The following is a 53155-nucleotide window of genomic DNA, read 5'->3' as shown; positions in this document are numbered from 1 at the left end:
CTTATTATTATACTTCTAACTTGTGTTTGTGGCGGGGCTACATGTTACACGTTACATGTTACACGTATACATAGCACAAAACTTTCTCTGTGTTAGATAGACAAAAACAAGCAAAAAAAAATACAAAGCAATATTTTAAATACTTTTCTGAAAACGCAGCTCTCTAAAAAAAAATAAAAATTAAAACCGCGCTGCATTATGTAGACAGATGATGATGTAGCAACAAAAAAATATAAAAAAATATAAAAAAAACGAAAATACTAAACATTTGTTTTGATTTATCACCCCCACACCTTCTGCCCTATTCATTTTAAGAAACCTGCAGTCTACAATTGTAGTTATGTATTTTTTTCGCATTAAAAAATATTTCAACAGGGTATTGTAATTATCAGACATTTTTTTATTAGCAAATAAAAACATGAAGAAAAAAAATCATGGTACACTTCCTTTAAAAATCTGCGAAGAAATAAAGGATTCATATTTCAAATGGCAACAATTTTTTATCAGGTAGAGTCCAAAGTTACTTTAAATGGGCCAAATTTTCTTTTAATTTTTCACATGTATTAACCGATTTGATACGCTGAAATGTTTTTGTTTTTTAATAAAAAATATATCAAACCCATCTGGTTGTAGAATTTTCATTTCAGAGGATAATAAAAAGTATTCTTGTTTAGTACATATTTTATGAATTGAGGTATTGATTGGTCCACAACTGATAAAATATTGATTTTAACTTTTTTCGGTTTTTAACGGTTTTCATCAAGTTGACATCATGACACACAAATAACACTAGCACCTAAAAAAGAAACATCAATCAACATAATTTATTGAAGTTAAAAATTAATGCATATATTCAATTCAAAATTTAATTCAAACCCTTATCCATACCCCAATGGTGCATAGGGCACTGCATTATATAAACGCAGTGTTATCTTGATCGTTAACACACGAAGGAAAGGTGATCAGCCCTCCGCTTCAGGTAGTCCAGGGTAATATTGAATAAATATTAGAGTGAAAAAATCACTTATACCTATTTGACCCCCCCCTGGGAATCGAACCCGGGACTTCCAGAACGGTAGCCGAGCGTGCTGACCATTACACTACAGCGGCGGCGGACAAAAATTAATATATTAATGCATCTATTAATTAATTGTAACATAAATACAAAGTGATCAGTCTTACGCTTCAGGTTCCAATCCAACAATGGTTGATCAATATTGTAGGTGTGTGAATTTGAGATGAAACATCTATCATTTATTTACAAAAGAAGATGGAAGCCTTGAGCATTTCAGGGCTTATGACCTGGGATTTGCAATCTCAATTTGGGACACCTATAATATTGATATCGCTCACTCCTTTTAAAAAACGTCATAAATCAAAAATCGACAATTTTCAGTTGTGCATGTTTTCGGAATGCCCAGAAAATGTACTATATCCCAGCAAAAGCGGCATATTTTTAACTTAATATTTACCCGCTACAGGGCAGAAAGTGTTGTTTTTGCATTTTGATGAAAAGGCATTGTTTAATTACTTTTTTAAATATACTAAATATTTTTCAAATGAAAAAAAAAAACCTCCAAGTTTCACCTAAAAAGATCTGTTGCACTGTAAATAGTTCAATAAGTGGATTGATATTTATTTTAAATACATTGTATGTATTATATATATAGGTTGTTTTTGCATTTTGAAGAAAAGGTATTGTTTTTTTTTTTTATGTACTAAATATTTTTCAAATGGAGAAAAAACCTTCAGGTTTTATCTAAAAAGATCAGTTGCGTAGTAAAAAGTTCAATAATTGGTTGATATTTATTTTTAATACATTGTATTATATTTTTAAACTTAAAAAATGTTCTCCCGATAAATCAAGTTTTTTAATTAATGACGTTCTTGAAAGGAGTGAGCGATATATATCATCCATAAAGTCAATAATCTGATAAATCCCAATCGTGAATCGTGAATCGGGACCTCATGCAAAGCACATCCAGGAATATAGGTATTTATTTATTTTACGCTTCCTCTAACCCTTTCCGCATATGGCACACATTGCATAGGGCGCTGCATCATATTGAAGAAGTGATCAGTTCTGCATCTCAGGTACCAGTCCAGGATGACATCAAATATATATTAGAGAAAGATGAAAGATGTTCTACATATTATATAATATATTGTCCCCTCTATGTACATATATACTATCTTAATGCACAAATTGTAAATTTTGAATTTTTATGAATTTCATGTGTGTTTTATTACATCCTTAGTTTCAAGTAAGAAAAAAATCCAAGTAATTACATTTTCTCTTGGCTCCTCATGGGAATTGAATCTAGGACCCCTGGTACGGTTGCCAACGCACTAACCACATAACTTAAATGATTAATTTTAAACTGTCCGGGAGCGAGATTCTGGAGACAAAACTGTATCTGGGAAGTGAGTTTTTAAAAAAAAATAAAAAAATAATAACATATGCAATGCTACGGGCATCAGATTTTATTGAATAAAAATAAATTACACCAGTAAACATGATTTATATCAAAATTATTTTTTTATTTCATGGGTTTTCATTATGATGATGTAACACAAACTTTGTTGCAAGTAAAATGTCTTGGGTAAAACGGGAAAAAAATGATCTTATGTGTGGTTTTAGTGTATAAATTCAACCACAGATGGCAGTACAAGTGCCACTTTAGAAATAAATGTCACTGTTTTTAGTTTAAGACCGGGCGTTCATGTGCTCCCATACTCCTTCGTGGAAGGTTTTGTTTTGGTTTGGAAGGTTTTGTGGCCATACTCCCAGACATGTTAAAGATGTCATACTTTATGATACATTGCCTCCTATTATACATACTGTCATATGAGTAGTCCACTTTTTTTTATTGGCAAAGCACCCAAAACCGAGTGATACATGCCACAAACTACTGGTACTTTCTGTAAATTAACTTGAATGATCACCAATACTCACTCAAATGTCTTTGCTACACTTTTTCAAGTGCGAGTAGTCCACATGCAAACCACGTTATGTTAAAAAAACAATTATTTGAGAAAACGGATAAAAACGTTTATCCTTATTTTTAAGATATAAAGGCAGATTCTTTTGCATATTAAATAAGTCTAGGATCATATCAAATTCATTATGTTAAGAAATGAAATCACTGTTTATAAATAATCATTTTATTTGTATTTTAAAATTAAACATAGACAGTTTTGCAGTTGTATTGTGTGAATAAACAATATATTTTTCTTGAACCTCCATGATAATTTTGTCACAAAATACCTAATTTTTAATAGCCTTCAGTACATAAACAATGTAACGCGTGCATGCACTTTGACTGTCATACGTACTGGCCCAAGAGGGCGGATTTTGCATGAGTCACTATGCAACTGAGCAAGTTTACAGTAACTTGAAACTGAACTGTCGATCGGCAGAGCGAGTTTTGCAAGAGTATTGTTTTTCTATTCTATTTTACTCCTAATTCAATAAATTTTGGTGGATTATGTTAAACATAGACTTAGTAATAGTTAATATTTTAAATCATCTACCGATTGCCGCCATTACCTAAAAAACTTAATTTTTTAACATAAAGTGGTTTGCAAGTTGACTACTCATATATTATTTGAGTAACAACATTTTGAGTGTGTCCAAATACTTGTTTCATCTCACCAATAGATGTCTCTAGTGAAATTCTAGTAATTCAAGCACAATGTTTCGAAACTGGATCATATATATATAAAACTTCCAAGAATTTGAGTAGTGTGGTTGTCAATCATGGGTAGAATTGGTGACTGTTACACGTGTGATCACTTGAACCAGCCTATGATGGTCGTAAGCCCCGCAAATGCCCAGACTTCCATATTCTTCTTCATCGATTTTGAGATGTCAAAAAATAATATTGTTTGGGTGTTATATGTGCATTTGGACTAGGATAATGTGAAGAGTTGGATGTTACAGGTAGCAGTCGTTCCTTCGACGTAGAGCAGGAAGATCTCAGCTCCAGCAGCTTCAGCTCCGCGAGCCGAGCGTCCCTGGACCCTCCCTCGTCGCCCACACCAAGCTGCAGCGGAGACAACATCCTGCACTTCCCGGGAGACTCCAGCGGCTCCGTCTAGAAGCATCTCGCGACAACCTGCAGTCTGCTTCCGCTTCATGCCAGGACCGGGTAGGAATAGGCCGTAGCGACTGTAATGCTATTGCAGTTTGCAAACTGTTGCTTGAAAAGCCTTTTCAAATAGTGGGAATAATGCTTTTGATATATCAAAATTTAAAACATATTTTTTATGATACTGTTTCGATATAAACAATTTAAACAAAACTTTTCACAATATTTTAAAGTGTCCAATTTTTGTACACACTAAAAAATCCTTAAATTCTTATATCATTTTTTTAGAGTTTTTTATATCATCATTTTTTTATTGATATCTACATAGATCTATCTTAGATGAAGAAAAATATGGAAGTTTAAAAGTTTTATTGTATAAAGTTTACAGAAGTTCAGGTTTAAGTGATCGCTTTATACACTATATAAAGTGATAATTTAAAACATGTATGACAGTTCGTAAGCCCTATAAAATGCCCAGACTTACATATTCTTCTACGTTGAGATAAATATCTTTTTCTACCTCAGTAAAAAAACCATAGTTCTCATTTCAATAACGATTGATAATAAAATGGGGCACAACTCAGAAAAACGGCATAAACTGCGTTAAATATTTTTTTTTGATAAATTAAAAATTCCACACCCTAAATAGTTTGAAAAAATAGATCTTCATTATTTCTTTATTGATTATTTACCTTTTCTAAAAAAAATATGTTTAACTCTGGATTTAATTAGGGTTTTGGGGTGTAATGCTTGTGAAGTGATAGTCATAATATAATTAAAATAACCTTTGATTTTTTTGAAAAGGTCCCTAGCTCCTTTATAATATTGAAGTTTGTATATCAAATAATTGAGCAATGTTTATGTAATATTTTATAGAAGGTTTTCAATATATTTCTGCCTAAATATGTAATTTGGAATGTACCGCATGTTCGCGGTGGAATAATTTGACAATGCAACAATAAGTAAGACTTGTATAATATAAAAATGGAGACAAGTCAGTTTAAGTGCTGAAAATTGCATTAAAATTATTTTTTAATAATCATAGAGCGATACTTCAGGCTTCAGGTTTAATTTAAAAATTACTGCGGTATCTTGTAACACTGACTGTTTTTGCTCATTATTGCATACAGTCCACTAAAATTCGAATATAAGATTATTTTTACTACACGAAGCTCTCAATTAAAAAATATTCTGTGATGTCGGTCAATACAGAGTTATTATTACATACGGGGGGGCAGTGATGTGCTGCTATCTGTTGCTAAAATAATTTGGGTTCCGAGAGGTGGTTGATAACATACACGGAATCTTATTTGTGAGATGGAATTTTTCTAAATAATTACTTGATTTGATATGGATAGTGGAAAAAAGTTTTGGCCATTTAGTGTACTATTTTGTTTACATCCATAATGTACAGGGTGGCACAAAATTAATGACCCCTTCGGAAGATGTTATAATTTTACAAATAGCGTCATACGTTAATCATATTTGACATTTGCGAACTAGACAGCTGCAGTTTACAAATAGATTGATAAAACGGAGACAAATATGTATCAATACTTGCAGCAGCCACTTGACAGATATCATCTTTTTCACTTCACAAAAAAAAATTGTTAAGGACCAAATAAAGATTTCCATCACTCAATTTTTTTTTTATTTAGTAAAAATTATTTAAAAATAAAATTATTTTTGCGCCACCTTGAATCTGTTTGTATACTACAGCTGTCTAGTTCACAAATGTCAAATCGCTCACTCCTTTCAAGAACGTCATAAATCAAAAAACTTGATTTTTCAGGAGAGCGTTTTTAAAGTTTAAAAATATAATACAATGTATTAAAAATAAATATCAAGCCACTTATTGAACTTTTTACTGTGCAACAGATCTTCTTAGGTAAAACTTGAAGGTTTTTTCTCCATTTGAAAAATATTTAGTATGTTTAAAAAAATAATTAATCTTTTAAATCGGAATCTTTTAAAACCTTTTCTTCAAAATGCAAAAACAACACTTTCTGCCCTGTAGCGGGTAAATATTAAGTTAAAAATATGCCACTTTTGCTGGGATATAGTACATTTTCTGGGCATTCCGAAAACATGCACAACTGAAAATTGACTATTTTTGATTTATGACGTTCTTGAAAGGAGTGAGCGAACTGTGATTGACATACGACGCTATTTGCAAAAATTATAACATTTTCTGATTGGGTGATTAATTTTGTGCAACTTGTTTATAGGTAAGTGCAGGTATTCCTGCACTATTGTACACTATTGTGTAGAAAATGTTTGTTATGATTATGAATCATGATTTAAGTCAACACACGTGTATTATAATGTAATACAAGTGTATTGTACTATTTTATTTGGCGATTCAATAAAATATTATGCTAAATAGGAATAATTACCGAATATGCACCAAGGTATGAGCCCGTTGCTTAAATTTTAGCAGCATGTCACTGCGTATGAATATATCTACGAAGTATGTTTCCAAATCATGTATGTATCTGTAATATCAGTCTGAATATAATATTAAGTCACATTTACACCAAAATAAGCCATATAAACAATGCCATTCTTCCTTCAAATTATTTCGTAAGGTTTGGATTATGTAAAAATGGTATTTTTTATAAGTCAAATAGAATTTATTAAACGTAAGAAACATTTCTTGAAAATAGCAGTTTAATTATTATCGTCACAATATTATATCTCATATTTTTGAAATAGTTTAATTTAAGTACAGTTTACACAATATGTTAATTATTCTAGATACCAAATAGAAATATAATTTCGGAAAAAAAAAGTATTTGTGTCATTCGGATAAAAACAATGTGAAAAATATTATAAAATAATAAGTAGTTTAAGATATTTTAGCTGCTTTTAAAAAGGAGTAAGTCTTTAACCATATTCATATAAAAAAAAATATTTAAAATTATCTACATACTTAGTATGAAAATAAATTCTGATAATAAGTTTGATCTATAACCGTAAGTTTTTTTAAAAAATATGTAAATGTCTTTTAAGACAAATAGTATTTAAGTTTTATACTGAAAGCAATACATAATACGGAATTATTATTTTTGGTATCTTTTATCATACAGTCATATGCATTATTTATTCAAAAAAGCCAAAATAAATTGTCACAAAAACCAAAGTTTGTCTGAATTACTGAAGTTATATGTTATACACATATGAATGTACGTGATACGCGCAGTTTTTCCGCACCATTCCGCGCTAACCCGTATGACCTACGAGAAAAGATCTCTGTTCTAAAAATATTTAATGCGTACCGGATACACTGACAAATTTTTGTCAGGTTTCATACCTGACAATATTTTGTGACAACGTTGAGATTTTTTTTGCTTGTTTTTATAAAAAAAAATATTGTTATAAAAAACTTCCTGAAAATAACTCGAGAGTAGGGTGGATAAAGCCAGAAATTTTATGATATTAACTCTTTGACTGATGAGTTTTAATGAAGATTTTATTTGTAAAAAGGGCAGGTTTTTCATTTCAAATATATGATATTAAGATATTTTTTAATCATAAGAAATGATACAACATTGGTCGACAGAGTCCACTACAGTCCACACACATAGTCACACTGTAGAATACATTCAACTACCTCATAAAATAATAGGGGAAAATCAGTTTGAGCTATTCCTTCGCCGGGGTGCCTGTACCAGGTACGGGCAAATCCGCAAAAGCCCATTTTTTTCCCGTATTTGGTACGGGCAAATCAACCAAAGGATTAAGTTATTGGAAGCACTGTAATTAAGTTTTCCTTATTGTAGCGCTCCATGCTAAAGGTTGACAATCATGATGGCAATTTTTGTTTCGTTTGCAGCCGTTCTAAACAGCGAACTAGTACTGCAGTAGAGTCTTATTTTTAAGTCAAAATAAACATACGTCTTCTTCCTATGCTGCATTTACTTTACTCTTTTCTTTGTAGTAAAATACCTATTGTTTAATGTTTTTCTCCCCTTATAAAATAGGCAAAGCACTCTAGCTTTCTTTTCCTTATAATGCCGATAACTTCTCTCTTTTCCCATGTAGCTTCCAACATTTTGTTTCCATCTTTCAGAGAAACACAGGGGACAACTATGTAAACACTTTTGCGTAATCTCTATTGGCAGAAAAATTTACTTTTTTATCTTTCATTTAGTGGTACAATTTTTTATTAAAATTACAAATTATAATTAAAACAAACAAAAAAATAAATTATACACTTTAAACTTCAAATTTAATAAAAAATCTATTTGCAATATTTTACTGACAATTTCAGATATTCAAATAATTGTAATTCTATGTTTCTAAAGAATATAGCAACCCTATACTAATTAAAACATTGTTGATTTTATATTCCCATTTATCTGTAAATATTATTTTGATAATAGGAAGCAAAAATAATAATTCCACAAAAATTCACTTTTGATAATATCTATATTTATATATTTAAAAAAATGTTCAAATACCAGGCACAATACAATATACAAAGAAATCAATAAGGCGAGCGTCACATTCTGTAGAGCAGTGCCTCCTAAATACTAAATACAATGCCGTGTTGCAAAATAGATTTGGCAACAGTGCCATCATAAATATTTTGTTTAGTGAATAAAAAATTAAATAAAATTGTCTTAGAATACATTCAAATCCAAAGTGAGATTATGTATTATTTTATAATTGATTGCGTTACTCATTTTTGAGAATTAAAAAAAATATATAAAAATTAAAAGTAACTTTACAATTTTTGACTAAATAATATTGATTTTACCTATTCGATAAATATTTTTAGCGACCTATGTTTAATACACATATCATTGATTTGTGACAATTTTGAAAATTGATAAGCTTACGGGTCATTGCTGAAATTTTACCACGGCTTGTATTTAATACAGAAGGCACTGAAATAGTACTTTTAAAAAAATGTTACCATATTAATAAAATAGCTTAAGCAGTTTTTTTTTCATATTTTACGATTCCTAAAAAGAAAAATTGATTGAAATATTTAAAGGGCACACGGCTTTACATTCCCAAACACATTTTTTTTCTCTTTTGATAAAGTTTATTTATAATTATTATTATTAGCAAGAATAAGCATTTTGAAGACCACCAGATGTGACGTGACAGTCTTCTAATATTTTGTAATTTGTACATTCAAGTTGTGATCGGAAATTGGAAATGTTAATATCAGTTCTAGAAAAAAATACCTGGATTTTTAATTCTAAAACAATTAAAGTACGTATAAATGCATATAAGATATTTTGATAAAAATATTCCCATTTCAAATTTGCCAGCTGTCAGTCTTTCTAGTTTTAAATGCTACATTATTTGGGTTACCATCTATGATCTTTCCTTTCTTATAATTCTCGGATACATATTATTTAAAAAAAAATATTGAGTATGAATATGAAATTTTATATTCGGGCGTTTTTAAATATACAAAAAAATACACATTTTACATATAATAAATATTTCATATTTCAAATTTAGAATTAAGAATGTATGATCTCGGTAAACAATTTTTTTCAAGATAAAATTGTTTTTTATTAATTCAATGTTGTTTTACAACTATTAATAATTCCATATTTTAAAAAATATATGAAATATCAATCATTTGTAATTGCAGTAAAAAGAGTATGTTTATGTATTTAGAGTCATCATACTTTTTTATTTACTAGAAAACAAAACAGACAAAACGTAAAACATAATAAAAAAGTAAAATAATACAAGATCTTATTACAGGTTATTTACAGCATCAAATAAATTGATTTGTAGTATATTAAACGGAGTAATATATATCTACCTTGATTATCTTGAAAAGAACATTTTCTATTTATTTCTTATATGATGCAGAATTACTTATTTTTAATTGCTTTATTATTTATTTTCTTGTAAAAACACTTTACATAGGAAAATTATTAAATTGAAATAATGAAATCTTTGCACAGGTTTAAATATTTTTTGCTACTGCTTACTAACCGAGTAATAAAATAATAACACTTACAATTATTTTAAACTTTAAAGATTTTAAAATGGAGACCTCTGAAATTCACTATTTTACTTTGTTTTAAATCTGAAAAAAAATGTCTCGTCTAGCATTAAAAATATATTTAGTAATAATATATGTACTCTTATAAATATTATCTATTTAATCAAGAAAAGAGATACCTTTAAATTAAAAAAGCTATAAGATTTAATTTTAGGCAAGGTACATACATACATACAATGTTTATTGCAGGTTTAAGCTTCTCTTCCCGGTGTTGTGTACCTAGTAACATTGCTTCTAATAACCATAATATCTCTAAATATAATAAATACAAGGCTAAGATTTTAGGTATTCCTCCATAACATATGTACGCATTGATTTAAAAAATAATATTAATAATAATCACAATTTATCGGGTACATCGGAGGTATTATAAATATAAACAGCGCGTGAAAAGTGTGTGGGAACCGCGACACTGTATTCGCATCTCACTCTTGCATACATGCACTGTGCAAGCGTGAGGAGCTCAAAGCTCAATGTTCTCTAGCTAGCGGTTAGTTGCTCTCGAGCTCCCGACAAGATCTATGCTTGTTTTGTGAGAGTTGTCAGATTGTTTTTTAATGTTTTCGGCAAATAAATCTAAATTATTATAATTTTTGACTTCATTTATAATTAATTAAGGGGATTAGCTATGAATGTCCGTATTTTTCCAATTTAAAATGGCTAATTTTTTATTGTGTAGTGACTACCCAACACCGGGACGCGCGTTTTATTTTAACACCGGAAGGAAAAGGTTAGTAAAAAACATTATAAATACAAAATGAAAAACATTTAGAGCGAATATTGAAAAATAAAATTTATATATTTTTTTTGTTGTTTCTTTCTCAAAATGTGTATCTTATTTATTAACAATATCAAAAATACTTTTGCCTTGCACCATATTTTTTTTTTCTATTATAATTTGTATCAAAATAAGGTATATTGAAAAATTATAATAAAAAGTTTGAATTATCAAAAAATATTAAAGATCTGAAAACACTAACTTTTTTCTAAATTTTAAAATTGTCAATCACCAATCTGCCGTTGGTTGTAATGTTAAATGACAATTTCGATGAAAGCTGATACAATTACATTAAAATATTTACTGTATTGTGTAAGAACCACAGTTTAGAGGAAATAGTCAAAAGTTTTTCACTTCTGTTTTGCTACATTTTTACAAATACCCTGATTATATTGACACTGTATCCAATATCCAACCGTGATGAATTTATATAGACTTGAAGAAACTGTTATACATCACTCGGACATTCCTTTTGCAATCAGAAATTTACCTAATGTACCTAACCACCCTTACCTAATGTATTTAGGACTACACAGAACTTACTTTACGGTTGTGATATTCAATAAAAAGTGTACCACATTTACAATAAAGTAATTAAATCTCTTCTCTTTATATATATAATATATTCCATACTGATCTTTATTTCTATAAATATTTTTTTTTAAATATCTTTTTCTATATTTAACTTAAAGATGAGGTGATGTAATATTAATCTGAGAACATTTCTGGAATATGGGCACCACAGTCAAGTCTGTTTTACGATTATTGATGTTTTTACAATCAGTTACTGATTTATCTGATGATAGTGACATATTCAATGATGTTCAATTAATAGTCAAATCAATAAATAAAAAGACTGTATGATAGTTAGAAGTCCTTCACAAAAACACAAAAATGCTCCATTCGGCTGCAGAATCTTTCATGGTGATCGAAGGGCATTCTTCAAACAAATTATATGGAAAAAGGCATAGCCTTAATACCTAATAATATAGATAATTATTAATTTATATATGTATATTTAAAAGGAAAATTCCACATAGCCTGTGTGTCTTCTTCCTGGCTACATCCCAGCTTGTTGTCCTTGTAGACTGCTGGGGTCAGCTCTCCTCGTCCTCGGGTTATATGTCCTTCTGTCCTGGATAACGTCACCTAGGCATAGCCTGTGTGTGCGTGCATAATATAATAGAATATACACTATGGTAAAAAGTTAATTGTAACAATGGGTGGAACAACAAGAAAAAGAAAAAAATAAAACAGCCCAATCTGATCATTTCTTTTTACCGTATTGCTATTCCCACTTGACTCAATTTCGAAGGTAAGATGTTGACCATATGGTGCTGATAAATGTGCAGTGCTGTATGGAACATCATATAAAGAAATCAAAACAACTAAAAGTTGAGGTATGTTCTAGACATCGGATGTGCGACAATCATCAGAATAATGTAGTTGTTATAAAATTGATATCTTGTCGCATCCTAACTAAACAGTTATTTTGAGAATACATATTCGAAGAGATGTTTTTTAAATACTTTGATGCCCTTCTTCCGGTGAGGTCCTCAGTGAACACAATGCATTTAATACATTTTGTTTTATCATCCCATATTTCCCAATAAACCCTTCTTTCATATTTTGAGTGTGTCAAAATCTTTGCTTACAAATGCTGGATTGTACCCCACTTAGAAGCTATGTTATTATTAAGATTTTTTTTACTCAATCTAGAGATCACAACATAGATAAACAAGTCTATTGAGATGGAAATATGGATATAAAGACTTCAATGTCGACATCTCATTGACTTTATTTGTGTTGAGATGTCAATAAAAAAATCTCGATAAACCCTACTTATAAACATACTAAAGTTGTGTATATTTTAACTATTTTTATATAAGATAATACTGGCATACCCATAAAATAAAAATATTATATTCTTAGCATGTCTTTTATGTAATCGTAATTATTAAGTATCTATTTTAATATATACATATTTTACTGATTGATAAATTTTGGAAAAAAATACTGATCTACATTTGATAAAATAAATTTCTACGATATATCAATTTTTTTTAAATGTATTATGCAACCCAATCAAATACTCGACTTTTAAAGTTTTCTTTTTTAACACTATTTCATAAATTCACTTTTTTTAAATTTTCTTCTGCTGTAAAAAGATCGGGAGCAAATTTATTAAATATTTTAAGTGTAAGATCTTTTTTGCAATTTTAATCATTATTGTATATCAATACTGCCAAATTAACTTTTAATGTTTTATGACGCAATAAGGTGTTTTAATTAAATTTATTCCTTTTATATCATAAGTTGTGTTTATAGACTTGAAGTTGGAAAGAAATATTAGCTATTTTTAATCGAATTAGAAATGTGAGTCTGATAATATTGCTTCTGTTAGACCTCCCATTCGAAACGGACCTATGTTACAATAATTATTTATGCCAAATTAAGATAGAACTCAATTCTTCTTCATTCAATACGGTCTTGATCAGGTCACACAATGTTGAAACGATACCTTTTCTGATCTCACGCTTACCATCGGACAGCCATTAGCTGAAGCGATGTGTTGTCAAAGATTCCGTGACTGCTCAATCCTGCGCTCTCTCTAAATTAACATAAAGTTTCAGCACTGGATGGGCCGAAGTCTGATAATGAACTGAAAATACTTAAAATAAAGTTTTTTTTCAAATTTCATTGAGAATATTTAAAAATTTGTAAAGTACATTAAACAAGCACCATATAATTTAAGCCATTTTAATAGATGTCATTTTTGCCGCACAGTAATGATTTTCAAAGAAATTGTCGATTTAATGCTATTAATTTTTAACTTGACGTGAGGAGTTAGTTAATATTATGTTTTAATGTGTTTTCCGAGGCCAAGAGAAATCAAATTAATTTAAGCAAAGTATCTCACTAATCTATTGGCTTTTAAGAGCAAATTAAATGTACTTATTTTACTGATTGAAAGCGGGAAACTTGGTCTCGGATACATACAATTCTTATGTTTATTGTTGACAAATAGCCAATTTATGTATATCTTTAATAGTCTCAATTTGGTTAAGAATTTCTCATTATGGTTTAAAATGAACGAGTCTGGTTTTGTTCCTTAGGTAAATTTATTTCATAATTATTACGCCAGAGTGGTTCATTCTACAGTTGAATATCTATCCCACTAGTCACCGTCAGCGCTGAGAGGATGGGAATATGCAGGTTTGTCAACTAAGTGGAGCATATTGTTCCCCCTTCCTGGCAAGCGAGTGACGAGTGAACCCGTGTTGGTCCAGCACTGGTCAGTCACCCCGAGAAAATGGGCCTTAGATAATTTTGCAGCATTTTCCGAACTCGCAGACAATCTGTCTCTCCATTTTATGTTCTCGTTGCATAGAACAACTCGGAATTCCTTCTTGTGGTATTAATTAAAAGTAATTCATTCCAAAATGTCGGGCGAAAGAATTCACAATTCCGAGTTTAATATATTGTTTTCAATTCAGTTGGGGAAATGCATAGGATAAGTCTTTTTTGAGTGGACTATTTTAACCCCTTATACTTAGCCACCATAAAATAATGTGATTTTGGATATTTGTGATAGTTTCAAACATAATTCATATCTAGTTTTAAAGCGAATAAATAATGATAATCGTCATATATTTTACTACCTAAATCTTGTTTCTTCATAGAAGGCAATGATAATTATATTATTATATAATCTAACACTTATTCAATTGATGTTTTTTTTTATCTGTAGAAAAGGTGAATAAAATAAAATACTAGAATAAACAAAAATGGTCTTTTATTCATAAACAGTTAAATACACCTTGGTTGTAAAAATTAAGACAATGTTGGCATTATGGTAGAGACTGACCGGAGCCATTTCGTCGTAACGTAACACGTTACGATGCGAGCATTCGTACAGTCAGTACAGCGAGCCGAGCGCTCCATCCATAATTTCGAATGCTCGCCGGAGCAATGTTATGATGAAATGCTCCGGTCAGTCTCCACCATTACATAAACTTTTTTTTGTATAAATACAAAATAATTTCTAAAAAGGGAACATAAAATAATCGGTAAAATATGGACTGAGTATATTAAAATGGATGATAAAAGTGGAAATATATTTACAAATGTTGTATAAAATACTCCAATTAAATATCCCGCATATAGCTCACAGTTACAGCACAGCTGGCACCGTTGCCAGTTGCCAACCGTTGTAATAACCCGGTTATTCCCTTGAAAACTTTGGCATGCAAGATATTAAAAAAAATATATATATATATTTATATATATGAGGGGTAGAAAATCATGAAAATAGGTTACAAGCCCATTTTTCTGGTATTCTAGCAATATTCCATACTTCGGTAGTGTAATGGCAAAGGGGTATCTGTCAAATTTTTCATTTTCTAAGTTTGTTCCTCAAAATGTCTAAAATAGTGTATTCCATAATCTGGCAATAGGATATAGCTATAGTTGCATATCTTATTTAGTTTGATTAAGATATGTACATATAAAAATGTATAAAACAAATCAGTTATTTAATTTCACAAGTTTGTTTTTGCTCTCCTGTAAAATTTGGTCTGAGACAGTTATGCCCCTCTTTGCCTTTACACTACCGACTTATCACCTTCATTTCACAATTCAATATTTTGATGTATTTTTCTTTGTACATAGTTATGAATGTTATCGAGATAAAATATTTTATTACAGAATGTTCCATATATGATCATCACACTATTATTCAATAAGTTAAAAGTTTATTTTATAGAATAAAATAAAATCATTGCTATCCTGAAATATCAATGATAACATATCGTAGTCGTACAGGAGAAAGTGACCAACTAACAAAATGTAAAATGCTCACGAGGGCCATTTAAGTCACTTTTGCTTGGCAACAAAATAAATATGAAGGCAGTTAGTCATTTGTAACAAGTCAATATATTATACTTCCAAGTTTAAAATCATTTTGGATTTTTTCAGGGTTATTAAGCTAGTAAGATATCAAATAGTCAATGATCATGTTTTTGTAAAAAAAATGCACTTGGTCACTTTCTCCTGTATGACTACGATATACAATGATATTGTCGGTGAGTACATGTACTTTCTATTTAATCTTTGCACATAATAAAAGTGAGAAATTGGCTTAAAGAACTTAAAACATCCTAAAACTTCACACTGAGTAACGGTCTGCAAAAATTAACTAGTGATTATTCTGAATGATCTTAAAAACATCCGTACATCAATAATAATTAAACAGAATACCCTATTGTGAATACCTCATTTTTGCGTGGACACTTTGGGCAGAAAGCATGTGTCAATTTACCTCCTACTCACACTGGATCCGAATATATTCACTACAAAGAAGAATTCAGTACTGTTTTGCTCGGATGTGTAGCCAGCGATTACTGTTTCATGTTCACAGATATAGGCAGAGACAGATACATGAAATGTGCATTATTGCATGATTTTCTAAGGAGTAATTCATCATGACTAATAAGTAATCTAATAACTACTAAGTCAGCCAGTGTAGCCAGTGATTACTGCTTCATGTTCGCAGACATAGGCAGAGATAGATACATGAAATGTGTATTATTACATAATTTTTTTAGGAGTAATTCATCGTGACTAATATGTATATACTCCCTGGGTATATATTATTATATTACGTGGGCAGAAAGCATGTCAATTTACCTCCTACTCACACTGGATCCGAATATATTGACTACAAAGGAGAATTCAGTACTGCTTAGCTCGGATGTGTAGCCAGCGATTACTGTTTCATGTTTGCAGATATGTATAGGCAGATAGACACTTGAAATGTGCATTATTGCATAATTTTCTAAGGAGTAATTCATCGTGACTAATATATACTCCCCGGGTGCCCCTATTGCGTGGGAACTTGGCAGAACTGGGCAGAAAGCATGTCAATTTACCTCTTACTCACACTGGATCCGAATATATTGACTACAAAGGAGAATTCAGTACTGCTTAGCTCGGATGTGTAGCCAGCGATTACTGTTTCATGTTTGCAGATATGTATAGGCAGATAGACACTTGAAATGTGCATTATTGCATAATTTTCTAAGGAGTAATTCATCGTGACTAATATATACTCCCCGGGTGCCCCTATTGCGTGGGAACTTGGCAGAACTGGGCAGAAAGCATGTCAATTTACCTCCTACTCACACTGGATCCGAATATATTGACTACAAAGGAGAATTCAGTACTGCTTAGCTCGGATGTGTAGCCAGCGATTACTGTTTCATGTTTGCAGATATGTATAGGCAGATAGACACTTGAAATGTGCATTATTGCATAATTTTCTAAGGAGTAATTCATCGTGACTAATATATACTCCCCGGGTGCCCCTATTGCGTGGGAACTTGGCAGAACTGGGCAGAAAGCATGTCAATTTACCTCCTACTCACACTGGATCCGAATATATTGACTACAAAGGAGAATTCAGTACTGCTTAGCTCGGATGTGTAGCCAGCGATTACTGTTTCATGTTTGCAGATATGTATAGGCAGATAGACACTTGAAATGTGCATTATTGCATAATTTTCTAAGGAGTAATTCATCGTGACTAATATATACTCCCCGGGTGCCCCTATTGCGTGGGAACTTGGCAGAACTGGGCAGAAAGCATGTCAATTTACCTCCTACTCACACTGGATCCGAATATATTGACTACAAAGGAGAATTCAGTACTGCTTAGCTCGGATGTGTAGCCAGCGATTACTGTTTCATGTTTGCAGATATGTATAGGCAGATAGACACTTGAAATGTGCATTATTGCATAATTTTCTAAGGAGTAATTCATCGTGACTAATGTATACTCCCCGGGTGCCCCTATTGCGTGGGAACTTGGCAGAACTGGGTAGAAAGCATGTCAATTTACCTCCTACTCACACTGGATCCGAATAAATTGACTACAAAGGAGAATTCAGTATTGTTTTGCTCGGATGTGTAACCAGCAATTACTGATATAAGCAGAAAGAAATATGAAACATGTATTATTGAATACTTTTCTAAGGAGTAATTCATCGTGACTAATATATACTCCCCGGGTGTCCCTATTGCGTGGGAACTTTGGGCAGAAAGCATGTCAATTTACCTCCTACTCGCACTAGATCCGAATATATTGACTACAAAGGAGAATTCAGTATTGTTTTGCTCGGATGTGTAGCCAGCGATTACTGATATAAGCAGATTGAAATATAAAATGTGTATTATTGCATAATTTTCTAAGGAGTAATTCATCGTGACTAATATACACTCCGCAGGTGCTCTCGACACTTATGTAAAAGGGGAAAAAATGTCTCCAGCATGCCAGAGAAACGAGGATACTGCTGTTTTTTCCTTAGAATCTGTGCTTCGCAGAGCCTCAAGGGATGCATTTTTATTATTATTAGATATAAATTGTTATTTTCCAGGCACGACAGGCAACTATTTTCGAGTTTGGTAGGTGATTTTCGGGCTCTAACTATAAAATCTGGACAGGTTACCACGAGCGATAGGGAGCAAAGATTGGATAAAAGGGGTCATTTCTTATACCCCAACTCTCGAGGGAAGCATAATGCCATTGCATAGGTAGAAAATAACATTAGTGTAACTTGTGAGAGAAAGCCCGGACTAAGCATCGGTGAATGTTTTAACCGATATCATGCTTTAGATGTATATAAAATGTAATATGTAATTAGAGCATTATTCCATACATTCTAAATAACAATAAAAAATTCTATAATCAGACCGTAAAGCCGATGAAATCAAATCTACTATCATTATTTAAATATAATACAGCAGAAAAATGCAAGAATATTCAGTTCCTGATGAGTTTTCTATCCTATCTTGCTTGATAACGGCAATTCTACCATCATCATACAAAAAAACAATATATCCCGGAAAAACGTTTCATCTATGCAATATACAGTGACGTTTCAAAAGTGGTAGCTGTCAAAATAGTAAAAATAGTATACAAAGTTGATACCAATTATAAAGTGTCCTACCGTTTATTCTTCACAAAAGAATTCTGTCTATGATTAAATGTTTTTTTCTGTAAATTTGTAGTGGTTTGAGTGTAAAACTGTGAAAATAATATCGAATTTGACATTAGTGAATGCATAGATAAATAGATCAATATTTTGATCCCTGATTTGCATACCAGGAACCATAGACTAGAATATCTTACCAGAGATACCAACTAAAGCCTTTCAATGGCAACAAGGTCCGCCTCAGGACAAAAACTATTTGAATACATAGACAAAAAGTTCAATGAATTTTTAAATGGAAAATATGAGGAAATAAATTCAAACTTAAAAACAATTATGGATCTACCCAAGAAATGTGAAAACATTATCTCAGAAGTAAACAAAAATGATGAAAGAATAATGAGGCTAGAAATTCAACTCGCAGAGACAGAACAAAGTGCCCCTTAAAAATACAATCCCGCAACCCGTTGCAGTCCCCACCGCAGAGTAGGATGGGGGGTATGCATGAATATGGCACGAGCCGGTACCATTATCGCTTTGGAGTCAACCTCCGGAAGCGTCGTGCATCCTGCAAGTATCAAGTGGGAATCCACAACAGCCAACCCCAGCTATAATAGACTGAAAAACCCAAGTACAATTTTAGGTAGACACAGGTGCCGATCTATGGGTCTACTCACAAAAGAGAGCTATGTCTGGCCATCGAATGAGACTAGACTGCGTAGAATTGGCACGCAATTGTATTCACATAAGAAATTCACTTGTGCGAAGAATGTTCCAGCTGTGAAAGCCACAATTAAAAGCCACCAGAATGATTGGCGGACGGAAACAGCAATCAGAGCAGCTTGATGTGAAGACATCTAAAGATGTACTATGGAGAGAAAGTGTATAGAGAACCACTTCATTTACCCAAAATTTTCTGAATCTACGACCACATGATGATGCATATGTGACTTTCCAAAAAGATTGAAACAACAATTGATTGATCTACACCCTGTTTGGAGGCTCTCGCCATGGGGAGAGATGAACACTTATGTTTAAAAAAAACATTCTCTCAAAGTCATATTTTCCTGCAAGATGATGCTGTGGGACGTTCACAGATCTCACCGTACATTTCCATCCGATTGCGAGGGAAGGAAATGATGGAAAATAATAGGAAACACACACCACGTGGGACATGTGTCAAATGCAGGAAATGCACACCATGTGGGAAATGTGGCAAATGCAGGAAATGCACACCATGTGGGAAATGTGGCAAATGCAGGAAATGCACACCATGTGGGAAATGTGGCAAATGCAGGAAATGCACACCATGTGGGAAATGTGGCAAATGCAGGAAATGCACACCATGTGGGAAATGTGGCAAATGCAGGAAATGCACACCATGTGGGAAATGTGGCAAATGCAGGAAATGCACACCATGTGGGAAATGTGGCAAATGCAGGAAATGCACACCATGTGGGAAATGTGGCAAATGCAGGAAATGCACACCATGTGGGAAATGTGGCAAATGCAGGAAATGCACACCATGTGGGAAATGTGGCAAATGCAGGAAATGCACACCATGTGGGAAATGTGGCAAATGCAGGAAATGCACACCATGTGGGAAATGTGGCAAATGCAGGAAATGCACACCATGTGGGAAATGTGGCAAATGCAGGAAATGCACACCATGTGGGAAATGTGGCAAATGCAGGAAATGCACACCATGTGGGAAATGTGGCAAATGCAGGAAATGCACACCTTGTGGGAAATGCACACCTTTGGGAAATGCAAGAAATGCACACCAAGTGGGAAATGTGGCAAATTCAGGAAATGCACACCATGTGGGAAATGCACACCTTTGGGAAATGCAAGAAATGCACACCAAGTGGGAAATGTGGCAAATTCAGGAAATGCACACCATGTGGGAAATGCACACCTTTGGGAAATGCAAGAAATGCACACCAAGTGGGAAATGTGGCAAATTCAGGAAATGCACACCATGTGGGAAATGCACACCTTTGGGAAATGCAAGAAATGCACACCAAGTGGGAAATGTGGCAAATTCAGGAAATGCACACCATGTGGGAAATGCACACCTTTGGGAAATGCAAGAAATGCACACCAAGTGGGAAATGTGGCAAATTCAGGAAATGCACACCATGTGGGAAATGCACACCTTTGGGAAATGCAAGAAATGCACACCAAGTGGGAATGTGGCAAATTCAGGAAATGCACACCATGTGGGAAATGTGGCAAGTCCAAGAGATGCAGTATGTGGGCATCAGCATCTGAAATGTCTATTCAGTATAATACGACTCTCACACACCTAATAAATAATCACGCAACTCAACAAATGTCAATAAGAATCACCAAGAATCAATTCATCATACATAGAGTGAATACGACAGAAAACTACAAGAATATTTAGTTCCTGACAAGTTTTTTTTTTTTTTTTACATATTCTGCCTGATAAAAGCAATTCTACCATTATCATACAAAAAGTCAATACACCTCGCAACCACTCGCAGTCCCCATCACATATGCGAGTGGTGGCCCACGGATATCACCAACAAGGGATTGCCCTACCACGCAGTCAGCAGAAGAGAATAAAAACATTCTCCTTCCGAGTGCAAAAGACGGAAATACTGGATATACCACTTCACTTCTGTCAGCAGTGGTGAGCGGTCGTATAGTTTTATAGGACAGATAGTGATAGTTTTGTATTAATTACCGTATACCTACTAACCCACGCACGCCCGGATGGGCGACCTGAATTTCTTGCCCCAATATGGATCTAATTATAAACAATATAGAAACGAAATAAATAAAATAACAACAGTGAAAGACTCGAAAATAAAAAATATACTGGAACAAAACTTAAAGGCACTGGAGGAGCAAATCATAATAGAAAAAAATATATACCAAAACCAAATCATTAATCTACAAGATAATTTTTTTTTTAAAATAACAAATCCTACATTAAAAAAATAGAAAAATACTTAAACAGTAACAAGAGGACCTACTCACAAGTACTCACAACCAACAATCAAATACCTCTACCTCCACAAAAACACGCGATACATAATTATAACAGGAAAAAATAACATAATTTCACAAGAAATCAAAGATATGTGGGAAATGTGGCAAATGCAGGAAATGCAATCAGCAAATGTCTAATTAGTATAATACATATTTTGGGTCCGAATGGAAACCAAGAGTTTCTAGACCGGATCTGGGAATGTGGGAGAATGGCTCCCGCTCCCGCTTTCAGAGTATTATACATTGTTGTGATTATGAAGAACAAAGCCGACAAACTAAATTTCACCCAAATTCACCCATTTTCCAAACTATTGGAAAGTGGTAAACAAGACCATAAAATTTCCAACACCTACGCATTAGAAATCTGATATCTTTTTGGTTACTATAAAAGGAAGATGAATCCAACGACATGATCAGTCATCAGCGAACCAAGAAGAGCCAGTTGGACAGTTAGATCATTGGGCCAACATTTCAGGCAGTACAGTATCAGAGTGTCCAGTTAGTTGTATTGTTCTTATAATATTTGTAATGTGTATTAATAAAGTTAATAAAACTCAAATTAATACGACGTCGCAACAACATATACCACCACACGATACCTAAAGTGGTCTTAAATAGAAAGACGGCCACCAACAAGCGGATGATCTCATTTCTGGATAGGTGTCCCGTCCCACCCACTTTGCCTGCTTGGAGTTACGCCACCGTTCACGAACTTCAACCGTTGGACCATGGAATAATGAGGTTATTAAAATTTATATATAGGAGGAATCTGCCGATAAAGCTGTCAGATTGCCGGACAAGAAATGGGAACGGAGTAGAATAGAATAGAGAATAAACTGTGGTAGTGATTGTCCTGACAAAGAGACGGGTACGTCTCGAAGCCGGTAGACATAAAATCTTGGTGAGTGGTTATATACATATAACTAAGATTATGGTAAAAAAAATAATAAAAGTAGAATAGAGTTGACTCGTTGAAGTACTTGACGCCTTGCTTTATATCTCCAAGGCGCAGCACCAAGTCAAAGAAGCCACAATAGTAAACTGCTTCAATCCAGCCTCTGTCCTGACAGTGTTCAGGCAGAAGAAATAGTGATTAACACTGTTGGTCACTGGGATGGATTCAATTACGTCAAACAAGGACATTCATTATGCAGAGCAGTGTTGATGATGATTAGGAGCATAGTAAAGTCCGTAAAGAATATGTGAGGCAGTGACGTTGGCTTAGTTTCTTATTAGGAAATATAGAGGCCATAATACATAACGTAAAAGAAAAATCAAAAGCGCAAAAAAAACATTTCGGACTTTTTAATAAGTAGCAATTAAGATGACTTTTTAAAATGAATATTAGAAAAAAAAAAAAAATCCTACACATTTCTGTATCTTTAGTAGACTTAAACAAGCATACAAAATGGATCTAAACTATTTTTTCTTATGTTTCTGAGAAGTATGTTCTGTGAAGCATTATGTCTCAGTGCACACGTAATGCTGTTACCAGATGCAATGAGTAAATAGTATGAATGTACAGATACTCCCACAATATTCTACTATATTTATACTACTTTTTCCATCACACATACCATATCCATTACACACATCACTCACTCTTTTCAAGAACGTCATAAATAAAAAACTCGATTTTTCAGGAGAACGTTTTTAACGTTTAAAAATATAATAAAATGTATTAAAAATAATTATCAAGCCACTTATTGAACTTTTTACTGTGCAACAGTCTTTTAAGGTAAAATCTGGAGGTTTTTTCTCCATTTGAAAAATATTTAGTATATTAAAAATAAAATAATTAAACAATACCTTTTATTCAAAATGCAAAAACAACACTTTCTGCCCTGTAGCGGGTAAATATTAAGTTAAAAATTTGCCTCTATTGCTGGGATTTAGTACATTTTCTGGGCATTCCGAAAACATGCACAACTGAAAATTGACGATTTTTGATTTATGACGTTCTTGAAAGGAGTGAGCGACATATTTAAAAAAATTAAATATTCCCTTAATTTTATAGAATATTCATTATCTCAATTTTACACTATTTTTTTACATTCCCTTGAAAAACGTAAGAAAGGATTTTACTGTTCATACATGTTTTTGACCAGTCTTTGTTTAATGTGTTTTAACTGGCATATAGTTTTACATGTCGTTAAAATTAATTTAGAATAATGTTTGATTCTTTGATTCAAAAGTAAACAAGTAAGCAAGCCGTTAAAAGAGAACAATTTTCAGATACTAAAAATGCTATTATATCACCCGTTTTTTTCTTCAAGGTAATCAAGTTTGTCAGTCATTTTCTGATACTCAATCAACGCTCGAAAATGTTTGAAGCCATTTCCTATCTCAAAAAAATCTTGGTTTTCAACCAGGTACTTTTTCTGGGTATGTTGAGATAGTACAACATAAAAAAATATCTTAATAATTAATTGGAATGTATGTAGGTGTAATTTCATTACGAGGTTATGAACACTTATTTGCTAGATATTAACCGTAAATACTAATTATATGGACGGCAGTGCATAGTCTATCTGTCAATTTTAAAATATTGTTTTTTCATATCACAATTTACAAAAACAAGAAAGAATTTAGCTTCTTATATTTTATTTAAGTACTATACGTATGTATAAAGTAAGTCTTGAAATGTTATGTAGTACTTTAAATAAAAATGTTTCTTAGATTCTAAGGCCGTTCAGATGCTAAATGCTTATTTTTTTTTTTTTAGTTATTTCGCTTTAATTTAATTTCGATCCTGCAGTACCCTGAGGGTGGTTCTTGCGGTGGTGATCTAAATACTGGCAAAAAGTACAATAATACAAAAATGAGCTATCGGCACTTTTATTTTTTTTGTGCATACATTTTTAAAATCTCAACTATACTTATTGTCAGTCTAAGTCCCTATTTATAAATTTAAACTTGCATAATGCAATCTACTGATTCAATATTTAGACACTCGCTAACAATTATTCACATGAAAAAGATTAATTTTTATAATTCTTTACTATTAAACTAGAAAAATACAAAGAATACAACAAAATATAAAAGTATTAAATGGCTGTTGGTCTTTTTTTCTTACAATTTAAAAATTGTTACACAGGTATGTACGGTAGTACGTGATATACATATTAAGCTGACAATTTGAATAAAATTATAATCTCAATCGACAAACTGTAACACACATAACTATATTATTTATAACGATTAACTGTTTTTAAACACAAATCAAATGTTTACATATATTAGTTATTAACTTGATTGATTGATTGATTTTTTGCATTTTTCATTAAGAAAAATTCTAAAAACAATAACTTTCCAGAAAGAAAAGTGCAAGTGGTTGACAATATATTTTAAGTGGAAAAAGTCAGGATTTTTGCAACAACTACAAAAATAACAGGTGACATATCCTAACCCCTGCATTAAAACATCGCATTGTTTACTACAGGTAGTGACATAGTAACAAAGTATGCTAAATTCCTGGTTGGGTCAAATCCAGGAAGAACATGACTGGCTAAGAAGAGGACTAAGAATATGTATGCGAATGAGAAAATGTATTGTGTGAATGTTGTTTAGGCATTTTGTCATGTATTGCATATATCAAATCATACGAATATGTTACTTTTAATATTTTGCTTGGTTATTATTGTTTAAAAATATAGATTTTTTCCCTCAACGTTGTTATCTCTTTGATATATTATTTATTGAATTTAATAAATATTGTTGTTAGTAGAGAATCGCAGTAGAGATAATCAGCAGTAGAGAAGCACCAACTACTAGTTGGGCTGACTAGCAGGCTACTACTGGTCAGTCAGCTATTTCATAAGCCGGCCGATTGGCCAACTAATCTCTACGGGCACCTGAGATTCAAATGAGATTTTCTTTGCATTGTTTAAAAACAGTTTACATACCTATGAGCGAATTTCAAGTTTCAGAGTTCGCCGCAGCTTCCGTATTTCCATTTTGAATTTTGATTCTGATCTGCACCGAGTCCGATGTTATGAATCCTTGCAGTTTGAGGCTGTGTATGGAGACGTACTTCCCGTAGCCGAATCCCTTGGGGCAGATGTCCGAGCTGGGCTTCTGGAAGGCTTCCAGGGTGGGGATGGACAGCATGGTGTCCTTGAGGGACATGCGCGGGAAGGAGGGGTTGACCAGGGTGATCTGAATGCTGCCTCGGAAGGGCCACTCCAGATACTCGTCGTTGTCGGTCTTCATGAGGTGCACATGGAGAGCGATGCTCTTATTGTGGACAGGGGACAAGTTCATCCGGGCACAGAATCTAAAAAAAATCATTTCATTCATTCATTCATTCAAACCCTTATCCGCACCCCAATGGTGCTTAGGGCACTGCATCATATAAACGAAGTGTTATCTTGTTATCTATTAACACACTAAGTGTTATCTGTTAATACATGAAAGAAAGGTGATCAGCCCTACGATTCCGGTACCAGTCCAAGGTAATATTGAATAAATACAAGAGTGAAAAAATCACATATATATTTGACCCCCCCTGGGAATCGAACCCGGGACCTCCAGTACGGTAGCCGAGCGTGCTGACCATTACACTACGGAGGCGGCAGTGCACGTGCATTTTAGTTGCGCATATTCACGGAAGACATTACGCTATATTAGATATTCATATTAACACACTTAGGACGGGAAAGGTATTTCTATTCGTTTTGTCCATTGACCGAGGAGTATTTTCACCTTCTGCACCGGCCTCATTTCAAATTCAGAAAAGAAAGAATTACATATTTAATGTTTTCATATGAATATTATGTACCAATCTCTTTGTTTAGGTCTTAGCTATATGTACATAATTATCAAATCCAGTCGCCAGCGATCCGCAGGCGTAAAAAACGCCAGTCTGAAATGTGTTAGCATGCGCCGCTCTTCCCCCAGTTAGAAGCATAATTTATATACCTCTCAGATCATGGTCTTTCACTTCGTTCTTCCCAAGAAATAACATTTTCCATTCCTCGCCATAACACATCATTCTTCAGAAATTCCTTCTCTGTCCAAGCGGCCAGACTGTGGAATGAATTACCTCTCCTTGTAAATAATGCATCTTCTCTAATAACTTTTAAGAAACGTCTGAGACATTACTATTTATCATTAGAATCCTAACTGTCCATCAATCCTCCTCCCTTAGTTTTTCCCTCCACCTCCTTCTTTGAACTCCCTTTCTCCTTTGCCCTCCTTATTATCATCAATTTATGTTTTTGATATGCTAATTTATAATTTATGTTTTTTTTTAATGTTCAAGTACTATCTACCCTCTGATTGCAAACGGCTATATATGGTATCAAACGTTTTTAACAATATCACTAGTCTGTTTTTGGTTGGTTGGAAGATATTGCTTTTTAGCAATAAGCCCGCCTATGTACTTATTTATTTTCTTTACATGAAGTTTAAATAAATAAAAAAATTGCATTTTTTTGTGATTATACTCCCTTTTTCCTTGCCCTCCTTATTATCATCTTTTGTAATTTATATTTTTTATATGTTAATTTGTAATTTACGTTTTTTTTTTTAATGTTCAAGTACTATCTACCCTCTGATTGCAAACGGCTATATATAGTATCAAACGTTTTGATCAATATTACTAGTCTGTTTTTGGTTGGAAGATATTGCTTTTTAGCAACAAACCAGCCAATGTACTTATTTATTTTCTGTACATGAAATTTAAATAAATAATTTGCGTTTCTTTGTGATTATGGGGATAAATAGATTACCTGTAACCATTGGGAGCTGTATAGAAACCCTGGCTGTAGAACATCTTGGCAGGGTTCCGCACCATGTGCTCCAGCTTGCTGTTGATGGAGTCGATCTTCCACACGTAGAAGCCCATACAGTAGCGGAGGGACAGATCCTCGAAGAACCTCTGCTGACTGCTAGTTATGGACTTCAGGACTCTGGACATGTTGCCGATGGTGATGTCTTGCTCGCGATTCTGCTGCTCCAGTATGATGATTTTTTCAAACAAAGATCTGAAAATGAACATGATAAAAATTATTTCAATTTTGATTTTCTGTTACAAAAAAATATTTATATAATTTATATTTGAAGCACTAACTTTGTGATTTTCCATTTTACAATTAAAATATAACTTTGTTTCAAAATCACTATAAATATTTTATTGAAACTTAATTATAATGTCTCAAAGCTAACCGCTTTTTTTCATGACTGATTGATAGTTTTGTATTAATAAGTCTTGAAAAAGAAGCGGTTAGCTTTAAAACCGATAGACATTATAATCAAGTTATAATATAATATTTATAGTGATTTTAAAACAAAGTTATATATTTTTTTTTTATTGTCTACGCTAATATTTCAATTTTACACTATTTTAATAACAAAAATATGAAGCCACTTGTGGTAGAGTAGCTTTGAATGTAGAAGCTCTGACTCACAGTCTGCATAGTAACGTTAGGGATCAGTGCGGTAGTTGTGATGGAGAAGTCGAATTGAGTAATAGGGTTCATTCCGATAATAATATACAAAGCGTAGTCGTGGAAGAGTAGCGGTTCCCGGCGAAGGGCGGAGTTCCATCATGTCTCGAGGTTGACTTCGAAGGTTCCGGTGGGCAAAGAGGTGAGACGACATCCGAGTTGATGGAGTACTAGAGTTCCGAGGCGGGACGAAGTGTCAGTCGTAGAGGTCACCAACGTGGGTGTGTCCGGAGGTCGTAGTAGACGCGTCACTGGTGGAGAACTGAGAATGTCGCCTGTGGTGTTTTGGTCTTATATACTCTCTCAGATCCTTTATTCTTTTAGGGCATTCATTATAGAACTTATTCGCAGACATGTGTTATCGCTAGACGTAATTTGATTCTCGAGTTGACTGATATTGCATCAGCCGTGCGAAGTCACGTTGGTTATTCCATTGTTCTTTTAGGGAACTTATTCTGTAATTTATTCCCGCACATGTGTTATCGCTAGACGTTATTTGATGTTCAAGTTGACCGGCCCCACATAACCATGAGACCACAATCCGATTTAAATATTTAGTCACACCGTCAGCTATGTTTTAAGCAAAAAAAATAGTAGGATTTGAATAATCTGTAGGAGAAATACGTGTCGCACTTTCACAAGCCGTGTGCCGAATGTGTGACGGGCATCATCGAAGGCCCACAGTTGCGGATAAAGAGTCGAAGCATAGTGATAAGAAAGGTGAGAGGTGATAAAATGAAATTTAACAACAACAAAAAATATATTAAAAGTAATCAGAAATAAAAATAATAATTACTCTGTACATTAAATGTTGGCCAGATAAGACAGAAAAGTAACTTTTGCAGTAAACAAGTGATAAAATAAAATAAATTAACATCTTGACCAATGACTTTCAGATGTGGAATTATAATACTTCTTCTTGGTGTAGGCCTTGTGGCCTGTTTTCTAAATCGTCCTGTTGGTATTTTGCGGGACACGCATATGTATGAATGTGGGCGCAAAATACCACATCACAACTAATGATTCAAGAGATAACTTCCAATGGCAACACTACACTATGCAGGGTCAGGTATGCCACAGTCAGACTGTCAACAGTATCATAAATATTGAAGCTCGTTGGGGGTAATCCAACTGGCAAATTTCATAAAAATTTGAAGCTTAATTGCTTTCTGGGTTATTTTAGTCTGATGTCGGTCGTCTTGCGTGTTAGATTATTATTTTACACTTTTGGTGCTATTTGTCATACTTTTTTAATCTCCTTCTAACCCTTATCCGCACTCAATGGTGCATAGGGCACTGCATCGTATAGAAGTAGTGTTAACTTGATAGTTAAAACACAAAGGAAAGGTGATCAGCCTTCAGCTTCAGCTTGGGAATTGATCTCGGGACCTTTAGCATGGTAGCCTACCGCACTAAGCACAACACTATAGAGGCAGACTTTATTTTTAGTATAATATATTGTATAATAAGACATTTATGCCTGCTCTTGGCACTAATTAGCACACAAATCTGCCCGACAACAATGGGTTAAGATTATTTACGAACTCTGTCGAGCTGTTGACAATTTTAATTTAAAAAATAATTCAATTTAAAATAAATAAAAAATAAAAGTAACCTTATAAGTGCCTTGACTGACAGGACTGGTCCAGTATCTCGAGTCTCTGCATCTTCACTTTCCCGCTTTTCATTAGGATCCCAGCACGCCGTGGCCTCATGTTCCAACTGGTTGGTGCTGGTTCCAGCGAGGTTCTGATCAATCTTTAGCGTTGAATATGCGGTCATGAGAAACTGGAAACCAAACGTGTTGCATCATTTAAACTTGAAGTCGGTAATATCTGGCTATCCAGAAGATATATATGCAGTGGCGTGCACAGAGTTTTTAATTAGGGTAGACAGTAGTGTTAGGTAGTGAGATAAGGTAGGCAATACTTAATAGTAGGCACTGGTTGTGATTCTATATGGAACGTGAGTACTACGGGGTAGGCACTGCTTTTCTGCCTATATAGAATGCACTAAATGCAATAAAGTGGTATGACTTCGTCAGGAATGACGATGTGAGGAGAAGAACTCAACAGCCCCTCATACTGGAAGTCCTGAAGAGAAGAAGGTGGACATGGTTGGGACATGTCCTTAGAATGCCACCTGAGGGCATCAACCCCTCATGTCTCTTCTTCCAACCCCGAGGATTCCGGCGCCCCGGAAGGCCGCTGACGACCATTCACCGACTATACTCAGCGGAACTTCGAGACGCCGGACTGACCTGGGAGGAAGCCAAGGAGATGGCTCGTGACAGAGTGACTTGGAGACGACTCGTGTTGGCCATATGCTCCACCTAGGGAGCGAACATGGAAAGAAGAAGAAGAAGAATGCACGCCTCTGTATTTATGTAAATATACACATATATATTTAGGATGTGAGGTCGGGTGTTGATGCTGATAAACTTGAGGTGAAGTTTATTACAATGTGACGGTGATAACAGATGGATAATAAATGGAAAAAATAAAGACTGAGGATGGACCTTGTCCTATTATTTGATAATAGCCCGAGTGTGGGTATTTATGATCAAAAATGACTTTGTTGGCAAAATAATTCATAAGTATTAAAATCGAGATACTTATAATTCGCTCACTCCTTTCAAGAACGTCATAAATCAAAAAACTTGATTTTTCAGTAGAACGCTTTTAAAGTTTAGCAATATAATACAATGTATTAAAAATGAATATCAAGCCACTTATTGAACTTTTTACTGTGCAACAGATCTTTTTAGGTAAAACGTGAATGTTTTTTCTCCATTTGAAAAATATTTAGTATATTTAAAAAAATACTTAAACAATACCTTTTCTTCAAAATGCAAAAACAACACTTTCTCCCCTGTAGCGGGTAAATATGAAGTTAAAAATATGCCGCTTTTGCTGGGATATAGTACATTTTCTGGGCATTCCGAAAACATGCACAACTGGAAATTGACGATTTTTGATTTATGACGTTCTTGAAAGGAGTGAACGAATTATTGTTGAACAAAACTTGCAGATTTTAAACAAATATTATGATTAACACACTAAGGTGTTTTTTACGCCCGGCGACGGGATTCAATTGTGTACATATAGTTATGACCTCAACAAAGAGATTGGTACGTAATATTCATATAAAAATATTTGATATGTAATTCCTTTTATTCTGACTTTGAAATGAGGCCGGCGCAGAAGGCTAAAATACCCTTCCTTAAGTATCTTTTTTTTTTTGAATTACCTAACGTCCAAGTGACTCTGAAATCTAGCTACGGCTTATGCAACACCGTTTATCATGTCCCTACTCAGGCTTCAACTTTATAAGTTTCATAGCCTATGCCTACTTGTGAGTGGATTTACTCTTTATGTTTAAAGTTACTATAATTTCATATAATTTATGAGTGAAAATTCTAGGCAAAATCACTCGCCCATTAAGTATCAATGGACTAAACGGGTAGAAATACCTTTCCCGTCCCATAGTGTGTTAGTAAAGCATAAGCCGTAGGTGTTTATTTTGATTGATTTTTGATGATTTCATCGCACTTCTTAGTATAGTAGCGCTAGCAATATATATTCTGTATACGCTTACTTCATCATTTTTGCGATTAAGTTATAATTTTCGAGGTACATTTCTTTGAGTGTTTGATGCATGAGCATTTTAATTAAATTCAATTTAATTTGATTTGATTTAACATAGTTTGCTTGCATCGTCATTATGCTATCGAATATTTATAGTTGAATTTCTTATATATTTATTTCTGCACTGATGTATTTCTTGGAAATTAAGTCCTTTTGTTCATGTTGATACTGCTTATCTGAGCAGATATTGGACACCACACACACAATGTGGTGTTCAATATCTGGTATGTGTATGTGTGTGTGTTTGTGTGCCTGCGAGTGTGCGCGTGCGTGAGTATGTGCTTGTATGTATGTTGCTCGGTTTGTATTGTGACAAACGCACAAAAACAAAAGATAACTGATATCTATGCCGTGATCAACGCTAGAACAAAATAATAAAAACTTACTCTTAAATGGGTCTGAATATTAGTTTCCATATGTCTGGCGAGATACTCTTCATTTTTCAATATGAAATCACAGCCCAAGTCTTTGAAGGAACAAGGGATTTTGTTCTCTCTAAGGCTGGAGCGGTTGGCGGAGTTGCGATGTTCACACCGGTTGATGTGCATCTCCAGCTCTAGCGGGCCCAACTGGACGGGACATCCGTTCATCGCGAACGGACACACCACCCTTTGCTGCAGGATCTCTCTCTTCGTATAGTTGTCGGGGAAAATGTCCACATCTTTTCTTAATTTAAAATTATCTATTGGACAGAAATCCTTACCCCTAAAATAAAAGGACAAAACTTGTCGATAACGATAACCTTTTAACTCAATCACCGCGGTGTTCATATATGACTGTAAATGTGTAAAGATTGCGCCATTTATGAACACCCAATACCCAAAGATTAATTAATCAAAAATTAAAAATGTATCCAGATCATCCGCCATTTTGAAATGGTATTAATGACATATTTAAATGTCGTTTGTTCGGTCAGTAAAGCATGTAACTAGCCGATAAATTATTTATTTACGTTGTATTAACAATAGGGCGTTGGTAGTCCAAATCCCGGCATGATTTGGGAAATATTAGAGAAATAATCATTACGCCACAAATACGGGGCCACATGATATTTGACCTGGATTTTATGGCCCCATAGTTGGGGCGGTACGCACGGAAATGTGAACGCGTGTGACTTCCATGTTGAAAGAACCAGGTTCCATCCCAAAGAAAATATAAGGTATTTTAACTCTGGACTGGTAAATGAAGCGCTGGATAGATTTGATTGCATTGTTTTCACGTAATTAACAATCGAGATAACACTACATTATGTGATGCAGTACGCTATACACCCACACGCTATATCCTAGTGCTACACGCTACATAACTGATTGCTGTCTGTTACTGAGGTTTTTAGGGAATACACAATTTTCAGGTTATGCGCCTGCCGATAAACTATTCAAATAATAATAATAACTTGGTCAACTTACTGAAGCCACGCTAATATACATTCCTTGCAAAATCGATGGCCACAAGCAGTCAGCACGGGTTCTTGAAGCCAATTCAAGCAAATTGAGCATTCATGACGCGATTCTGGTTGAAGATCTAAATTCCTCTCGGGCAATGCCTATGAGCAGCGAGAAAAATTGTTTAGTTCAAAATAAGGACCTCAAAAGTTATTTAGATGAAACAAAACGCATAATAAAGCGAACTTACTGCAAAATTCTCTTCGGCAGTTTCCCCACGCAACGGTTCCATATTAGATTAAAGTAAAACTAACTTTAAAAAACAATATTTGAAAAACTTGTTTGAATGTGGACATCAAAAAGAGTGAGGCTTTCCATTAATGCCAGCCCAATGCCCAAGATTATGCTAGCAATGAAAACGATCAACAAAAAAGAACACGTTTCTGACTCATTCTTCACTCCTTCACAAAAAATACGAACGGATTAATAAACAAAGACTGCTAACTAATTTTTGAACAAATGTATGTAGAATTTCGTTTTTCTATGGAATACTCCAAAATTGTCTTCTTCTTCTTCTAACCCTTATCCGCACTCAATGGTGCAAAGGGCACTGCATCGTATTGACGCAGTGTTATCTTGATCGTTACTTACATAAAGGCAAAGTGATCATTACTGTGCTTCTGAGAGCAGTCCAGGTTAATATCAATTAAATATTAGAGTGTAAAATCAACAATATTTATTTTCAACCCCCCTCCCTGGGAATCAAACCCAGGACATCCAGCACGGTAGCGAAACACGTTAACCATTACACTGCGGAGGCGGAAGATTATGTACTTCAAGAAAATTAAAAAATTTCACTGTCGAAATAGAATCGCCCCTTGAGTCTCAAATATAAAGTGGGATGAGACAGACGATAAGCTTCTAATTCTTGGATGGCTTATGTATTTAATTTGAGTAAAACTTAAAGAATTTATTTGCAATAAAGATCGATGGAAATTTATTCAATTTTTTTCTCTCAAAGGTACCTACTTACAAGAGTAGGATATCATTTTCCCCTTCTTTTGTACGCCGCTTTATATATTAATATTTATGTCTATGGTCCCGATATCCATAGAATCGGGAATCTATTTGACAGCTCTCGCGATTTGCGTTGACGTTTATGATTATGAAAAAGAAAATACGCGCCGGAACGTGAACTTTAGTAATTTTTTAAAATGACTACCGATATCCTAAGTGTGGCTAGAAAATCGCTCACCGATGTTTTAGGTGACAAAACCAAAAACTATTTTGACCACATGAAGATGTGGTTCAAGATGAAAATAACCAAAGAGGAATTCGACATGGAAGCTCGAAATCTATTGGCGCCCGACCAGATTCACCTGCATAACAAGTTTTTCCTTGCCATTTTGAACAAAGTAGAGGGCTTAGCCGAGGTAACTTCGGCTCCGGAGAGGACATCTTTGCACACTACTCGGAGTAGCAGTAGCAACAAGAAACACAGGCACAGTTCTCGGAGTACGTCGGACAAGTCTAGTTTTGAGCCGGTGGATATATTAGACTACGTGTCGCCGGGGTCGCCCCCCGGAGCTGGGAGTGACCCCCTGAGATATGCAGCCCAAGAGTTATTCCTCCCCGATCATGCTCTAGTAACCGGTAGATTTATGATTACGGCCTGGGAACAAGGTTTAGAAGGTGCTGATGATGAAACTATCGACCTTATTGTCTCAGCTGTCCAGGTAAACTTAATCTATGCATATTTACAAATGTGTATATTCACAACAGTTGATATAATGCACAGTAGTTGTTGGTATCTTAACACATTGTTGTCGAGCAGGTTTGTCATCAATCCCGACCCTAATAAGTATAAATTAGGGTTGTATACTAGTCACAAGTAACCGCAAACCCGATTCCGATTTGTACGTTTTTAGCCATCTCTAGCGCTCTATCAAAAGTAAACAAATAGAATGCTTATAAACATCTCTCACTCTCTACTAACAGTGTGTAAAAGACACTTTAAAGCGTTTCCCGCAAACAATCTGTTAATCAAACTTTGAGTAACTTCGAGGAAAAAAGACATTTATCCAAATTAGTGTCGAAGTTGCACCAGCTAGTATGTGTACATGTATGCAACCCGAGAACCATTGCTGATTTAAAAAAAAAATTATTCCTTCTCCATTTATTTTCCGATATAGCAGTAATATCCTTAATGCAGAGCTATCAGCCAGTCAGCACATGACTAGTCACCTTGCCTTCATGTAATTTACAATCAAGTACACAGCTCTTCAGTAGCAGTAAACGCAATGAAGCTGAAAAAAGAAAACAGCATGCTGTTAAATATTTATTGTAATTTATTACCCATTTATTTTTTCTCAAGAATATCGTATTGCAAATGCATTATTATTCAAGAAATTCCTGAATTTTTAAACTGTAAACCTTTCACATGCATTTAGACTATCAGTTTTCAGTTGAATCAGTTAATTGATTTTTTTTTTAAAAAAGTGTAGAGTTACCTTAGAATTTTGTAATTTTTAAAATGTATACATATGTATGTAATTCCATTTAGCGATTAATTTTTATCAACATATTCTACATGACAATTTTTTTGCAGAGCAAACTTTTTTGCTGTGAGTCACCATTTTTTAATTTCGACTTTAATTAAAAAGAAGCTTGATGATCATTGAAGTATCAACTACAACATATAATTAATTAACCTTTAATATGATTGCAGGTGTTCTTGAAGAACATTCTCACAGTTGTTATAACGCAGAGGAAGGGTTACAAAGTAAGAGAGGAGAATTTCATCCATGACATCGGAAGCGATGTGCCAAACATGTGGCTCCGGAACACGGCTAACTTGGCCGACCCCGCCCAGCGCCCCCCCACGGAGCTCGATGAGACCAATGAGAATCTGATGCCGACTTGTCCCCTCACTATTGATGAGATGGAGCAGGCTACTGCTTTCAATATGGCCTGCAGGTATTTATTGCACATCTATTGCAACAATATTAGATGAATGGTTCCAAGTAATGAATCTATGAATTTACCCAAGCTCAAACCTGTAGGAACACTGCTGACCTTATTTTCCCTTGTAAAATCTTAAATAATCATGTAGATTGCCCAGAGCTTTTATCACTTATTAATTTTAGAGTTCCGGTAGCATAGACTAGAAAAAAAACTTTATTAAAAATTCATAAAATGCTTACCAAATCCTATCAAAATTCATTTTTAAATAAAGTCTGCGGTATGTGCAATGAAATGCTTTGTCAAATAAACATCCACTTTTTTTTTTAAACATTCAAGAAAAATTATTGTTGATGTCTATTTGATTAAGAAATGTAAGCTATATTTATGTACGTGACAGTTTTTTTTAAGAATATTTTAAACTGAAAACCTGTAATTGGAATTTTATTTTTTAAAATTATATTTTGCTTCTTTTTTCTAAATTTTGATTGTAAAATTAGTTTGTTTTCCAATAAATAAATTAATATTACTACAGTAACTCGGTATACTTCCACTAATTTATTGATCGACAAGCGCTTTCACCCTATGACCACAAACTGTACCGTACCGGTGAATCCAACTGAGGCACATGGCCGAGAATCTTATCCAATAGCGTCAGTTTTTGGAGAATGTGGGTATTCTTAATATTTGTCTTCACCACAACATCTCGGAATCATTTTTAATATTACGTTCCATCACCATTGTAGAAACAATCAATTCCATCGTCACGCTTAAAGCGGTGCCAAGACAACATATGCATCTCCCTCGCACTTGCACAAAGCCCCATTCTCCCGTTCTTTCATAAAGGATTTTCTCAATGGTAAAATCTTCTTATACGTTTTGTATGGAAAAAAGAATTTTGAAATATCTCAATAAAATCCACTCCATATAAAGAATATAAAGAAATATGAATGAAAGACTTAAAGTCTGAGGAATCTCAATTTATATACGCCTCTGTCCTTCCATATCTTTTCCAATCTTGCCGAAGCAACACTTACATTATGCTCATATATTTCTGTAATATAAATATGTATGCAAAAACATCCCTTTCTATGAGTAAGCCAAATATGACTTTAATTTTTTTAATTCATGATGTATTCTGAATTCATCAAAACAGGGAAAAAATTTCAGTAACTCCCTCTATGTTTAATACATATTCATGAATGTCATTCAATGAATAATGATTTTGCGCAGAAATCCTTTCGTTGGCCTTAACTGACTTGACCCACCTAACAAGACAACACATGAAAAACAGAATATTAGTTCACCAAAAAATCCACAGATGGCAGGAAAGTTTGCTTGCTTTTGAAGACGAAGAATAAATATGGTGTAAAGATGTTTCAGAAATTGAGTAGTATGGAGGATTTTTTTTGGATAGAATAGTGAATGTTGCACAGGGAATAAAGTAATTACCAGCCTTCCAAACAAGTCTTCCAAATTTCTTTCTAATTAGGTTTTTGGTCTCTGTTGAGATATCAATATTTTAATATTATATCTTGGGGGCTTGAGTTGCAGTAAAAATTGTATATGTAAATATTACACTTAATTTAAATTTTTCCCGCATATTTCCCAAAGGAGAATTCTTTTATTAATTATTACTTTTTTAAGCTAATTAAAATAAGCGTGAAAATTATAATAATATGTAATCATTGACTGTAAGCTAATGATTAAGATTGATAATACATATATACCATTGGGAGATTCCGGTATTTGATAGGCATCGTAAGATTCCACACACATACATGACACGCGTCTTTGGAACAGTCTGGAAAAGATATTGTGGGCAGATAAAGTTTCCAGATTGTTCTAATAATGAATAATATAACATATTTGAATAATGTTATCTGAAGATTCATATCTGCATGTTTTTAATTTGACATTTTGTAATCCGATTTGATTGGCAGATTTTCTTTTTTATTAACTTTTATCTGTCCTCTAGTGTATTTTAAAACGAAATATGTCTCAAAGTTGTTTTGTCCTAAGCCAGTATTATTCAAATGAGCCGTTGGCTCAACATTTTACATTGTAAATATATTTAAAAAGGATACAGTGACTTGGTTTAAACAAAAATCCATATTTTTGAATGAGGAAAATGCCTTTCACATTTAAATACAGTATCCAATACAATCTACTATTTCTATGGGCTTTCATTAAACAAAGTGTCAATGGAAAATATATATTTATTTAATCTATTTTATTACATTTATAAATATTTACTCTTACAAATTAAAAATAATCATTTTACATTTACATCTTAAAAAATATTTTTAATTTCCACAATATTTAATATATAATATTTATTTAAAAAAAAAGACAACACATCTATAGCGACCCAAGAAAAAAATACATAATATCTTAGGGCGAGACTGACCGGAGCATTTCGTCATAATGTAACATCGTAACATCACTCGCGGCGAGCATGTTACGTTACGACGTTACGGCATCGCTGACTGACCGCAATCAGTACTCGTTTAGAACACAACTGCTCGCTTGTGGCCTTGTGCTCAGTGTTGCCAAATGCGAAACCAAAAAATCTGAATTACAGTCTAGAAATCTGAATTAAATTTGTATAGAATCAATAACCCAAAATCTGTATGAATCTTCGCATTCATAGTTAAAATGAGGAAGGTGTGGTTCTGTGATTTTAATAAATTACAGCTAGATGAAAAAAAATACTCCCCGCAGTTTGGGGAATTTTTTATAGTTTGGCAACCTTGGTACTGACCTAAAATTGCATCCGACTTTGGATAGAGCATTCGGAACGAGCGGCGAGCAGCTCGGCTCGGTGTACTGACTGCCTGAATGCTCGCATCGTAACATGTTACGTTACGACATGCTCCAGTCAGTCACCACCCTTAGATTTAGCTGAAATAAACTATTTAAAAAAAAAATTATTTGGTATAACCCATCTAAAATGGAAAGACATTAAACAGCAATTTATGTTTTAAGTGGTGTTTATTTCTCTGCATTTCAGTGTGCCGCAGTTAAATAACCCCAAAAAGAGAGTTTCCATGCTGGAAGTCTACGACGCTTTGAAAATTCACAAGAATGTAATTGCGAGTCATTCCGTTTACGCTGTAAACATGGAAAGGATAGCCACCACATTATGCCATCCGAGCTACTGAATCATGACATGTGATGATATGAGCTACCGACTCATAACATGTGATGTTATGTTCTAGATGACAGCTGTGTAACTTATATACATATTATTGTGTCCCATTGTTAGAACAAGGTGAAGATAAGATGGCGGGCTCAGATTGATGTACTAAATTAATGATTATTATAAGTGGCGGTAAATATTATCTGATATCTCATTATATAAGCATAGTTTTATTTTATAAATATTTTATTTATTACTTTGTATATTTTTCATAAATGAAACGAGTTCAAAATACACAAAGCATGTCTAATAGCAGGATGATAGATAGTACAATGCTAAAATATGGGCAGGCTAATATATTTTATTGTAATATCCACTGTTTATTTATACATTCAGGGTTATTAAAGATTGGTTCACCTTTTTCATTCAATCTTATTTTCCGTAGCCACAGGTAGTTTTAAATTATATTTTTATAATAGAACTGCACATATATCATAGTGGAAACTTGTCTCCACTAATTATAATTATATTATATTGTATTAACATGTCCAGTGAATTATCTTAGGATATGATGAGGTGATTTTTTTCGATGACCCTGTGTTTGTATATAAATTTTGTAATAATAAAACATTTTCACATGTTCAAGCTGTACAAATTATTGGCATAATATTTTAATAAAAACAACATGCACTTGTAAATGTTTTTTTTCAATAACTATTTCATTTCATTTCAAACCCTCATCCACGCCCGATGATGAATAAGGCACTGCATCATATAAATGCAATATTATCTTGATCGTTAACACATGAAGAAAAAGTGATCAGCCCCTCACTTCAGGTACCAGGGTAATATTGAATAAATATAAGAGTGAAAAAATCACTCATTTATTTGACTCCCCCTGAGAATCGAACCCGGGCCTCCAACACGGTAGCTAAGCATGCTGACCATTACACCACGGAGGCGGACAGATCTAGCAATCATCAGATAACCAATCAATTTATATTAAATTGATTTCACATCTAAATGAGGAGCGTATTAAACTGTGAAGAGAAAAGGCTCAAAGTGTCATCTTGATATGAAATATTTTATCTATACAGATTCATCAATTTACAAATTAAATATCTCTCCAAAATAACATAGATTATTAGTAATATACATTTTTTAAAATCATATAAGCTGAAATTTATTTTAAACATTTTGAGTGTGTCCAAATACTGTTCTAAAATCTGGATTATCTCCAATTATAGGAGTTATTTTTCATATTATTTTTTGACATCTAATAGAATAATACGAAAAATTATAGAACTTCCAAGAATTTGAGTAGTGTGGTTGGAATGTTACACGTGTGTAAAGTGATCACTTAAACCAGCCTATGACGGTCGTCAGCCCCGTAAATGTCCAGACTTCCATATTCTTCTTCATCTTTGATGAGATGTCAAAAAATAATATGAAATTTTCTTTTATTTTTTAATTACAAATATTCCACATTGAATGCTCAATATGGCGTTTCAAGGCATTTCACTTGAATAACATAAAATTCAAATATTTTGTTTTAAACGGTGTTGTGTTATCAAATTTGATTAAAATAAATTCTGATATTAATGAAAAAAATTAAATGACTCCACCTAATATGTGTGTACCCACCAATCATGAATATGTATTAAAATTTTTTATTTAACCATCCTTTGCTATTTAAGACATAAAATATGCATACATTATTCATATACCAATATTTCATTTTTCATTCAAACCCCTATCCGCACCACAATGGTGCATAGGGCACTGCAACATATAAACGCAGTGTTATCTTGATCATTAACACATGAAGGAAATTATCTTTTGACATCTCATCAAAAGTGAAGAGGAATATGGAAGTCTGGGCATTTACGGGGCTGACGACCGTCATAGGCTGGTTTAAGTGATCACTTTACACACGTGTAACATTCACCAATTCTACCCATTATTGACAACCAGAATTGGTAGGTAACCAGAGTGGGTAGAATTGGTGAATGTTACATGTGTGTAAAGTGATCACTTAAACCAGCCTATGACGGTCGTCAGCCCCGTAAATGCCCAGACTTCCATATTCTTCTTCATCTTTGATGAGATGTCAAAAGATAAAATGAAAATAACTCCTATAATTGGAGATAATCCAGATTTTGTGAACAAGTATTTGGACACTCTCAAAATGTTGTAAACATGAAGGAAAGGTGATCAGCCCTCCGCTTCAGGTACCAGTCCAGGGTAATATTGAATAAATATTAGAGTGAAAAAATCACTTAAATTTATTTGTAGTACGGTAGTCGAGCATGCTGACCATTACACTACGGAGGCGGATATACCAATATAAATATACTTAACTTTTTTTCTGGCTAAATAAGTAAATAAATGAACACATCTGTGTCATACTTTATTAAACTAACATATGCAAGATTAAAAATATTTGGATCATTATTTTTACCAGTTGATTGGTTGACCAGAAATGATTGATCGTTTGATGGCATGTGCATGCTCCTGAGAGAAATGGATAGCTTGTATGCTTGCGGACACAAAGGTCCGGGATCAAATCTGAAATGTATTTTGACTAGATAAGCGTCTTTAAAGTTACTGTTACGAATTTAAAAACAAAATTTGATTATATATTTTTTATACTCAGATGACGTAAATATTTTTTTCTTTCGCATCATATGTGGCAAGTACACGATGGAAATACATAAAATTTTTATGTTCCACTGCTGATAGGTATCTTAATGACGTGAAATACATACATTTCGCGATATTTGTTGTTATTTCGGTGAAACATTATCAAAGACATGTAATAAGCTGTTTGGTTCATAACAATAAATACATTTTACGATCAATAAAATACGACATAAAAATTATCTCAATAACCTCGAAATGCTAGTTGGCTGTTTCAGAAGAAACTCCGTAATTTGGTCTGTTTTCCGCATTTAAATTTAATTGCGTCAAACTGGTCTGGCTTTCATCAGACCTACGAGGCTCTATAGTTATTTCTGCCGTGGCTTGAGTTTCATCTCCTCTTCTAGACCAAAATATTCTCATGGGGAAACTTCCTGTTTGCCGTTTTTTCCATGTTGCGTATACCAAGAAAGAGAATACCACAGCTATCACGATCATGCCTATAACGATGCCAGTGACTGATGCGATGGATAAACTATTTTCTAAAAACAATTTTTTTCATTAGTAGATGCATTTTAATCACATATGTATTATGTTTATCTGGGTGGAGGATTAAATATTAAAATAAACTTACCATTGTTTATTACAACAATTACATCTTTAAACTCTTCATCTTCCATCCCCGCGTAGCAATTCCAATTTCCAATATCAGCCTGTGATACCTTAGCTATGGTCACGGAGCATTGTCCAACATAGAGAGCTGCGTTCTCTTGGTTGTAATAGTGCCGGTCATTTATTATTATGGGGCTGAAAATGATGAAAATATTAAGTAAAAACAATGCCATTATCATGATATAAAATATGCACTAAAAAGTATGTGATATTTGTTAGTTGGCTTTGTAATCACTTTGCCATGCGATGTATGCTGACCATGCCGTCCATTAGATTTTACAGCGTAAAAACTGCGGGTAACAGCTTATAAAAAAGCATCTCTTACATTAATGCAAAATAAAAAGTGCGCATACCACTTTGACAAAATATAAATAACTAATAACAAAACTATCAGTGTGGTAGAACAATAAAAGGTCTAATGACATCTTTTACTTTGGTGACTAGACATATCGCTCACTTCAACAACGTCATATATCAAAAATTGTCAATTTTCAGTTGTGCATATTTTCGGAATTCCCAGAAAATTTACTTTATCCCAGCAAAAGCGGCATATTTTTAACTTAATATTTACCCGCTACAGGGCAGAAAGTGTTGTTGCATTTTGAGGAAAAGGTATTGTTTTATTATTTTTTTTAAATATACTAAATATTTCACAAATGGAGAAAAAATATTACAGGTTTTACCTAAAAAGATCTGTTGCACAGTAAAAAGTTCAATAAGCAGCTTGATATTTATTTTTAATACATTTTTTAATGTTTTTAAACATTAAAAACGATCTCCTGAAAAATCAAGTTTTTTGATAAATGACGTTGTTGAAAGGAGTGAGCGATATGGTAGATACATTTTGTTACTTTTGAACTTCTTTGAGTTTACATAGTATCAGAGGGCATGTCCGACTAGATGTATGGAAGCTAAATAAATTATCAAAGTGCGTGTTAGGACAGACCAGTTTTATCCTCTCCGCTTACCCCTGCATTGAGCGGTGTGATGCCAAATATGGTTTTGTCACAAATAAACTAAGCTCTTACTTCTCTTTGGTCACTTTTTCATCAATGTCGAATCCCAATCCGTCGGGCATGACAAATCTGCAATGCTTGAGACTTTCTGGGCTCCTCGCCGAGACGCATTGGAGAGAAATTTCCATTCCGAGTCTAGTGGCTACAGTTGGCTGCACGGCCGCAAGTCGCCCCGTGATCCTGATCATGACTTGGTCCAGGATCTCCGGCCCGGCGGCCAGGCGGGGTCCCATGTGACACGTCCACACGCCGGTGTCACTCTGGCTGGCACTCTTCAGGGTGAAGTGACACTCTCCAACATCCAGATCGCTGTTTGTGTACCTTTAACATAAAACAACGATAATAATTGTACTCTTTTATAAATAATAATAATAATTTGGATAATTTTTACAGCGCCACTTTTGTAAAATACTACTTTAAGGGCACTTATAATAATAGAATAATGATGATAACGATGGATAAAAAACTTAGACTTGGGTAATAATAGAACAATGATGATAATGAAAGATAAAAAATAAAAATAAGAAGTTGTCAATCGATCTCGGGACGCCGAGTGGACTGAATTTGTAACGTCTTCCTTTCGATCCTCATGGGCTGGAGAATTGTCAAGGTGTTGGTCAGGGCGCCTCCCTGAGCGATTGTCACGCTGGAGAGCAGGTTGTTTTGAGCTCTTCGTCGTTTTGGGTGGCCAACTTCCAACTTCCAGACTAGCACAGTTCAAACGGGACTTCACTTTTATCCTCTTTTGTCACCCTTAAGTAATTCGACATGATGTATATTGTGTATATAATTAACAAAATACAAATTGAATAGGACTTTTTATTTCATAAATCAGTGATACCATTTTCAATCTCTGTGATTGGTATCAGATAATTATAAATTTTTAAAAAAATGTGTAAATGACCAAAATAGTTTTATTTCTTTGCTTACCAGTAGAGTGAATTTTCATCCTTTTTAGAATTAACTACAAATTCCGTTCCGTTTGGATGTTTTATCCAGCAGTACGAAATTGTTCTGTTGGCTCTACATGCATTTATTACTAAAGCTTCATTGACTATGGATATTATGGTTTTGATGGGCGTACTTGATGAATAACTAACATCCCGAGATGCTGAAATGAGAATTAATTTTTACAGTTAGTTATTGGTTTATTTATTCATTTATTTTTCATCATAAACACAGTTACAAATTACAATAATGTGCCTTCAGTAGGTTTTCCCATGCCAAGGACACAGAAAATCTTTCCATCAATATTTACAATATATAATGCCTAAAATAAATAGACAAATAATTTTCATACTGATCCAGTTTGAAATCGATGTTTGAGTCTATAACCTGCTAACATCCACTCTATGAAGTAAATACTATCCAATATCTTACGACGTAGAACAAGTCCTACTGGTGTCAAAAAAAAGAAACCCTTTTAATAAACAAACCATAGTAATCCTAAAAATTATTAATACAAAAAGTCTTAAATGGCAACATTGTGAAACAATAGAAATTCATTAAAATATAAATAATTATAAACCCACAATTAACAATACGACAATGACTAAAGCCTGCCCCCTATTGTCTATGTTCCCACTAATAAGAAATAAAAAATTAATAAAATAAAAATAGAAACAGCTCCCACCCCATTTTCAACCTTCAATGTCCGAAGGACACAACTCTAAAATTTAAGCTTAGCTTCATATACGGTGTTTGAAAATGATGCGGAATGCATCAAAACACGTGTCACAATAGGTTTTAAAAAGTATTGGTATTTACTAAGTACAACTTAAATTAAAAATGGATAGATTTTACCACAAAGTGACTGCCGAATCAGTTAATGAAAAAAGAATCCCAATTAGATGTGCGGATGATATAGTGTTAATGTAGACTGTGTCAGTTGATAAAATATATAAAAATGTTTAAACTTGCCATTGCAAACTGCACTTAAAATCACCATAAAAATTAGTCCACTTATTGCCATTATGAAGATTTTAATTAAGAGTATTTTATGATATAATGTTCTCTACAGAATGCTGGCTTAGCAGTGAAACATTTATACCAGATAGCATCATTTTATATGTTAAGGTTAGGGGGTCACAAAGTGTTGAAGTTTTACAAGCTTTAGTAGCACCACCCTGCTTTATCTCTAAGATTTATGTGGCACTTAAATCATCACTGGTTTAAAGCTGTCCGATTTTGAATAATATGACAGATAGTCAAATCAATATTACATCACGATAATTGTATGTATTTATTTTCATTCATACCTACTTAGTATTGTTGTTTATTGGACGATATTTAGTAGGTATTGTAAAGTCAAACATTTTTCAGTGAAATGCGAATGCGAATTAGAAATGCGATCCCTCAGACAAATGTGTGGCAAAACGATGTTTGATAGATGTTCGAATGATGAAATAAGGAAATAATGTAAGGCTGAGGATATTATCGATAAAATTAAGAAAGGTATGTTGAGATGCTTTGGACATGTGGAACGTATGAGTGAAGAAAGAACGGTTAAACAAATTTATGAGGCCAATGTAGTTGGAAAAAGAAGCAGAGGAAGACCGAGGAAAACTTGGCGCAATCAGGTATGTCAAATACTTGAAAGCAGCAGGAGTCGTAATAATCGTCGGGTATGTATGAGGATATGCATGAATGTACGCAAAGACAGAGTGGTGTGGCGTTCGATTCTCTCTGCCTACCCTTGCGGTGAAGCGGCGTGATGGTTAGATAGTTAGTTTATAAAATCTATAGAGTGCATACATATCAAATCAATATTCGTAAATAATCACAGAAATAACTTGATAATTATGAACTTTATAAAAGAAAAACATTCAAGAAATGATAATTATGATATTATTGAGTCAACAAGAGTTGTCTATTTCCGTAAATATATTGTTTGCATGTTCTGCGCAAAAGAAAATTAGATTACTCAATGTCCGATTTCTTATCCGCCTCCGTAGTCTACTGGTAAGCGCATTTAGCTTCTGTGCTGGAGGTCCCAGGTTCGAATCTTAGAGCGGCCAAAATAAATATATGACATTTTTTTACCATAATATTTAATACCATCCTGGACTGATCACATTGGCTCAACATAATGAACTATTAAGATAATATTATGTATTGACACACTGCAGTGCCTAATGTACCATTGCGTATGGATGAGGGTTAGAAAAAAGGGATAAAAAAATTGTATTAAAAAAGATTAAAAATATATATTGTGAATTATTTTTCTATTCTTCTTCTTCTTCCAACCCTTATCCTTTCTCAATGGTGCATAGGGCACTGCATCATATAAATGCAGTGTTATATTGATCGTTAACATATGAAAGAAAGGTGACCAGCCCGAGGCTTCAGGTAATATTGAATAATACCAGTCCAGGGTTATATTTAGTAAATATTAGAGTGAAAAATCACTTATATATATATTTGACCCCGGCCCTGGGAATTGAATCCGGGACTTCCAGTACAGTATCCATCATACTACATCATATTACAATTGTGGTCATTTTAGGATTGTCACCTAAATTATTGTAATTTTAATAAACCCATTTCTTAATATCTACTTACCTACAACATTTTGAGTGTGTTCAAATACTTCACAAAATCTGGATTATCTCCAATTACAGGAGTTATTTTCATATTATTTCTCACCAATAGATGTCTCTAGTGAAGTTTTAGTGATTCAAGAATAATGTTTCAAAATTGGTTCATATTTACAGAACTTCCAAGAATTTGAGTAGTGTGGTTGTCAATAATGGGTAGAATTGGTGAATGTTACACGTGTGTAAAGTGATCACTTAAACCAGCCTATGACGGTCGTCAGCCCCGTGACGCCCGTCTCTCCCAGACATCCAAATGCCCAGACTTCCATATTCTTCTTCATCTTTGATGAGATGTCAAAAAATAATATCTACTTACCAATTCGATGCGTATTTGTTGAGTCTCCCAAGTTTAATAATCTCCTCAGAATACTTTCAGTGTTATCATTTGACTTCGTACCTAACTGGCACATCCAACTTCCATAGTCAGTTTTAGTAGGGTTATAAATTGTCATTCCACACTCTTTATTATCAAGCCCCTCTCCGTAATAACTTAAACATTCATTCAGATTAAGTAAATGTAACATGTTTTTAATAAATTAAAATTTTATGAAATAGTAATTACAGTAAACCTCCATATAACATTGAGACAGGTACCACGTTATCGGAGGGATGTTATAAGGGGTAAATGTTTTAAATTGTATTTTTACATTTTAACCAGAAATGATAAATGAGTCATTATGAAATAAAAATAAAATTTAAAGACATTTACCCTATATAATTATTCTCTCTGATAACGCAGTTCTTATCTCAACGTTATAGGGGAGTTTACTGTACTTAATTTATTTTCTTTTAAATTTTAGTGTCTTCACAAATCAGGAATAAGGTTTTAAACATTTGGAATATTTAAACATTATTTTTACAGTTGTAATAATTTATTTATTTATATTTTTTTTAAGAGAAATATTTCTGTTTTTATTATTTACACAAATATTTAAATTTCATACTATTTCTGTGAGCCTCAGCGGCTCATTATTAGAAATAGGTATCAAATTGTGGTAGAGTGGGTTCGAACCGAGAAACTCTGATTTAAGAGTCCGCGACTTTAACAACAACGGGACAACTCGACACTTTCAATGGTATTTTAAATGTTTAAAAAGGATATTTTAGTAAAAAAAAATTTTTTGAGAAAATATAAAACATGCCGTTAGGCATTGGTTAACAGTGAAACGACAGCATAGTAGTTGACTTTTACGCCAATCATATGTCATTATTATTTTCCGTAAGAAAAGCATGAACGACTATGGTTATTTTTAGTTAGTAAAAAATATTGATTCTTTAAACACAAAAAGAAAATGAATTTATAGTAAAAATATTTATTTTACTGTCATAAATTTTTAGTCTATTTTATGCATAAAAAGACCCCATTGATAATATTGTGATTACATGTACAAAATATTATCATACATCTTCATGTACAGCCTGTAATTATTATCATGCAATTATTACTAATTAATTAATTACTTAAATGCCATTGTACTTTTAGATATTAAAATATCCAAATTGACACAAAATTACAGTACCATCTTATACATATTTGAATACACTACGAAAAGTTACCATACAATTTATGGTAATAAATATACTTTTGACATAAAATCATTTAAATGCTTAAAAACTTACAAATTAAGTGAGTTTCTTTATCATATTCTGTTATAATAATACCTAAACATTAATTTGAGGTCCTGGCAACACTTAACTATTTTTGTCTTCATAAAACAGCGCCTTATGAAGAAAAAAAAACACAAATGGATCTTTGAAAAGTATATTTGTGTTTATTATATTTTATATCTTTATCAGCTTTTTGAAAATATTTTATTTTACCTGTAGTGATTATTACTTAGTCCATCCAAAACATTAAAACCCCTTTTGTCATACATTCTTTCAAAGCGACAGAAGTGAAGCTTTTTATATGAATTCTTTAAGTTGCAATACATGTTAATAAGATTTTTGGATGTCTCCTGTATATAGCCAAAGTCAATATCTTCACCTTTAAATGAAAGATTACATTAGATTATGGATCATCTCCAATATAATATCGTGGATGTACTGGCAAAAAGCATTAACTCGAAAATATGCAATTTTGACTTCATGACGCAGAACCATAAAGTTTTCAATGTTCTATAAACTGGAAAAATACACTAAGTAGTTTGAAATGTTATATTTTTGTGGTTTTCAAAGTAAATTCAACTTTAAGTTCAATAGCGGGTATTATATTCAGTCTCAAAGCTCTAAATAACAGGGATATTAGAGTTAAGGTTTTTTGCCAGTGTACTCACGATATTATATATATAATTAAACTCTTATAAATGTTAATATGTGCAAGTTTTGTATGAAAGTTCACAGTAACACCATCTATGGGAGTGGGGAAATATTACAACTTTCAACCGATGCAGTTATAAGAAAATACTTTTGATATAGTCACCATACTTAGCCTGTTCAATTTAATTACATTTTTGGTTATAATTCTTCTGGCCCCACACCAAAGTGGTGCATAAGGCACTGTATTGGAATGATGTGGTGTTAACTCAATTGTTAATCAAATGAGGGCAGGGAGATCAGTCCTGCCTCATAAATTTTCAGATCTGGGATTGCAACGTATTTGATAGGAAAAGGAAAATAGCAGCATGACTAGGACACTCGGGGTTACTTATCGGTACTGGTACAAGCTGCTACAAAGGTGTAAGCGTTTTAAATAAGTTTTGTTGTTTAATTTCAACCATTAAAACTAATTTTACCTCTCATGTTTCATATCTTAAATTGCTTATCTATACATGGTTGATGAAATTGTTTTGATTCCTATCTCTATGCTATTTTTATACATTTTGTTTGTTTGCAACAAAGTATTAATAACAACAAAATAATTCAAATACACAGTGGCGCAATCGAGTAGATGCTTAACTACAAAACACTCAAAATGTTGTAAAAAATCTTTGTATTTCAAAAAAACTTACTCGTCCATACGATGGATGTTTTTGATTGAAATTCATCAACCTGTCCCGTTATTCCTGTCATCAACGTCCAACTGCCTTGTAAATTATCCCCACTCTTTTGGTATGCCATTTTACAATCTCCATGAACAAACAAGTTGAAATCTGATTTGTCGTGAGAAATTTGGCAGTATTTACTCGAGTAACTGGTAAAATTTATAATAATTGGAACACCATCAATATTTTCTAAAACCATTGGTCCCTCATCTATTGGCACCTTTACATCTGCAAAATGGACAACTTTATGATTAAGATACACTGGTATAAGTTGTATACAGGGTTATTGGTAACTCAATGTGTTCCTGGCAGGATGAGGTAGGGGTACGGGAATGCAAAAAATTTAAGTATCACAATGTATGGCCGAATTTTAATAGTTTTTGAGATACATATTTGGAATTTAGCGATTTTATGAAAAATACCCATTTTTGGGCGTTAGTGACAGAGTAAAATAAATTGGCTGATTGAATGCCATAAAAACATTTTTTTATTGGTAAGTGATCTAATAACAAAGCAAAATAAGCAATAAAATACCAAAAAACAGTTATATTTTGATAACATTGAATTTACCATATAGTTTTAAAAAACACTATGACACTAAACGTACAAATTACTCAAAAAACATCCTCGTATTATAAGCTGTCTAAAAAGGTATAAAAACCTAAATTTTTATTAGAAAAACACATTAAAAACTAATTTTAACAACTACAGAAAATGCGCTACTACTGCTTCCCTATGCAGATTTTCTGCTAATATATGGATGGGTGTTAGTAATGACAAATTGGTCACTAAACAAAATCGAAACAATCCAAGGAAAGGGTAAGAAGTAGCCATATACTCTTAATTACTTAACCCTTAGGCGTCGGGAAGGTTTCGTAGTAATTTGCAATCTGGAACGGCGCGAATCTCGAAACATATATCTGCATCTTGCTGCTGTGCATTTTACCACAACGTGTTTTTACAAATGGAATTTAAAAAATTAATAAATCTTGCAGTTATGTCAAAGGTTATTAAATTGTTTTTGCATGGTTAATGTACTGACTTTTTATATTATAAGTATGAGATGAAATAAAAAATAACCTTCAAAGTACCACACTCCATAAAGGAAACACTCACAGCCACTTTATTTTTAAAGAAATCATTATTTGATTAGAATGTCCATCACTGCTGTATGCACAATGCATTTTTTTAATGATAGTACTTTCATACCACCAAAAAAGAAACAAACGTAAACTAAAACAATCCCTGACCCTTATCCCCACCCGATGATGCATAGGGCACTGCATCAGACTAATACGATCTCAGCTTGATCATCAATTATATGAATGCAATGTGATCAAATTTGCTCTTCAAGTACCAGTCCAGGGTGACATTAAATTAAAATAAGGGAGAAAACAATCTTATTATTTATTTTGACCCCCCTTGGAAAACGAACCCAGAACCTCATGCACAGTAGTCAAACGCGTTAAACATTACAGTACGGAGGATGATTGCAACAATCAACTTCTTACAATGCTCTAAAAGTGTTACTTCCATTAACTTTTTGAAACACCTGCATAGAATTTATATATTATATAGATTATATATTTATAGACTATTTAATCTATGTATACAACATAATCTATCCCTTTTATGGTACTAGCTTCATGTATTTTTTTCTATTATCACTTTTAGAGTAATTAGATTTATATCTTCCATTATCTGGTAAAAAATTATATCATGTCGGATATCATCTCACAATATTTTAGGTAAGTCTGAATCTTTGTTCCCAAATTCTGGGTCTTATCTTACATAAGAGTTTTTAATAATTCAAGATTTAATGGATATCTTAAAATAAATGAATATTGTTATGGGAATGTGAAAGTCTAGGTAATTACAGGGCTTACGGCCTGTCACTGACTGGTTTAAAGGAATAATCTTTTTATTCAATCATTTAAAGCTAATCACTTCGTTTGGTGCAAAAACTTTGGTTACGTATTGCGTTTTTCTAGCTCTTAATAAATTTAGCAAATAAGAATAAAGAAATATAAACTAAGAAAAGGTAATGACTGCATCCTAATTGGGAATCCAAAAATGTAACTGTTACCCATTTGTTTCATCTTTTGTATACTTTAACTCTTTTTTCTGTACCTGTCCTTCTGTCTGTACATATAACAAAATAATCACTTTAACCCTAGATTACCAGACATTTGTAAAATTTACGACAGACATCCAATTTGTGGAAAGCACTGAACATGTAAAGAATGTAGTTACAACTAGGATGTATCTTAATTTATTGCTGATATTTTTTTTATAGTATTCTTTATAAAGTTCTCAAAAAACATATTATTTTTTAATGTTTTTGGTAAAAGGTATGTGAATTTTTCTTATCATTGTACATTTTAAAATGGTCCCGTATAAGGGACATTAAAATAAGTCCCGTGGTCTCGGGGTTAATTAAGTAGGAGAGGTAGGTTTGAAGAGGGAAATTACTTTCAATATCAGTTGCATAGAAATGGCAAAAATATTTCAAATATATCTAAATATTTTATCCTCCCAAGGATTCAGTGAATAAATAATCTCCCGAACTTACCTTCAACGACTAGAGTAAATATTCCTTGTAGAGTTCTATTACCTCTTATGGAAACTAGTTTCCACCTTCCCGTATCACTTTTTTCAACAGATTTAATTCGAACACTACACTCCGTTTCCCATTTTCCAATTCTGCAAATGCATCATTTTATTTATACAGACAAAAAATTAGGT

At 33.3% G+C, this 53155-nt stretch overlaps 3 protein-coding genes across 3 annotated transcripts; 1 reads left to right on the top strand and 2 right to left on the bottom strand.

Annotated features, from left to right (window-relative positions):
* Positions 1–24628: 24628 nt before the first annotated feature.
* On the bottom strand, positions 24629–33866 carry LOC148308414 (TNF receptor-associated factor 6-like). Its single transcript, XM_088261684.1, has 6 exons — positions 33650–33866; positions 33424–33560; positions 32401–32719; positions 29983–30155; positions 27651–27905; positions 24629–26194 (listed from the first exon to the last, which is right to left on the bottom strand). The coding sequence occupies exons 1-6, from the start codon at positions 33689–33691 to the stop codon at positions 25837–25839; spliced, it is 1284 nt and encodes a 427-aa protein (XP_088117810.1). The 5' UTR covers positions 33692–33866; the 3' UTR covers positions 24629–25836.
* A 640-nt stretch (positions 33867–34506) lies between these two features.
* Positions 34507–41490, top strand: LOC148308413 (transcriptional adapter 1-like). The gene is made up of 3 exons (XM_088261773.1): positions 34507–35135; positions 36128–36375; positions 39374–41490. The coding sequence occupies exons 1-3, from the start codon at positions 34614–34616 to the stop codon at positions 39522–39524; spliced, it is 921 nt and encodes a 306-aa protein (XP_088117899.1). The 5' UTR covers positions 34507–34613; the 3' UTR covers positions 39525–41490.
* Positions 41491–41508: 18 nt separating this feature from the next.
* Positions 41509–44891, bottom strand: LOC148308412 (uncharacterized). The gene is made up of 4 exons (XM_088261775.1): positions 44761–44891; positions 43843–44151; positions 42777–42949; positions 41509–42684 (listed from the first exon to the last, which is right to left on the bottom strand). The coding sequence occupies exons 2-4, from the start codon at positions 44061–44063 to the stop codon at positions 42404–42406; spliced, it is 675 nt and encodes a 224-aa protein (XP_088117901.1). The 5' UTR covers positions 44064–44151; positions 44761–44891; the 3' UTR covers positions 41509–42403.
* Between the last annotated feature and the right edge of the window lie 8264 nt (positions 44892–53155).

This window comes from Brachycentrus maculatus, unplaced genomic scaffold (genome assembly GCF_059751285.1).
Source record: "Brachycentrus maculatus isolate JH-2025_06_01 unplaced genomic scaffold, ASM5975128v1 h1tg000166l, whole genome shotgun sequence".
NCBI lineage: Eukaryota > Metazoa > Arthropoda > Insecta > Trichoptera > Brachycentridae > Brachycentrus > Brachycentrus maculatus.
The sequence above is the reverse complement of the archived record's forward strand: the minus strand, read 5'-3'. Positions and strand labels throughout refer to the sequence as shown.

Excerpts from the sequence above, each read along its gene's own strand:
- LOC148308414 (XM_088261684.1), bottom strand. The coding sequence starts at position 33,691 with ATGGAACCGTTGCGTGGGGAAACTGCCGAAGAGAATTTTGCA. Across the intron at positions 32,720-33,423 it reads TGTATATTAGCGTGGCTTCA|GGGTAAGGATTTCTGTCCAA; the intron begins GTAAGTTGACCA and ends CTTTTATTTTAG. Across the intron at positions 26,195-27,650 it reads ACAGCTCCCAATGGTTACAG|ATTCTGTGCCCGGATGAACT; the intron begins GTAATCTATTTA and ends GATTTTTTTTAG.
- LOC148308413 (XM_088261773.1), top strand. The coding sequence starts at position 34,614 with ATGACTACCGATATCCTAAGTGTGGCTAGAAAATCGCTCACCGATGTT. Across the intron at positions 35,136-36,127 it reads TTATTGTCTCAGCTGTCCAG|GTGTTCTTGAAGAACATTCT; the intron begins GTAAACTTAATC and ends ATATGATTGCAG. Across the intron at positions 36,376-39,373 it reads GCTTTCAATATGGCCTGCAG|TGTGCCGCAGTTAAATAACC; the intron begins GTATTTATTGCA and ends TCTGCATTTCAG.
- LOC148308412 (XM_088261775.1), bottom strand. The coding sequence starts at position 44,063 with ATGGGACCCCGCCTGGCCGCCGGGCCGGAGATCCTGGACCAAGTCATG. Across the intron at positions 42,950-43,842 it reads GAAAAAGTGACCAAAGAGAA|CCCCATAATAATAAATGACC; the intron begins GTAAGAGCTTAG and ends CATCATTTTCAG. Across the intron at positions 42,685-42,776 it reads AATTGTTGTAATAAACAATG|AAAATAGTTTATCCATCGCA; the intron begins GTAAGTTTATTT and ends AATTGTTTTTAG.